Source organism: Prionailurus viverrinus, chromosome B2, assembly GCF_022837055.1.
Source record: "Prionailurus viverrinus isolate Anna chromosome B2, UM_Priviv_1.0, whole genome shotgun sequence".
Taxonomy (NCBI): Eukaryota; Metazoa; Chordata; class Mammalia; order Carnivora; family Felidae; genus Prionailurus; species Prionailurus viverrinus.
In genome coordinates, this window is record NC_062565.1 from 76,372,261 (window position 1) to 76,444,349 (window position 72,089).

The 72,089-nt window shown below is 40.0% G+C and overlaps 1 protein-coding gene and 1 long non-coding RNA gene across 2 annotated transcripts; one reads left to right on the top strand and one right to left on the bottom strand.

The window, feature by feature from the left end:
- Positions 1–4,971: 4,971 nt before the first annotated feature.
- Positions 4,972–32,292, bottom strand: TBX18 (T-box transcription factor 18). Its single transcript, XM_047860101.1, has 8 exons — positions 31,986–32,292; positions 30,626–30,830; positions 28,348–28,449; positions 25,180–25,351; positions 16,899–17,066; positions 13,352–13,416; positions 7,249–7,343; positions 4,972–5,696 (listed from the first exon to the last, which is right to left on the bottom strand). Exons 1-8 carry the CDS (start codon positions 32,290–32,292, stop codon positions 4,972–4,974), a joined length of 1,839 nt encoding a protein of 612 aa, XP_047716057.1.
- A 10,805-nt stretch (positions 32,293–43,097) lies between these two features.
- Positions 43,098–55,729, top strand: LOC125165303 (uncharacterized). The gene is made up of 3 exons (XR_007152056.1): positions 43,098–43,298; positions 44,163–44,230; positions 55,684–55,729. It is a non-coding gene; the product is annotated as an uncharacterized LOC125165303 (long non-coding RNA).
- The last annotated feature ends 16,360 nt before the right edge of the window (positions 55,730–72,089 follow it).

Sequence of the window (72,089 nt, forward strand, 5' to 3'; positions counted from 1 at the left end):
CACTGTAAAGTAGCAAATACCTTAAGTTCAGATTCTTCCAAATACTAAAACATTAAAGTATGCTCTACATAGTATAACTAACAAAGGATAGTTCCATTTAAAAGGTAAATTCTAAGTAATCCAATAAATATTTTAATTTTTTTTTCAACGTTTATTTATTTTTGGGACAGAGAGAGACAGAGCATGAACGGGGGAGGGGCAGAGAGAGAGGGAGACACAGAATCTGAAACAGGCTCCAGGCTCTGAGCCATCAGCCCAGAGCCTGACGCGCGGCTCGAACTCACGGACCGCGAGATCGTGACCTGGCTGAAGTCAGACGCTTAACCGACTGCGCCACCCAGGCGCCCCTCTAATCCACTAAATTTAAAGTAATCCTGCCAGGGGCGCCTGGATGGCTGAGCGTCCGACTTCGGCTCAGGTCATGATCTCGCGGTCTGTTGAGTTCAAGCCCCACGTCGGGTTCTGTGCTGACAGCTCAGAGCCTGGAGCCTGTTTTGAATTCTGTGTCTAACCTCTCTCTCTGACCCTTCGCCGTTCATGCTCTGTCTCTCTGTCTCAAAAATAAATAAACGTTAAAAAAATAAAATAAAATAAAATAAAATAAAATAAAATAAAATAAAATAAAATAAAATAATCCTGGTTATGGTATGTTCTTTGTAAAAATAGATATACACAAATATGTATTTTTTTTCCAAAAGACCTATATAAAGATATATTTTTATAAAACTATTTTCCTATTATACAGCGGGGAATGTTTTCTATAAACTGTCATATGAATTTAAAACTGAAAGGAACAGTAAAGTTCCTCATTTCGGCTACCCCTTTCACACATAAAAAAACTGAGAACTGAGGTGATGAAGCTTTTGTCCAAAATCATGATTGGGAAGTCCATGGTTTGAAACCAAGCTCCCTAATTCCCAAGGAATGATGTTCTCACCATACCAAAATTCAAAAAAAAAGAAAATTTATTATTTGAAAGTCTATCAGCATGTAGAAGGACATTATGTTTATATATGTCTTGGATGTTTTTACGCTTGAATATCTATTATTTGCTCATTTCCATCACTAATGTTTTTAAGCTTTGAGCTCTTAGAAGGTTGCATTCATGTATATCTACCTAACTGTTCACATAGTCAACCTTACTCTCAACTCAGCATGTATTTTTTAAGTTTATTTTGAGAGAGAGAGAGAGAGAGAGAGAGAGCACACAGGGGAGGGGCAGAGAGAGAGGGAGAGAATCCCAAGTAGGCTCTGTGCTGTCAGCACAGAGCCCAATGCGGGGCTCTAACTCACAAACCATGAGATCATGACCTGAGCTGAAGTCGGACACTTAACCAACTGAGCCATCCAGGAATCCCTCAGCACGTATTTTACAGAATGACTGACAATCAAGGATATTAAAACATAATGTGGTAATAACTTAATAAAATTATTTAATTTCCAATGGAAAGTTTTAGAAAACCTCCATGTAAATGAGTCAATAAACTCCCCATGAGGAAACCCGGCATGGTTGCACTTTGAAAGGATTCTTTACAAACCTGTCTAATTAGAGACAGCATCAGCATAGCATCCACCAGCTCTGCCATGACTCCTGAAAGAAGCTCAGGAAATGATTATTTTTAATGGCTTTACACCAAGTTTGGTTAGAGAGCCTTCTCCTTGCACCTTCCTCTTCCCTTCCAAATCTTTCCAGAATTGCCCTACTCCAAAAATTGCTCTTTTCTTCTAATCAAACTTCTGGCTACCTCCAAAGCTTATGTTTATCTAATTCATAGTGAGGCGCAAGTTGCTGATTTAGGTTTAAATCTGGGGAGTGATGTCTCAAGAAGAATTCACATTTTTTTAAATGTTTATTTATTTTTGAGAGAGAGAGAAAGAGAGCGGGGGAGGGACAGAGAGAGGAGGAGACAGAATCTGAAGCAGGCTTCAGGCTTTGAGCTGTCAGCACAGAGACCAATGCAGGGCTAGAGCTCAAACTGCAAGATCATGACCCGAACCGAAGTCGGGTGCTCAACCGACTGAGCCACCCAGGCACCCTGAGAGGAATTCACATTTTAAAGTGAGGTTTCTTTTGCTCAAAATTCCATTAATTAATGTGAAGAGTGAGGGTGATCCTTTGCTAGATCAGCAACCTTGTGCTCCAATCTCTTCTGGGGACTGTGGAAGTCTCCTGACCCCCTACATTCCAGAAATCAGGGGTCAGCAAGTGGGTGCCCTGCTTGTGAAAAGCTGTTGACCTCTGGGAAGGAGCTTGTATAGAAGCAAGTGTTAATTTTCAAAATGTGACTGGCTGTGATAGCAGCAACATCACCTCATCACAATGTCCCTTGGAATGTTTTCCAGTCAAGGGGTCTAGAAGTGATCTGTCATCACTGGTCATTGGTAAAAGCGCCTCATTCTTGTATGCTTGCCCTTCTCCCCTGGACCAGAAACAAAACATACCACCATGTCCTTCTCTTCTTACATTTGAATTTTCATGTGTTCAACATTTGTCAGGGCTTCACCTTCAATGACATGGTCAGGGCACCAAGAAATTATATTTAACACATGAAAAATGAATGCCAGACCCATTTTGCCATGCCTTGTAATCGAAAGCTACAAAATTTGTGTTTGGGGTGTTCATATGTGTGCTTGTTCTTGGAACAACATTTATAGACACTTTAAATGATTACCCTCCAAAGTCATAAAAGGGTTTAGTAACACACTTTAATATATAATTTCTTAAGCACTTTTTTAATAAAATACAGATATATAATTATAATTATCAATGCATGTATGTCATTTAATATAATGATAAAAGGCTAGTCTTTGAAGTGACATGGTGATTAATATTTACAGTAAAGCCTAAAGGAAACAGCAATTTGTACAATATTGCTAAATCAAAAAAATTAATAAAAAATTCTACTCGTATTGTGGTATCATTTCATATCACCAACAGCAAAAAGGAAAATGCTCTCCCTATTAGTATATATGGGGATGGATCATTAATTAATTTCCATGTCTTATTAAGATAGAAAACTCTTGTTCTTGAACTGTACTAAGCATTAAGGCTGGGATGCACTCATGAGGACTTTTCCTAAATCTCTGTCAAGCAATCAACACCACACACAAACACCTTATACAGATCTACCTACTGGAAATAGTTTGTGTCCCTTCGTGCTAATCTTCAATTTAAAAATCAATACTAATTTGATGAATTGTTACAGAATCCATGGGGAAATTTATCAACATCCATAAACAGAGTCATATCCTGTGCAACTACTTTTCAAATAGTTATCAGCCTAAATATTTAACAGCCATGTTGTTTTAAAGTACAGAAGCAAATCAGGAACTACACCCTTTCCCCATCTAAACTAGGGAAGAGTTAAAGCAATTCTGTTTACAAATGGAAGGAAATCACACTGCTTTAGCTTGACAAATATATGAAAGGTCGTTAATGAGTCAAGGAACAGACGTATTACTTTAGTTTCTCAACAGACAGATGGTAATGCTCCTCACCATGCATTCTTAGCCTTTCTGATTCATCTCATAATGTGCTATCGAAGTTACTTGTTTTGAAATCTTCAACCATGTATACATTATTTTAGGGATTTTTCAAAAACTAATTCTGTTTTCATTTTTCCAGTTTTGAGGTCGAAAATGCTGCTGAGGTTAAAAGTTTTATAGATCCTTTATCATAATTAGTATCTTCCTCCTTCATCCTGTAAGAGGGTCTTTATAGTAATGGGCTTTGGCCTTTGCACTACAACCCCCAAAAGACAGATTGCTGGAGATAACCCCCTGAAATTCCTCACAGTGTTATTTAATACCATAAAAGCCTAGAATCTATCTGTTTCAGGAAAGACTCAGAGAAACAAAGTTAAGGAGGAAGGGAGGTTTCAATTTGTAGGAGTTACGAGATGTAAATAAGTAGCATAAATGCCTTTTTCCTTATAGATCATGGATCAGGAATCTCAAAGCAAAATGGAAAAAATATCCTGAATGAAAAACCACACTATAAAAATCTAAGGGATAGCTGACAACATTATTCCTCTTGATTTAAAAAGACAGACACTTCTCATTGGAATCAAAGAATTTGAGGTGGATTTATTTTCTTTTTACCATTCCACTCATATCATGTGTTCCTTCCCTGGCAAAAACTGGAATTTAAAAATGTTTACTAGAACATTCTTTAACGGTCTACTTAAACTAAATAAAATGAGCAAAAAAACCAAAATACTAGAAATTTATTCTCTGCAGATGAGTAAGTACCTCTTATATACCCAATGGAAAGTGAAAAGAAAGTACAAGCCTCTCTTCCACTTTACTTAAGTGAAAAATTATCATAGGTCATGGATTTTTACAGAACCAAGGTCATCTACTATCTGTGACAAACAAGAGCAAGCAAGAACACAAAAGCTAATCCTTCATGATTACAAATACCTCAGAACTAATACCAAGACCTCAACTGGCTTTTGCATTTTAGGTTCTCACATTGTGCCCAAGAATAACAGAAATCACAAGACTCCGTGTGCTGGTTACTGTTAGTTATCAACACTCAAGTATGAAACTGTGTAGAGCATTTTTCTGATAAATTAAGTTATAAGTCTTGGTCTGGTTAGTATCACTGCCAAGTTTTAAGTTTGCTGTTTGGTTTTTAAAAGAGTCTGAGAATTTTGGTTAAACATTATTACTTATGCCAATACTCTGTGCAACTAGACGAAATGGGTGGGGGGGAGGGAGGATGTGGTTTTGTAGGCTGCAAAACTTCACATGCTATATACGGTATATGTATATACCATAGATAATTACAATCTCACCATGAGAAAGTCAAAACACTCAGTGAGCCTTCACTTCCTATTATATGTAAATCTTACAAGCTACTGATAGTTTCTTTTCATATTGCTTTCAAAAAAAAAGAAAAAGAGAAAGAAAACAAGAAAAGAAAATACATTAGACCAATCTGAATATGGTTTAAACTTCAAGGATTCATCAGACCATATGTGCAGACACTTGAGATGATGACAGAGTTAAGCTTCCTAGGGTCCTGGAGTCAAAGAAACTCTGCTGACCCCCACTGCTAAGCAGGTGCACTCCTTCCACAGGGGGCAACATCTGCCGATCGGTCATGGTCCCACTCGGTGAGGACCCCAAGAAACTTCCTTGGGAAGAAACAATTTTCTCAGGACTGGCAGCCAGCTTGGGGGATGTAGAGAAATTATATCCATACAAGGCACAGGGGCTGTGTAACCTGAAAGTGTTATAGGAACCCTGATGGGTCTGGTTAGCAGCAAAGGCGTTGCTGGAAGGTGAAGGCATGATGTACTGGAGCTGGGGGGACATCCCCGAAATCTGCATGGACAAGCTGGTCTGTGGGCAGCTGAAAGTGTCCCCATCAGCGCCGCCCATGGACATGTTCACAGAGGTGCTGCTGCTCACGCCCACATAGGAAGGAGTCCTGGGCGCGGCGAAGGTCTCGCCGGTCTGGTTGGTGAGCCTGTTGTAAGTCTCGGCCAAGGATGTGCTGTATCGGTTGAGGGTGAGGCCAGAGCGGGCACAGGCAGAGTAGTCAGCTGGGGCCAGGCTACACAGCTGGCTGGTGTTGGGCCCCAGATGGAAGGCAGGAGAGGAGCAAGGGGAGCCAGACAAAAGATGAGGGTGGGTGGCAGGGACACCACTCCCAGAGCCTTGGAGCAATGTGGAGGAACTCGTACTTCCTACAAAAGAAGTTGAAATGTAAAGAGCAACGACTCTACAGCCATGTCTGCCTTTCGATTTTGTGAGCATGAGCAAGACACAGCTTGTCACAAGGAAGCCTATGCTGAACAACGAAAAGGAGATGTTTTTGTCTCTCAAGGAATTACAACTTAACTGAATTCCGACAGCAACATGTTAGACACAGATCCTCTCAATATTCCCAAGGCAAATGATCTCCCCAGGCAATAATTTTTTGTTTTTACTGCAGAGGATATTAGGACACTGCCACATAGAATTTTCACATTTTCTCCCTCCATCAGCTTTCCCAAAGGCTTCGGATTTTTCTCTAATAAATATTACGAATACTGACTTTTCTGGCAACTTTATAAATTTCATCTCACTCTGTATCATCTTCAGAAAGTATAGTCATCATCTGTCTTCTTTCCTTATTTTACTTTTTCAGCAGACCTTGCTCTGGGTCGATATGTTTTCTTGCAAGAAAATAGAAGTAACTTAAAGGAAAGAGTCAAACTGGTCAAAGACACATCCTGCCTCAAACACATCTGCAGCTTCCCACCAAAAGCTTGTGTGCATCAATGGCTGTACCCCAGAGGGCTATTGCAAGAAGACAATAGTCTAGAACTTCAAAAATCTTATTTCCAACCAGAAAACAGGTTGGTGACTCACATGCTAACACGAGAGCAAAGGCCCACCATATAAACAGTCCTTTGAAACAGAGAGGGTGGTTAACCCTGGGTCCAATCAATAATGGTGGTGGTGGTCCTCTTCCCCTCTCTGGATTCGCTGGCAGATTGATGTTTGCAAACTTGACAGAAGTTAGGGGGAGAGGAGAATTCCAACAGGCTGGACAGGTTGTAAAGCCTTCATTCCTCCAGCAACAGTGTTTTATATAGCTTCTCAAAATAATCTAAAAGCCCAAGCCGGTCAATGATAATTATCTAAAACCCAGCATGTTAATTGTCACCGGGTTGCTGGGCAGGATCAGGCATAAAAAGCCTGAGTGCAGGAGTGGGCTGAGCTTCCTACCTACTGAGCAGAGAAGGAAGCATCATTCCTTGGCATGCAGCTCTCCATGAGGAAACACTAGCCTGAGCTTGGGGGTAATACTCAGAGGTGAGCCAGAGGAAGTCTGCCTGAGTGTGCCTGACCTTCTCAGCATAAATCCAACAGGAGAACCGTGTCTACAGGCAATGCTGCTGAAGGAAGTGAAGAAAGAAGCTGGCAAGAAAGGGTGAACTGGGACCACCACTGGCGACTCCCTGCGCAGTGCGCCTGGCACAGGAGCTCACAGTCCGATGCTAATTTTAACAAGATGTTTAAGGGTGACATAAAGGTCGTGAAATATATAAACAGCCTAAAACATCCAAGACTTCACCTATGACCATTTTTCTGGTCCCCATCCTCATTCCACACAGAAGAGATGGATCCTGTCACAAGAGGATGTTGGTAATGAGGTCACCATTGTAGATGCAAATGACTCATTCATTTTTCAGTGCCCGAGCTTCCAGTCAAGAACTGGCTGTATCTATGACCCAGGAGACTTTGTTTTACCTTGCTTGGGAATTCCAGGGATATCTTCAAAGGTGAGAGTCCGCAGTGAAGGTCTCCAGAATGCGTATGACTCCACAAGGGCTTCCAAACCCATTCTAAATGGAAGGATCGGGATGGAGGCGGACAAAAGAAGCCTAGTTAGGAGCAGTTGGAGCTTTCGGCAGTAATAAGCAGCTCAGAAAACATCACCGGTGTTGATGGTGGCCCCCCCACATTGGTAGGGTAGGAGTTTGGCACAGGCATGAAGAAATGCTTCAGAGATGGGCTACATTCTGTCACCAGGTGCACAAGATGATGGAAACCACCCAAGATGTCCTGTTAACATTCTCAGAAAACTAAGCCGACCTCGGAGAATAAAAAGCTGTCCCTCTGTGCTAAGGAACTGAGGCGAAGAGGTCCATCCTAGCTGATGTGAGTCCAAGGCCCTGCTGGGATCTAGAATCCACCCTCTTTCCCTGTAACATTACTTCTCCCTCTGATGAGCAAGGCTTTGCGACAAAAGCATGACCCTGTAAAGCCAATTTTGCTGAAGAGGCACTTCTGCCCATCATTCAGTGCCTCAGTAGCCAACTTTAGAAGAGCACTCATCCAAAGAAAACTGACTACTCTCTGGGGGGCGCAATCTCCACCACACCCAGTAGAGCCAGGATGGGCTCCCCTCCAGCAACAGGGAGTCCAGGAAGGTAGGAGGCAGCACTGACCTCTCAGCCCAACATGCAGAAGGAGCACAGGAAGGTGATCTCACAGGCTGGTGTAGTATCTGGGGCTAGTATCAGCATCATTCTTTTCAGGCCTTTACATACACTTAATGAATGGATACTTAAAGACACAGGACAAGTTGGTTGTAAACCATTTACATGAAATACGTATATTTGAAAACAAGGGTAACTACTCTAAATACATACATAAAGGTATGTATGTATCTCCTACCATAAGTGATTCAGAATCTTCTTCTCCTTATATCAGATAACTAAGTCCTCTATGTTCTGGAAATGAGGCGCTTCACTCACCCATTCTCAAGACCTCAGTCTTCCCTCAACTACCACAGCCCTAAGCGATTTGTAGGAAATGCCTGCTTTCTGAGTGTCCAGCAATACTCAGACATCTCTTGTGACTGTCAAACACACTTTTATTTAACACAGATAATCTATATTTAATGCAAATGTTAAAGATCAGGTCTTTCTCTAATAGCTTGCGCTCAACTTGCTACTTCCTCTGGACACCTTGCATCCCCAAATAAGAACTATGAACAAAGACTACAGGAACCCCCTCATCCTGGAGTCATATCACCTACATGACATGGGGAAAACTCTCTAAACACTCATAGTGAGTGCTATATGCAGATAAAAACATCTTATACAACTTGCCCTACTGTTCTAAGGTTTTACACACTGAATTTACTTCCTTAGAGTGTTCAGAGTATAGAATCTATTAACTTGTTGACGTCTATCATGACTCCACGGAGCATCACTACCACATCTTAGTGATAGAAGGGACAGCGATATGTGTGTGGATGGGTGGTGTGAGTACCCATCACCGGTTGCGTGTATGAGCCATCCTCACGTGAGCCCAAGCATGGAGCTGACTCATCTCTCAAGTCGTAAATTCAGGGGGTGCTGCTCTTAAAGCACTTCAAAGAGCCATCACCAGCCCCACACAGGTGCTAGTACTGGGCTTCCAAAGGGGAGAGAGGGGAACAGAGTGGACCCTGCACATGCCTTACACCTGGGCTGCACTGAGAGTTGAAGGGCAGAATCTGGCTTTGGATATAATCAGTGTTGCACAGAGAAAGGATTATTTCATGGTAAGAACACTGGATTGGGGGTCAGGAGAATTGGGCTGTGGCTGCAACTCATTAAAATTCATTGTGTGACCCTAAGTAAATGTTTTAACCTCCCTGGACTTCAGTTTCCCACAAAGTGAGGATTCTTTACAAAAGCTCTGCCTCATTTCCTAGCGCTAAAATTGTTTGCTACTAAGTGATTTTTCCAAAACCAGACATCATATCTGTGGCTGACTACAAGCCAAATGCAAGATCACTCTACTCAGTAATATTTTACATACATGAAAGTATTGATTTGGGGGCAGTTTGGCAGCTTGGTCAGTCCCAAAACCCATGTAGCCTGCAGGTTGCATTTAATACTCAACTAATGAATGCTGGGGACTACTTATCTGATTCATCTATATTTAGCTTGTACTCAGTTTTTATGACTTTCTAGAAACAAGCTTTTTTTTTAATCCTAAAGAATGTTAGGATGCAGTTTTGTATAAAACTGCTTTTTTATTACCACATGGATGAGTTCTAGTAATCACAGTTCTAAGTACTAAGGATACCAAAGTGGTCACGGAGTGGTCTCAAGGGGAGTTTGCTAAGAGGTAATTAATAAGCATCCACTGGACTTAGACATGTATTAACTGCAGAGATGTGCATTATTGCATTATCTGTTTTAGCCGTGTAAACTTTACTATGCTTCAAATACAAATCCATAGACCAAATTCTTGGGGAGACGTTATTGATCATCACAAATGTATAATCCCAAGCTTTAAAGGGATGCTCTGAAGGTGACATATCGACAAGTCAGCTGACTTGGAGCTATCGATATTTTTCTCGAGGCTGCTGTTTCACACTGCAAGTTCCAGAAAGGATTTCAGATATTGTGCAGGAAACAGTTATAAAATATTTATTAGCTGAATCTGGACTTTTTAAAAAAGGCCTTCATTTTCTCCAGTAATGGAGACTTTTCCCATCTAGTTAAAGAAAAGATAAAAGCACCTCCTGCAGGAGTGTAGCCAAGGCGATAATTTATACAAGATGCCTTTGAACAATTTCCACATTTTATCACCACCCTAATTTATGCTATCAAATGGCCAAGTTTATTTAGTAAAATGGTTATGTTTTTCCTGAAGTATTTAAAGCAGAGAAATTTCTGTACCTTCCTGAGTAAAAAATTTTATAGGGTCAAACCCAAGGCCTAACTGAAGAATGAAACTATTCTCAGCACATAAATTCTCTTTCACGTAGCAAATGTCTTGCAGGAGAGCTTTTAAGGGTTGAAGCTACTGATTCCTATAAAATAGGCTGTGGAGCCATAAATAACCAGGAAGGGATAATTTTTAATTAAAGCAAATTGTTTTATAAAGTTTAAAAAATCACAAGTCCATGTTTATTTCTTGTCCTGCTTAATTTGTTTATTTCATGTGTGGGGAAAAATAAAAACAGAATTTATGTTAAAAAGTAGTATCAACAAGACAACACAACCAGGGGTATTAAAGAAATATAATTAACTTTTTCTCTTGGGCTTTCTTCTCTATTTCTGTGAAAAAAATATCACTCCTTCCCCAAGCCCTCAACACCAAGGCACCCTCCAAGTCTTACATATAACTTACTCTTTTTTTAAAGGAAAATAATAGGTAAGTTAGAAATCTTCAAAGCTGACTAAATCCGCTCCTCTATACATGTGTTTTTGCATTTATCAATAGAAAATGTTAAAATTAAATTTTTAAAAAGAGGATATTGATTTATAAATATTTAGCATTCCAAAATAAGGACTGAAGAGCTATCTATCATAAGCAGGAAAACTAATTTTAATAAGCTAAAAATTAAAATTATTTACTTCACTAACAAAAAGCTATAGATAGGCTCAACATGTTTTTCTTGTACTGCGACACTGCTTAAATAATTGGCGCAAACAAAAAAATTTAACAAAGTGTTAAAACTTAAAATTTAGTAAGTGTTAAAACATAATTCATTATGTTCTGTATGTCCATTAAAAACTAAAAATTTTAGGGGCACCTGGGTGGCTCAGTTGGTTGGGCATCCTACTTCGGCTCAGGTTATGATCTCTCGTTGCGTCCGTGAGTTCGATCCCTGCCTCAGGCTCTGTGCTGACAGTTCAGAGCCTGGAGCCTGCTTCGGATTCTTTGTCTCCCTCTCTTTCTGCACCCCCCACCCCACACTCTGTTTATCTCTCTCTCAAAAACGAATTAAGAGTCAGTAAAGAAATAGGAACAAGCACTATGGATGCGACAACTCTATACTTGTAAAACAAAGGGAAGGAAAAAATTCATATCAAACCTAGTATTTTGACTTCATGATACCAAACAAAGACTTAGTTTATTTTCACCAAACCCACAGATTTTTTTTCACTGACCAAATTTTAAAAACCCAATGTTTTTCATTATGCTGATGTTTCTAGAATTCTTTGTGAAAACTTGTCACATGCATCTTATCATCTCACTTCTATTTGTAGGCTCATTCACTATTGTTATCTATCCAAAATACACCTTTAAAAATATTTTTAAATGTATTGCTTCAAAAATGAACCGACAGTATACAAGCAATGTGATTCTCCCAGTGTTGACAGCAGTGATGTGTTTGGTAGGTTAGTCCTATAGGAGAAGCTGGACACAGTTCCTGGCTATATATTCTTTACGCCTCAATGCTGCCTTCCTGGAGTTTCAGCGAGTTTTAATAAATGTATTCTCTGCTTTAAAAAAATAATGAATTGGAAGTAATGTAAGACTCTTAAATGGATAAATACTATACTGCTATAACCAAAACCACAAGAAGATTCCATTAAGTGCTTGTCCAGGTAGAAAAGAAGTCACCCCAAAGGCTCCCTTCAGTCCCTCACCAGTGACCACCTCGGTTACTAAATTATTCAGCTTTTAAAAACTCCTCTGAACAGCAAAGTTAACTAAGAGCTAATATAACAGCAAAAGCCAAGCAAAGTTTTCTCCACACTGAAACAAACATCTAAAAAAAGACAGAATAATTTCAATATATCAGACAACAGGTATTATAGGAATACCTGCAAATCTTCCTACAAAATGAAGAATTTCAGAGGGAATTATTGGCCAGTCCTGTTATTCGTCAGTCTTGTTGATCTACCTGCACTAAGTTAAAGGCTACTCCACTCTCAGTGCATTTCAGCTGCATTTTAGTCCTCCCATTGCACGGTGTTTTAACAATGCCATTGCATATGAAGATGAAATCAAACCTCTTCAAGCACTTGAGTGTATTCTGAGAAAAAAAATCTCTGTCTGCACCAACCTTGCCTGATTAATCAACTGGAAGAATGAAAAATCTGGACTACTACCTGATTGTTTCCTCTCAACAATTTTAAATCAAACAGTTCCTAAAACAAGATAATTGGGATTTTGACTTCCTATAGACACAGCCTATGAATACCAAGTTTTCAAGAAGTATTAGAATAATTTCTGGAGTAAAATTATAAAACTTTATCAAATATTTCTTTCTAAAAGCAAAATGCTTTTAAAAACATTTAAGGCAAAGCCTTACCCTGAAAAGGCCTCTGGAGACCGTTAGTCTATTATAACTGTTACTATCAATACTTATCTTAGAAAATGTTGCACCAAACTATTGGAATAGAGTCATATCAATAAATTCAAAAACCCTTGGCACACAGACTAGGGTGATCTGCTTTTTTGATAAAAGTAATAGAGTGGAATTCATTATTGTAGCTCTCCCACTTAGTACAAACACCATAAAACACGCCACAGAAAAAATAAACAAGTGTGTGGCTGTCAGCGGAGCCAAGACAAATTTGGAAACTAAAGAATACCAGCTCTCTTGGCAAAGGGGAGTAGTTTCATATTCTAGTTGGAAATCTGAGGGAAAGAGAAACCCTATCATGTTCGAAAGACAGAATCAATAGATTGTTGTGATATCACTAAGCAAATTCTAAACCGTGAGCAGATGCACAGAGGCTACTGACTTAGAATACTGAAGCCCCAGGGCCTGAAAGGCAGGCTATTGATTTGAGATACTGAAGCCCCTGTGCCTAAAGGGCAGGTCTCCTCAAGCCCCCTTCAGAGGTGGCCTGCACTGTGCACCCTGAGAACTTCCATTTTTCAGCCAGCATCACACATCAGAGTTCACCTTAGGAATGGGCAGACCCCAGCACTAGACCCAAAACTAAGTTACCTCCAAGGCCCAGTGTTAGCGACAAATTTTAATCCTCATCAGAAAATGATTTCAAAATCATGTCAGTAAATTTAACTCTTTACCTTGTAATGGAAAATTCACAATAAAAAGCCAAATATATTTATCAGAGCCAAAATGCTCTTCACTAAGACTTACCGGTTACGCCCAGAGTCTCGAAAGCCTTTGGCAAATGGATTCCTATCTATCTTCAGGCGAGTAATCTGCAGAGCAGGAAAAAAGTCATATCAAATATTAGAAATGTCAAGGAAGTTTATTAAAGACAGAAATGGTAGAAGAACTACAAGTAATTCCAAAATTGACTCTCCCCTATTTCTCAGGTATTTTATTATTTTAGCTGCAAATCAAAAGAAAATTTCAGAAATCACCTAGACATTCATCTGCTAAGAAAAAGACAATCCCCATCCATACTCAAACTCTGTAAATAACATTTGTTTTGCTTTTAATATCACTAGAGAAGGAAATTCTGAATCTTCTCTTGATAACTTGTCCTTTGTTTTCAATCCCTCTGAACTAAAGCACTTCCCTTTAACTCTGTGACATGGTTTAATCCTATTTTTATTGGTAATGGATAACAGCTAATATCCAACTTCTATTTATTCAAGTTATTTATATGCTTGAATGCTATTAAGCTTCAACATATTCCTCTCTTCTTCTGAAGGTAATATACACTTCTTTAACTTTTCTGCCTTTGTATTTTTCTTTGTCTCTCTTTGTTTTTTGGCTTTTTTTTTAAGTTTTTTTTAACGTTTATTTATTTTTGAGACAGAGACAGAGCATGAATGGGGGAGGGTCAGAGAGAGAGGGAGACACAGAATCTGAAACAGGCTCCAGGCTCTGAGCCATCAGCCCAGAGCCTGACGCGGGGCTCGAACTCATGGACCGTGAGATCATGACCTGAACTGAAGTCGGACGCTTAACCGACTGAGCCACCCAGACGCCCCTCTTTGTCTCTCTTTGAATCATCTTTATGGCTCTCATCTTAAAGTTTTATTCTTTCCTGTTTTTTTTCTGTTGAATCCTGACCTGGTCAGAGCAATATAGTGAATGTCTAACCAGAGGTAACCCTACTGGAAGACTCTAATGAAATTAAATCCTCTTCATGTAGTAGAAATAAATGATGTTTTAATTTTAACTAAAATTTGGGGGTAGAATTTTTACAGATGGCCTAATCATTTCCATTAAACATATTTTTTAGTTATACCATCTTGTAATTGACACTAATAAACAACATCTCATCTATTTCTTAACAGATCTGCACCTTGCCCAAAGGAATTTACAGCCTATTTTCAAAGAAGCACATCATGCTTTGTTTTTTATGCTCTTTGGTTTAGTGGAATCTACCAAGTTAATGAACATACTTCCGATGGTACCATTTTGGCTAAGGACAAAAGAAAACTATTGGATAACACTAAGGCCAAAAAAAAAAGGGGGGGGGCATCTTTGAAAAGTCTTCTGCAGTCCCCTATATTGTCCTGTGTGCTCTGTGCAGTACCTGAGATACATGTGCTCCACATGATACTGTCTTAGTATGTGGATAAACCTACCTTATAAAGGATATAATGTAAAGGTTTGCTAATTAATTCAGCATGACTGCCATTCTGTCATTGATGGAGTTCTTTATAATTCATTATGGCTTAATTCTTTGTTTATTTAAATAATATTTAAATAACATTAAATAACTTAAATGTTCATTTAAAGTAGTATTTCAAAAAAGAGTACAGATTTATATAATGGTGCCTTGTCTGAATAGAGATATACTACTATTATCATTATTTTTATTCCTGAGTGCATACTATGTATGCTGTAGTGAGAATTTTATACACATATTTCATTTAATTCTCATGGCAATTTATACATAGTTATTATCCCAATTTTATGTTTTTTTTTAAACTGAGGCTTAAGTTTCCTATGGTTTCATAAGGTTACTTGGCAATAGAATTAGGCTGGGACTCTAGGCTTCAGAACCCATGCTAACCACCAGGCTAAGCTGCCTACCAATTTTCCATGAGTTCTTAAAAATAGTAGCCAAGAAGATAAAAAATGATCATTGCATTTTGTCATTATCAATTTCCTTTCTAAGTTTCTTACCCTATTAATTGATTGATTTGTCAATGTTTATCAACTGGTGTTAGTCACCAACATGTACCAAAAGCTTATTGTATCTTGTTTATTGTATCACAGAGGCTGGGAGAATACACACATTTGACATGGCTAATTTGTTTGTGCTTGAGACAGAGAAAGAGGCAGAGAGAGAGAAAGAAGATAACTGGGGTTCCTTAAAAGGTAGTGAATATCTCAGCTCTTTTTCTCCCTATGCATTTTTCCTAAAACAAAAAAAAAATTCATTATCTGCACCTAACATATTTTAAGAATATCTTCCTAATAATCTCCAGTCCTTCTAAAGGTTAATTTCATGCTTGTTTCTAAAAGTCTATATAAAAGCATGACAACGGGAATGAGAGAACGGGACATCTTCAGCTGTGGGGCTGGCATCTCCCCATGGATGAGAGGGGATGAGCCTCCCAGCCCTAAAGTAAGATGCAGAGGACAGAATCCAAACCTCCTCATAAGCTTTAAAACAACAGAAACCACAACAGAGTTTAACATCTAACTGAGATGTAAATAAACGTAATAAGTGGAGAGCTAAAATAATTCTGTTGATCACTAAAACTAAAGAAGAAAAAATCTACCACATACCATATCAGCCTCAACTACATCACAATTTTTTATGAAAACTCGCTGTAACTGCATGGACTAAAAAATTGCCTCAAATCAATTTTCCACTTACTTGACACAGCCTTAAAGAAATACATACACTTACCAATATCAAAAAGAAATACATCACCTCTGAAATTATTACTAATTTTATGAAAAGATTACTCCACAATTGATCTCTCAGCTTATAAGCCTATGTATCACCCTCTGTCACAATTAAAGCCTATCTTGAAAGAAACAGCCCTTGGGGCGCCTGGGTGGCGCAGTCGGTTAAGCGTCCAACTTCAGCTCAGGTCATGATCTCACGGTCCATGAGTTCGAGCCCCGCGTCAGGCTCTGGGCTGATGGCTCAGAGCCTGGAGCCTGTTTCAGATTCTGTGTCTCCCTCTCTCTCTGCCCCTCCCCCGTTCATGCTCTGTCTCTCTCTGTCCCAAAAATAAATAAACGTTGAAAAAAAATTAAAAAAAAAAAAAAGAAAAAAAAGAAACAGCCCTTTTTGTATATGTACCAAAATGACTATATAAGATAAATGCCTCTGAAATATTTCCTATAATACATGGATTATAGTTTTAAAATAATGTGTTATCTTTCAAATTCTACTTGTTTATTTCCTAGGCAATCTTTCATATTCTTCTTGTCTATTTCCACATGCTTTTTAATTTTAATTATGACTTTATAATTCAATATCTCAAAATGGAAAGTAAACCTACATTGCCAGTCATGAGACACATTCTTGTCTAAAGAAATTCTCCTGATAGTAGCCTTACTTGGAGAATCACAGAAGAATTATTTTTATACACACACACACACACACACACACACACACACACACACACACCCTGGATGTCTCATATGGCAAATGCTTTATGACAGTTGGTAACACTGAGATACAGTGAAAAGGATAGCTAGCTTTCAATTTACCCCTGAAACGAAAAGTCTAGAAAGATACAAATTCTGAGAACAATACCTGCTGATTCTGATAGGCAGTGACAGTCGTGAAGACAGTTTCTGGGAAGGAGAATGCCTTTACTCCCTCCCCAGATGGAACAGGCTTGATGGGAGAAAGATCATCCCCGCAGTCTTTACGGATGACATGGACTCGTGGTTGGTATTTGTGCATAGAATGAAGAATAATCTGTATCAAGGAAAGAAGGCCAAAAATATCAAGAACTTCTGCCCAGTCTTATCACCATGACTAAATATTTAATGTGTAAGAAAAATTGGCAGAAGTGCCAGTTTAATAAAGTATATCAAAAAAATAAATAAAATATATCAAAATTGTAGAGGAAGGGCTAAGAAGTTATTTGTAAAATATGCATAAAACTACAAAAGGAAAAAGAGAGTCATAATTTTGGTGGAACCCTGTGAATAATCATGAACTTAACATCTAATTTTCTGTTTCTGAAAACACAAGAATAAATTCATCAACATTTTATTTTTTTTAATTTTTTTAAATGTTTATTTATGTTTGAGAGACAGAGAGAGACAGAGTGTGAGTGGGTGAGGGGCAGAGAAAGAGAGAATCTGAAGTAGGCTCCAGGCTCCAAGCTGTCAGCACAGAGCCCAACGCAGGGCTCAAACTCACATACTGTGAGATCATGACCTGAGTGAAGTTGGACACTTAACCAACTGAGCCACCCAGGTGCCCCAACATTTTATTTATAATGAGCCAAACGGAACACAAAATCCAAATCAGTAAAACTAAAAATGAGATTTAAATGATTATTTAAATTCCACCACAATCATCCCCTAAAAATAAGTATTTGCACACCAAGGTTTTTCTTAAGAGAGCATTTTTCCTCTATTGGTGATGACAACGTGCCTATTCAAGGGCAAAAGGAATTTTAAGAACACCCAAGGGTCTGCCTTGTGTGTGGCTTGCAATATCCCTGGTTTGCCCAGAGAACCCAGTGTCTACACCTTCATGACAATGAAACTTTCAAAACCCAGGCACCTGGGGATGGAAAAGCTAATGCACTCAGACTCTACTAGGGAAATCTGATAATATGGTTCAGCTACCTTCTACCCAACGATTTCACTTCTGAGAATTTATCCTAAGGAAATATTTCAAATCCAAAACAGCACTTCATGTGGAATAGGCAGTGTACCATTTATAATGGTGGAAAAACAATAAGCCACATGAGCAGATTGGTTAGGTCAATGAAAGTCTATACAATGGGATAGGTGTTATTCAGCCATTACTAAAGCCTGTTTAGGACATTTTTAACCACAAAATAAAATGCTTCGGTTTAAACGTTAAATGTTCCAAGTTTATAAACTTATCACAATTATATGAAAATAGACAATAAAAAGAACCCACCAAAAGCTATGAACAGTGGTCATGTTTAGATGATGGGATTGTGGGTGAATTTTTTTCTCCTTCTGTATACGTTTTATGCTTTCAAGGCATAGGAGGTAGAGTAAAGAAATATCCTTGTCCAGTGAAATTTTTTATTTGCTGCTGAGAGTCCACAGTCAGGTATTCATTAATTAGTTCAGTTAACAAAGCTATATCTTTCCTGAGTTACACAATTTGAATTCAGACTTGGGAGTTTGGGAGTTAAGAAAAGAAATACTTAAACAAAGTCTTGGAAAAACACAGTGATTGACCTGCCTCATGTTTTTCAGGATGCAGACAGTTTAATGAAGCCAAATTCAGAATATTCGGTCAGCCCTAAAACAAACAGCTCTATACCTGGAAAGCATGTTTGCTACCATAAGAGGATGTCTCTACTCCCAGGCAGTAACGAGCACAGTGGTCAATTTTGTTTTGTTTTTCACCCTAAAATTTCCTCTCAGGAGAGGAAATGCCTGGGTGGCGGATCTAATGATAGTGCCTACCAGACCCATTTGATGGGAAGGCGGTTAGTCGTATAAGGAAAGGGTAAGGGAATACAATAGCTCTCATGGTCACGTGTGGACACACACAGGAATCTGCAGCCTCTGGAAAAGTCTCTTTCCAGATCTAAAAAAAGGACAGAATTTCAATAACCCATTAGTGGCTCACAAAAAATCAATTTAAAAGGTCTCAACAAGAAACTTTTTAAAATTTTTTTTTTTAACGTTTATTTATTTTTGAGACAGAGAGAGACAGAGCATGAATGGGGGAGGGGCAGAGAGAGAGGGAGACACAGAATCAGAAGCAGGCTCCAGGCTCCGAGCCATCAGCCCAGAGCCCGATGCGGGGCTCAAACTCACGGACCGTGAGATCGTGACCTGAGCTGAAGTCGGACGCTTAACCGACTGAGCCACCCAGGCGCCCCAACAAGAAACTTTTTAAATAAATAAAATTATAAAGTAGAAACATCGAGTGTGCTCCTTATAGTAAGGATAAGTACTGTTTTGCAAAACATTGTTCACTTTGTGTGTGTTTACTTACACTAGGTCATAATGTAACATGTGCGTGTGTGTGGTTGTGTGAGCCAGGTAAAACACAAATGCAAGATGTATTCTAATGATTCTAATGATCAGTAAATTCCAGAGAAGAAAAAATGGAGAAAGCTACCTCACATCAAACAAACAAAAATAAATACATAGCTAATTTTGGAAGACTAGAATAAACTAACTTGGAATAAAGGAAACTAAAACTGATTTGGGTTTCTGTTTACTAGTCAATGAACGTAGGTTCTGATTTTATGAAGTCTTTGTTCTCTCAAGCAGATTTCTCCATATTGCTATATATACTTAAGTTTTATTTCCTTCTTTATATCCTTACAGAATTTCCAAGATGACCTAAGGTGGGGTATACTGGAGTAAGGTATAGAAGTAGCTGATGTATGCCTATGTTTGCACATTAAATGGCAACTGCCTATAGTAAACTGGAGATCGATCATTCAAGCAAAATAACGTGTTTTCAATATTATCTATACGGATTTAGTATATTCCTGGACGTTTTCAGGTAATGCTAAACAAGCCTAGCTCTTCTGAATACAATAGCATTATTTGCTTTTTAATGATCTATCAAACTTACAATGATGAGTGGTCAATAACATTTTCCTTATTTAATAGAAGAAATAAAACCAGGAGAACTATTGGCCTTATAAACAAGGAGCCCACCATGATAATGCTGAAACTTAAATAATTATATCGGATCTGCATGTACCATGCATGCTCTCTGTTCTGTTTAAATGGAGGATTTTTTTGTTTTCTTTTTGGCATTACCTAGTAACATAGATAGCTACATGGACTAATGTTCATAAACACAGTTTTCTTTGATACACATTTTTTCCACTTTAAAGACACTAGTTCTGAGTCAAAAGAAGCATGATATACTTATCTCTAGTATGAAGGGCCTAAAGTGCCTGAAGTTTGACAGACAGGCCAGCTGTGCCTTATAAAACAGCTCAATAAGGAAACATTACCTGCTGACTCTGGAAATTTTCTAGATGACCTAAATGCCAGTGTTGGAACAAGTCAAGTAAAGGGCCGAGGAAGAGCAGATACTTAGCTCCCTGCATTATTGGTGATGACTGGTACTGACTCATTTTAAAGGTAGGGGTCAAGACAGTAACATCGGATCACAAGCTCCATGGCAAGATGGCCTTGGTTTTGTCTCAGATGTGATGCTGAATATACAACACTCCTTACAAATATGTACTTTCAAGTTCATCAGCTCATCTGATTCACTCAAAATCCTCTGGTTCTACTAAAACACATGAGAAAAACAAGCCTCAGAGCATGAAAGTGACATGCTCATGAACATGAACATGTTGGATCTCCAAGCTGTTACAAGTTTTTCTCAAGGAGATCTTGGTAATCTCCCTTGTAATGCCTTGCTTCCCTACCTGAATCTCAAGCAGAAATGAAAGAGGGTGAGGACAAACTTAGAGCTACGGTGACTATGTCACCAACCCTTTGGCAGCTGAGAAAGAGACCCTCCACAGGTCTCCTGACTATGGCAAGCTGGCCATGCTTCCTTCCAAAGCACCCCAGCACTGTGGGTAGGAGTCCTGCCAATGTTTAAAGACACCATTACCTGTTAAACGTCTTCTAATTTTTCAGAGATGTTCATGTAAAATGTGTCCCTCCAGACAACAAACTCCAGATGAACAGGGAACCATGCACATGATGAGAAGGAAATACCTTACCCAAGCATGCTAACCATCTACACATGGGTAGCCCAAGGACCAGTCTTGGCTGTATACAATCCAACGTAAAGCTGACTACAGATTCGCCATGAAGTAGAGATTATAAAGTCTTTACAACATTCAAGGATTAGTTGTGGAGGGGTAGGACATTCCAGCCTAGATTCTCTTCAATATTCTTCTCTAGATAATCCCTGGTATTTGGAAAGATGAAGTCACATTGAGGAAAACCTAGTAGCACATAACCTCATGTCTCATGCAGTTCTAGGTTCAGTCACAGCCCTGTGAAGATTTGAGTCCTATGTTAAACACACTGTGTTTCATGAAAGTCCCAAGTCTACATGCAGTTCTCAGGTCACTATGTTGAATGCTTATATACTTTTAGAAGAGTAAAACTGGGAGGTGAGAGGCCAAAAAAGGTAAGAAAGCAAAATTCACCTCTAATTTGTGTCTACAGCTTGATTAATTAGAAATTACTATCACTTCCTTCAGAATTTGCAGTTAGGGGGACCTTCACCATCTGATGACAGAGGGGTGAGTTCCTAAGAGGTCTCGGAGTCAAGAAAAGGACTACTGAATTAGAAAGTTCCACCATAATGGCACTACTATCTTCCTAGATGCTGAATCACATCAACAATAGAGTAAGAGGGGCACCTGTGTGGCTCAGTTGGTTAAGCATCTGACTCTTGATCTCAGGATCCTGAGTTCAGGCCCTGCATGGGGCTCTGCACTAGGTGTGAAGCCTACTTAAAAATAAACAAATAAACAATAGAAGGAGGAACAATTTCCTAATCTCCAATCTAACCTCACTTGGGGTCATCAAACTGAGTCAAAAAATACAATAGACACCTTCTTCATGAAGCCTTCCCAATCTCTCCTGGCTGAAATAATGTGGCATCTGTATTTCTCTGGGCAGACAGCATGATCATCTGTATGCATGTCTTCTCTCCCCATCTAGGTTAAATCACTGAAGGCAGAGACTATGGCTTTCTACATTATAATACATTTTACAAAGTCTTAAAAAATATTTTTTTAAGGGGCACCTGGGGGGCTCAGTAGGTTAAGCATCTGACTTCAGGTCAGGTCATGATCTCATGGTTCATGAGTTCCAGCCCTGCATCGGGCTCAGTGCTGACAGCTCAGAGCCTGGGGCCTGCTTCAGATTCTGTGTTTCTCTCTCTGCCCCTCCCCCACCCATTCCGTGTGTGTGTGTGTGTGTGTGTGTGTGTGTGTGTGTGTGTCTCTAAAATAAACTTGAAAAAAAATTAATAAAAATAAATTTAAAAACATATAATTTTTTAAAGATAAATAATGGAAAAGAGCATCTTCCCTCCTACATTCCCCTCTAGTATCAACTGATTCATACATTTTTACCATGTACAAAGGCAATTTTCTTGCTTCCAAAATAGGTACATATCTTTATCTCCCTGTTTCCCACACTCATTAATTACCTACCCTGTATTAAAATATTACATCCTGCCATAACCTTAAAAGAAAAATTTCATTGATAGATGACACATTTCTCTAGATTTTTACTGTTTTCTATGTTTTTGTTTTTCGTAAAAGTGAAATATTATAATTATTTAGGTATAAGCAACTGAATTTCAATTGCAATGTATTCTTTTGTGTTTAAACAAATGCTATGTGATGATTAATTTTATGTGTCAACTTAGCTGGTCCATGTTCCCTAGATATTTGGGCAAACACAGTCTGGATGTTGCTATGAAGGAATTTGTAAATTTTTTAAGTTTATTTATTTATTTTTGAGAGAGAGAGCATTAGAGCAAGTAGGGGAGAGGCAGAGAGACAGGGAGACAGAGAATCCCAAGCAGGCTCCATGCTGTCAGTGCAGAGCCCAATGCGGGAATCGAACTCAAACTCACAAACCATGACAAGACCTAAGCCAAAATCGAGAGTCAAACATTCAACTGACTGAGCCACCCAGGTGTCCCAGTGAAGTTATTTTTTAGACAAGGTTAATATTTAAGTCAGTAGACTTTGAGTAAAGCAGATTACCCTCCATAATGTGGGTGGGCTTTATTCAATCAGTTGAAGGCCTTAAAAGAAACAGACTGAGGTCCCCTGAGGAAAAAGGAATCCTGCTTTGAGACTGCCTTCATGCTTGAGATGCAGGATCAACTCTTCCCTGGGTCTCCAGCCTGCTGCTGTAGTTCTGGCACCTACCAGCCCCCACAATTACGTGAGCCAATTCCTTAAATAAATCTCTCTCTATGTATATATTTATACACATTCTACTGGTTCTGTTCCTCTGGAGAATACTGTTTGACAGAAAGTCTAATGAGATTACAAACTTTAAATTATATACATAAATTACCATATCTACATCAAATATTGCAGATACATTAAGTATTAGATATAAAGCCAGTTACCTGATGTGAAAAATTTAGAATTAGAAAGTGATTTAAATTATGGAAAGAAGTATGTACTTTATATATGACAGTGTATAGTTTTTAGACCCAATTATCTCTTTAAAAGATATATTCTTAAACTGTAGGACTCTGAAAAGTAGAAGATACTTAAGCTTTTGAAAACAAGTCACACTTAACAGTATTATTTTTAAATTAAAAAAATTTGTTTAACGCTTATTTATTATTGAGAGACAGAGAGACAGAGCATGAGCACAGGAGGGGCAGAGAGAGGAGACCCAGAATCTGAAGCAGGCTCCAAGCTCTGAGTTGTCAGCACAGAGCCTGACGCAGGCTTGAACTCACAGTGAGATCATTACCTGAGCTGAAGTCCGACACTCAAGCAACTGAGCCACCCAGGCGCCCCTATTTTTAAATTTTCTATTCTAAAAACAAAAGACCCCTCAATGAACAGGCTGGCAATATTTCAGTCCGCTCCCTCAATGAGACAGAAGAAACTAGTGTTCCTTCCCTGAAGTCAAGTGAAAACTGTTACAACTTGACTGTGTAAATAAAGAATAAAAACAGAAATAACTACTGCACTAAAATACAGAGCATGAAGTTGGATTCAGAAATGAAATCTACTATGTTGCTTTTCTGATTTTTTTTTTTTTTTAAGTAGGCTTCACACCCACCACTGTGGGGCCTGAACTCAGAACACTGAGATCAAGACCTTAGCTGAGATCAAGAGTCAGGCCAATTAAGCCCTCTGATTTTGTTTTCAATCATAAAAGGCAACAAACAAACAAAAGCAATGTAAAATAGATGTGTCTTAAAAATCTAGATACTGAATTTGTACCACAATGAAATTTATACTTGAATGTTTCTAAGGTCATTGCTTAAGATACTATCTAGCAGTTTACAAATCATACCCCGTCATAAGTGTATTACTAGGTTATGACAGTTTGCATTTTTGTTTGAAAAGATTTGCTTATAAATATGCTATCTTTATGTTACACTTTGAAAAATGAACTAGTTGATATTCGATATTCCTTTTATGTATGATGTGTTCTTCAAAAGATATTTCAATCCTGCCTCAATCAAAACCCTCTCAAATAACAAAAACCTAATAGAAATGCTAGCTTTTGATGGAAATCAGCATGTATCCAGAGTTACTTATTTATTAAAATAATAAGGTAGAAATATTGCCTACGAATAATATTGCATAACAATAAGGCGTTAAAAATCACTATATTATTGGAATGACTGACTTTGATTTACATATGTTTCAGCAATTTTAAGACTAAAAAGAATTGTTACTGTAACATTTTGACACATTAGATGAGATTATAAAAATGGGACACAAATAGTGTAAGCCTAGACCATTACTGAGAAGCAATAAGCTTCAAGAGGGAAAAGAGCTAGATGCAGGCAGGACACAATAAACCATTATCCCTGTTGACCCAACTCCTAAGTATTCATAGTCAGACCATAATAATTAGCACCTTATAGGGTTTCAAACATATGTTTTGGCTAAAAAAGTCTGCCTGAGATTCTTTCATTTTAATACAAATGCAGTATCTAGTTTTAACCTATTAAATGTTTCATAGGATATGCTTCAAGCCACAGGCGTAGTCTCTGATGCAAATATAACCTTGATTTTGCACAGATTAAGCACATGCTGACCAACCAAGAGAGGAATATTATGATCTGAGAGAAGTTCATGCCATTCAGTCAGACACAGTACATATATGTCTATACCACCAATGGTGGCACCTTAGGGAAGCCATCTACTCACATGGCCTTGGTCATCCAGTTCATTGTTGGTGAGCTTCAGCTTGTCAAAGCTGATCACTTGTCTCATCCAAGTTTCCCCGGAGGCAGGCGAGTCCGGATGAATGTACACCCGCGGTGGCACAGGGGAGTCAGCATTACCCGCCACCATCCATTTAGAGCTGTGGTAAACATACCTAGAAGGCAATGACAAGGCTCAGTATATAGAATATTGCTTTCTTGGAATTTCCAAGTCAGTAGAATCAGACAAACTGAATATCTTATTTTTTTTAAGTCTAAAAAACAATTTGTTCTTTACATCCAATACACATAAAATAACATTTCAAGCACTTTTCAAAAACTCTCGGAGGTAGCCGTGATTTACAGACCTTTCAGAGCAAGTGATGTGTTAAGGGTTTATGCACATTATCACCACCATAAATTCAAGTATCTTCATTCTTATGATTCACACTTATTCACACTAGACATTCCGTCTGCATACTGATATTTTCCATTTTTCATCTGGATATTCAATTGACATGAAGAAACTATTAAGTTGTCAAGCTCACCTTTAAGTGAATCTCAAAACACCTTGAGAGCTATACCTTTAAAGTGCCCCACTTCCTTTAAGACCACTTCCCATTTTAGGAATGTACAGGCTGATGAGGTCAATGGTAGAAAGGCAAGGGGAAACTGTCAAAAGTTCTATACTTTCATTTTCTTAGAAAAAAAGTTTAGCTATTATCATTTAGAACATTTTTCTAATTCAATTAAGCTAAAAATTGCAGATAATGTATTAAGTTTAACTTAAAAATTTTGTATAATGAAAAAATGTAGGTCTTTATAGCCTATATTTCTCTTTCTCAACCCTTATAAGAAAATTCTTCAGTTTTCAAATTCCACTAATAAAAATATACATCAAACTTTGAAAATAAGGGCATATCTAATTAATATTACTTTTCAAATAAAGAGACCAAACATCCTCTTCTGTTCATTTAAGTGTTTCAAATATATTGACTCCATAAGAACAATACATTTAGATAATAATGTTTTAGGTAATAAATAAGATCATATATTCAATCCTATATTCAGATTATCATTTATTAATGTTAATCTAAAATTCACTAATTCAAAAACTAGAAACTAGTATATGATGATTCACTTAGAAAAGGGTATAAAATTAAATTACATACTTAGGTGTTTTCCTTCCATTTGTATTTTAAAATATGACGTACAATTTAAAGCAATAATTTGTGAATAGTCTCAGAGAATTCTACCGGTGTTATATGAAAATTTCTTTTAGAAATAGCATGACAGATTTTCATAACATCTCTGGTAAGGCTCTCTGTTTCAACTAATGTCATATATTTTATTCTCTTTTGAGCTCAATATGCCTTCTATTCTTTAATTCCTTTCCTTGGGGAAAAAATATAAAATCACAAAATTAAAAATAATTTTTAAAAATTTCCCTGAATTGGTATAATGAATTAGGCTTTTGTGAATATTAATTTTACATTACAATAAATCACAAGGATTTTTAACAATCAAATATCACTCTTTGATAGCAGAAAATAACCAAAAAATTTTTTCTACTACTCCTAAAAAAGTTAGAAAATAAAATGCAAATCTTAGAAATTCAAGAAAAAAACTGCACTATAGTTATTCCAAAAAAATCCACACCCACCAAGAGAATACACATTACATGTTACATATTCTTTGTGAAACATTCTTAATACAACTGCTAAAACCAAACTTCTTGGTAAGCCTTGTAAGTGAAAACAAATTAATGATTTACAATTTGATCTTTAAAAATTTGACATCTTAATACTATACTTGCAAATACTATACTAGCAAATTTTCTTGCTGTATGTGAGGATAATAAGAATCAATTAAGTCAAAGAAACCACCCAAAATACATGAAAGATATTTGGAGAAATAGGAGAGAAGTTTGGAAGAGAAAGGAATAATTTCTAAGCTCATTAAGAATTACATTATCTTTCTCAACACAAAAGCCAAATTAGAATATGGATTTTTAAACCAAGTATATTTAAGGACTAAACGCCTTCTAGCTTCTACCACGTAGTAGATAATTTTAGCAAACTCCTTAATGAGTTGTTTAATTAAAATCAGTAACAATACAAAACACAAATAATAAAACTGTCTTTTTTATTACCCATCCTCTTAGCATTCCATGTGCGCCTGTATTAATTGAATCTGTATACTTTTGACATGATAAGCCTGTTTCAAAAAAGTACTCCCTAAATTTTAAAAAGTGATGAAAACCAAATCTGACTTCATCAAAAAACTTACTAAATTCTCTAGCTGTTTATAAAAATTAAAAAATACATAGAAACAAAGAAGAACAAAATTTAAAGCAGCATCTTCTGATCTTCTACTCGAAATTTCCTTTTTTAAATGTTAGCATTTTTAACTCCTCAGGAAAGTAAAAAGCATTGTCATTGAAAACTGCTGATTGGCTTATTTGCAGAAGAAAAAGAGCAGAGGTAGGTTTGAAACTGAAGAATGTGTATCTTTTCCAACTTTACCTGATATCCAAATAAATATATACTCTTTCAAAATCTAAATGTTACAACATTCTTTTTAAATCTACTGTGTTAACTACTAACCAAAAAACAACGGTTAACAAATTCATTACCAGTTTAAAGATGTCCTAATATCGTAATGAATTAGGAGATTCTATTTCCTAAATTATAAAAATCCTCAATAATTTTCTAATATTAAAGGAAAAAAGCCTACCAACAATTATGATTTTGAACATAACAAGGTAAAGGGAATTTCTTTAAAGATCGAAACAATCACAAAGAAAATGAAACATTTCGTTGAATATTATGTATACCTACAAATTTAACATTTCCTCTCAAAATCCTAATTGAAAAGTGAATCATTATAAAAGACACAGTTTAGCAACACTAAACTAGCCCTTATTTAAAGTTATCAATACTTAAAAAACACTTCTTCTGTATCTGTTAAAAGCAAAACAAAAATTAAGTTTCCACATTTACTGTAAGAGAAGGCACCATCTGGGCTACTGGAACTGTCGGGAGTTGGGTTATAGATCTAGAAATTCTACAGGCTTCTGGAAACAAACATCATAGTTATCACAGATGAAACAGGCATAGCCTGTAAACTCCTAGCATTTTCTTATCCTCTTGTATCCATCTGATCACTGTACCTGTATCTTTTGTTGTCCACTGGCACAATGTCCATGGCAATGTAATATTGCTGGTGAGGATCTAGTCCTGAGATCTTCACTCTCATGGCTGGAAACATGCGCCTATGCATACGGAGGGGAGGAAAGAGGTTATGTGTTTTGTTTTTGTTTGTGATTAGGCATGGACAATGAATAAGCCAAGAAACCTAGGGAAACCTCTCTGTTTTTCATAGGGAAAAATTTGTAGCATTCACTTTGGTAATGTAATTCAAAGAATCAGAATACAGGACACATCACAACTGAGGCTTTTAAATATAATCTGTTGTACACTGTCATGCACCGTGTTTACTGAAATGTCAGTACAGCTTAAAAGGAAAAGAACTGTACACTGAAGGAGTAACAGCACTAAAAAAAAAAAGCAGCTTATGTCTTAAACAAAAATCAATAAGCGTATTTACTTTAATAATACGAATAATAAAATGTTCCAAATGGTAGAAATAGAAAATCTGAATTTGTACAAGTGATAAAATATATTATAATGTGAAATTTTAAAAGGGTTATAAAAAACCACAAGGAGCCAATGTGCCATGCTATAACCAAACAATATGTTCTTTATTGAGACAGGACTTCCTGTCTGCAGCATGGTAAAGGTGAAGTGCAAAAGTTGCTCTAAATTTGAAAGGTATAGTAAAACTTCTTTATTGAAAGCAGAAACTAAACACAATGTATATTTACCAAATCATTCCTTCCCCCACTATACCCTGGAAATACTTTCTTATTTAGCTGCACTTACTCAAACTTTGCTAATTAAAACAAATGAAAATCTGCATTTCTCTAGGCTTCCCAGAGATGCATATCAGAGATGCATATCAGAGATGCTAAAGTACACCCAGCTATCCTTTAAAAAGGATACAGTAGCATGAGTAGAACAGTAAATTATTGTATATTAAAAAACAAATAGAGCAGTTCTCTTTTTTTAAACTTTCACCTAGAGATTTATGTCTAAGACCCTGCCAGTTAATCTAATTTTTGCTAATTTAACCTTGTAACACAAATTTTAGTACTGTTATTTACTAAAAACTTTTTCTATAACACTAATGCCATTTAAGACCACTTCCAGAGTAAAGAAAGTCCATTATTCCTAACTAGGCATGAGAACAGTTTAATATGCTGCTGTTTTAGTGTTATTTCAGTGCACCTGTAAGATAAAGGGTAAAGGTCTTTAACTACATCCTTTATAAGACAACTGTTGCTTTGTGTTGTTGAAGACTGAATTTGGATCATTAATAAAAGCTCTGTGAAAATGTAGAAGGTAGCATATGGATTCAATAAAATATGTTTTTGTAATTTCTAATAAGTTTGGATACTTTTATGCTATCCAGGTTTTTGCCATGTGTATTCCCTGAAAGAGTTGCTGTGCTTTTTAAAGTTCTTTTTTAAGAAGATATTATTCATAGATTTCACTGCACTAAATGAAGTGAAAACTTTAACATGCAAATACGTCTGTGCTTCTCAACTTAATGGTATCTGCCCAACAAAACTATTTATTTTACTAATCAGTGTGCAAATTTCACATTTTCAAAAAACAGATATAACTTCTTACATTTTTGCGTGTGTGGTATCCTTCAACAAATTTAGGCGAATGTGTTAGATTTCATTTAGAAAAAAAATGGAACCATGTAACTGGATCCACCAACAGAATGGTTTTTAAAAACCGGGTAATTATTTTTGCAGCGATTGTACATGTATTACTGATAATTCCAGTAACTTTTCATTCTAATATAATATCAAAATAGCACAAGACGTTCTTACATTGCTAGGAAATCTTCTGATAAAGAACCAACTTGGAAGTCCAGAGTCTTTTTTAAAAAAGAAGCAAATTATACTTTTCTAAAGAGTAAACTGCGCTTTTTAAAAAAGGACGGGTTAAGAAGAGTCGTCTGTTCCGTAGTTCCGGAATCGATAACTAGAGCCTAAATAAATACGTGGACAGACGTAAACAGAACCACGAATTTGGAACTACCCAGCACACGGAGTATCAACCGCAACAGCCACCGCTTCGGCGGGGACGGTGATTTTCTCCCTAACATCCAAGAGGGCGGCGGGGCTGTGCCCCTCACCGACTGCACTGCGGTGTGGGCAGGCAAAGCCAGTCTCAAAAGTGAACCACAACCCGGGCCTTGTCTTGTCCGTACAAAAGTGCTAACCAGAGACTCCACAGCTCTGCAGGCCCTCCTTCTTCCTAACCCATCGTGGGGTGAGGCCAGGGCCGGGGCGTTCGCGACAGATCGCCCTTTACCTGCCCGCCTTGGTGATGATCATCTCCGTGCCGATCTCGTGAAAGCGCTTCCAGAGCTCTGCTCCCTGCAGATCCACCCGCGGGGCCTGCGGCGAGGGCAGCGGGGTCCCCGGCCGTGCCAGGGCGGGCGCGGGGGACCCCTTCGGGGATCCTCCGGGGGACGCCAGCGGGGAAGCGCCCTGCAGGAAGCCGTCCTCACAGCCGCCTGGGCAGCAAAGGGCAAAGAGGGGTAACTGGTGAGGGTTTTGAGAGGGGAAGTCGAAAGGGGAGACTGACTCCTGGAGGGCGGCTGGGGAGACCAAAAGGACCAGGAAAAAAAGGGGGAGGTTTCGTGCCTTCGGATTCTTCTAACAAACTGGTCCAGGAGTAGACAACCGCTCTGCCTACCAAAGGGACTCGACGTGCAAGCGGAACCCCCGAGTCCCAAGGCACGAGGGCCGCGTCCACTCCTCCCTCCGGGCCTCCGCCTGGTCAAGGCCCCAAAATAAGTTTCGCGCCGCTTCCAGGGTCTAGATAAGTGCCCAAAAGAGTCTGAAATGGGTTCCGGAGTCCAGACCCCCAGTGCAAACCCCGGCAAACCCGAAACGCACGCTGCAAAACCGCCTGGCGTCTGGATCCCTGGTCCGAAGTGCCTGGGCCTCCCTTCCCGTTAGGCTTCCGAGGCGGCTCGCTTTGGGCCCGGCCGGAGGCATCTTCTAGAAAGCTCTTCAGACTCCACTCCCGCCAAACTCCCCGACCGCCCTGAACTCCTTAGCCAAGCAGCGAAGGGATGAGAAGGGAGCCAAAAGCCAGCCCACGGTGGCCGTCGGCCTTGGTGTCGGGAATCCAGAGGGGAAGGGGAAGGATTCGGCTACCCCTCGGGAAACCACGTTTGCAAATACACCGCCCTCTTCCTGGTTTGCCCAAACTGTTTAGGGCATTCGTTCCGGTTTCGGGGGGGGGTTATGCCGTCGCTCCCCCCACCCCCTTGTTTTTAAAAGTTAGGAAAGAAAAAAGAGCACCCATTGGCTGGAACCCCAAGGGAGGCAGATGCGGAAGGCAAAGCCCTACACCGCCAAGAGCCGAAAAGAGCAGCGGCTGAGGGCGCGGGTCGCCAAGTGGGCTGTGGCAGCCTGAAATGCAAGGCTAGGAGCGGCATTTTAACCTTCTGGAGGGCGACCAGAGTTGAATGGCGAGAGCGGCCAGGGCGGCTGTGAGCTTCGCGCCGGGACACCCAAAGCCAACGCGCTGATGGCAGAATTGCCTCAGGCACGGACGGGTACCGCGCGCGCGCACTCCTACAACTCGCCGAAGTTCAGATTCCCCGCGGGACCGGGAGGGACGCGCGGGGAAGAAGTTAGGCGGGAAAGGGCCGACTCACCCACGGCTCCCCGGGAGCCGCAGCTCCGTTCCAGGTCTGCGCAGCTCCGGGCGGGCCCGGATACCGCCCCGGCCGGTGGCGGGAGTGCAGCGCCTTCGTCTCCCTCAGAGGATCCCTTTTCACCGGCGCCACCGCCGCGGCTACAGCCTCGGTCATCTACGGCCCCCGCAGCCTCTTCCGCGCCCAGCTTTCGTCGCTTCTTCTGAAGCTGTTGCTGCTTCTCGGCGCCTATCAGCGCCTCCACCGAGAAGGCGTGCGCCTTCAAGCTTAGCATGCTGCACGGCGAGCCCCTCCGCTTCTCGGCCATCCCCGCCGCCTGGCGCCCGCCCGCCCCTCGCGCATATACACTCAAGCGGGCACACGCACACACTCGCTCTACTCCCCCACCAAAATTTGAACGGCTCTCGGGGCCTCCCGCAGGCCGATCTGCCCCCTTCCCCGCCGCGGGCAAAAACAAATTTGGCGTTTCCTCTTTCTCGCTTGGGTTGGGATCCGAGGAACCAGCGACGCGCCCGCCAAGTTTCCTTCCCTCGGTCTCTCGCGCGCGCTCTCTCACTGATGCACTCCTTCGCTCCCACCCCCTCCACCTCCTCCTGCTGCTCCAAGATCTGCTTCGACTGATGCGCCAGAGAGGACTACCATGGGTAAAAAACACTCTGCGGACACAAATTAGGGATTGTAATTGAAATTTGTTGCCTTGATCTGTCAGCACTTCCAAGCAGGAGAGCGGTGGGAAGAACTTGCTCATTAGTGTCAATAAAGCGGCAGGGGTGGAGTCTGAGGCCATGTCAATCATCTGGCAGCCCAGCCAATCAGGAGGTGCCGACTCCGCGCAGCCCGCGCCCACTTCCTTACAAGGTTGCAGGAGGAAAAAAAAAAAAAAAAAAGAGTGAAAAGCGCCGCCGTCTGGCTTGGAAGTGCCAGCCGCGGGCGCTGAACCCAGTCTTTCTGGCTGCCTTAACCCATTCCAGCCCCTGAGTCTCTAGTTTTCCTCACCTAGACCTGGAAAGTGTGAGGCTCCCGGCTTTAAACCGAGTTGATCACCAAAGTTAGAATATCAAGACTCTTCCAAAAAACCTTAAACTCCAGTCGGACTCCCTTATCACTTAATTTTGCTACAACTCGCAACATTTTCGGGTGGAGACAATTCACAGCCACGAAGCCCGCCTTTTCTCATTTAACATTCCTCATTTAAACATTCCTGCCTTTAGTAGCGCCCATTCCGTGCCACGAATGGCACTAGGGTTGCTTATTTATGTTTGTTTCTTTACTTGTGTTTTACTTAGCGGATTTTTCTTGGGGAACGTGTGGGAATTCAAGATATATTTAAGTCCTTTATATTTAAGAGAGCGAACTTTTTTTACATTATCGCTTAGTCTCTCATATTTACTAGTCTGTAAAAGCACGCCCTTTCTGAAGCCTCCCTTTCCTCTCAAAGTATGATAATTAATTTCAAAACGTAAGTTTTAGGATTTTAATTCTGTGTGGCTTCAATGATAAGGACTTAGCTTCAAAACCCCAAAACTTCGCACGATGAAATCAGTTTTAAGGCACGATAAAATTTCCATTGCAGCTTTTTAAAAAAGTTTCTGTAATTTAACCTAACTCCATATTTGTCCTGCTTTAGAAAATTTGCCACTTCTTTTCTCAGTTTTTTTAAGAGTCAACTTGTTTCTTCAAGACAAATTTAAAAAAAAAAAACGCTTTTTAATTGAATAACACCAAACATGCATCTGTACTGTTTGTATTTTCAACTCGATTTTTTTGTCAAACCCCAAATGCGTTTGGTGTAAAGAGAGCAAATTTCGTGTAGGATAAAATTCCTAATACATATTACTCTTAAATCTTTGGTATAAAAGACACAACAAAGGGTTGTTGTTTGCTCGCTCGCTCAATTCAACTTCTACAACTGCTGGGTTCCTCATTATCTCCGACTTCTCTCTAAGCTTTCAATAGAGTAATACAGGGAGTAGCTTTCGCCACTGAAATCTTTGTACCGCAGCTCCCGGGAACATGCGGTTCCTCTGAGGTAACCTTCTAGAAGAGAAGGAACCTGAGCAGGCGGTGCCCTCGGTTATCCACGAACTCGCCGCCCTGCGGGGCCACAGCAACCTGAGTCAAAAACGACTCGGCAACACCCTCGCGGAAGAGGGCTCTTTTAAATGCTTAAGAAACCGATTCAAGTGGAAGGAGATGTTTTGCATTTGTAAAAGAAGTCTTTGCACAGTCTGGAGCAGTGCAGACCCCGGAGGGCGCCCCAGGCGGGTAATACAGCCTAAAATGTAAGCGCTAACCCGATTTCTGAAGCCTGGCGGAAGGGGAAGCAGGCCTGGGAGAGCACAGGGTTCACCTGGAGGGCTTGGGCTGGGAGTGAGGGCGAAAGGGGGGTGCGCAAATGCGGCTGGAGGCTGCTCCGGGAGCTCCGCGCACTGGGCGTCTGAAGCCCGCATTGGCAGCGTGCGAGGTCCGAGCGCCCAGCTCCAGGCCCAGGATCTTGATGACGCGAAGGAGCGACCCACGGCTCCTTTGAGCAGCCCTTGAGACCTCGGAGGAGTGTTTGAGGCCCATGGGTGGAGTCGCCGGGGCTCTCAGGCCTACTCCGGCCCAGTGGCCCGAGAAAGAGTGGCTCATCCTGAGAAACCTGAGGCCGCAGGACGAACGCAATTTCCAGACGCGAAGCTTGCTTTGTAGACGGGTTCTTGTCCATTTATATGCTCCGAAGCTCAAACTCAAGTAGGAGGGACTAGAGCGCCTGCAAGGGCGCTCTCCGGATCACGCAGCTCCAAGGCCTCCACTATCTCTCTGCCCCTTCTTTCACCTTTACCTGGGGCAGAAAGGGACACAGACCCCGGAACCCACAGACATGGGAGAACTTGCGTCCACATAGACGACCAGCTGGAAAGATGGACCTCACAGACACCCAGGATGTCAGATAGAGATAATCCAGGTGTGCGCTGGACGCCGAGGGCAGGAGGAAGCGTTGGTCCCTTTAGTCTAGGTCCAGACTGGGCTTTGGGAACCATAGCGGTGGAGCCCGCGCTGCCGCTCGCAGCCTGGGAGTCGCGCTGAAAGTGGATCAGGCTTCCGGAACTAGCAGGACCAGCTGTACTCGATCCCGCAAAGCAGCAAGTCGCAGACCCCACCGCACCCGGACCTTTGCTCCGGGAGAAGGGACGCCGAATCTCTCCCAGACGTGAGAAGGAAAGCAGGCCAGAGTCCGCGGGGGGGGGGGGGGGGGGGGGAGGTGGGGGGGGCGTTCGCGGCCTTCCGAGGGATGGCGAAGCCAATGTCCTTACAAGGCGTTTTCTCAAAAGTGTGGCTGGCGCGTGCCAGGGCCTTGCACGTCGGGAGTCTAGGGAGCAAAAGAAACGGGGACAGGATGCGAATCCTCAGAAGAAAAGCTCGGTGGAATACGTGTGCGCGTGTGCACATGTCTGTATGTGCTTGTGTGCACGTGAGTACGCCCGTGTGCACTTGTCTATACGTGCCTGTATGCGGATGCGCGTGTGTGCACCTGCGGGCGTGTAAACGTGGGTGAGAGCATATGTACAGGGAGCGTGCGCCTCCTGTCACTTTAAGAGAGAAAATGCCTGTTCCCAGGTCGTGCTATATTAAGGAAATGATTAAAACTTAATTAAACCGTCAGGCCTCTGGCAAGACTATCCAGGCTCTATTTGTAATAAAAGTCATCCAGGGAAGAACATCATCAGCGTGGGTCTGTCTCTGAGACTGGGCGAGAGGGGAAAGGACATAAGAGCCTTGAATGTCCAGGTTTGGAAGAATGGTACCTAGTGGAATCTGTATCCAGCCAGAGAGCAAAACTAAGGCAGGGGTAGGCTAAAAAGCATATCTGGTTCGTCCCGTTTCTTTCTTTCTCTTCCTTTTCTTTTCTTCCTTCCTTCCTTCCTTCCTTCCTTCCTTCCTTCCTTCCTTCCTTCCTTTTTTTTCTTTCACAGTTTAAAATTGGATCCTTAAGAAAGATTTGTTTTTTTAGCTCACTCTTTCTGTAGGCTTCTGCTGTGCTTTTAGCCAAGACTTGCACTGTATATCTATCTCTATACCTGTCTATCTATGTTTGGAGAGAGCTTGCTGCTGCTTCTCACCTAAGCTACTATTGTTTATATTTTTGCATTTCGTTCTGCATTTTATATTTTTGTACTTTATTTATAAACAACTATTTTTAATTCCAAATTTTAAAACCCTATGAGCCAGGATTTCATTCTCTAAATAGACTTTTTTTGGTTTTGTTTTTGTCTTTCTTTTACATTTGACAATCAATGTAAGAGTTTCTAACCTCATGTTTGATTTCCCAGACTCAGGATCTGACACAGGGAGATTTACCCTGGCATACAGGAGAGTCTGTTTTTTGCCCTGAACTCGAGGCGCAGCACGTTGTCTCCGAATTTCCAAACAGGCAGGATCTGGACTTCCTTCCCATTCATTGAAAGACATTTATTATTCCCTAAAAGACTAGCCTAGCAAGAAATAGAGTAATAGAGGGGAGAGTAGGTGTGAGGGAAGGCCCAATTCAATTACCAAGAGGGATTCTTATTTGGCTGCCTTACTTTGTAACTTGACCTGGGAAGGAGCCCTATCCTAATTGGGGGTTACGGATGCCAGAAGCCGCCCAGCATCACGGGACTATGCCACACACTTGGGCAAGGGCTCCCTCTCTCCTCCATTCCTTCCCCTACTTTCCCCACTCTCTTCTTTCTCCGTACATACTCTTCTTCTTGCCTCTCACTCTTATTTGGGTTAATAAAAATAATAAGTTGCAACCTGCCACCTTCCAAAGTCTACAAGAATAAATTCAGGTGGCCAGGGTCTGTCTGGCTGCTCCTTTGCCGGCTTCTCTTTGGAGTCTCTGGCTACTACTGCAAACCCAGGCCCTGCGGAGAGAGTGATCCAGAACCTCAGTTCCTCACTGCTCCCTCATGGCACACACAGACAGGCACCTCTGTGTGTGTTGACGACTGTTAACCATTCTTCTCTTCCACAACAAGTTTCTTCCCAATTCTAATCATCTGAGACACAATGCGTCTACAAAAGAACTCCAGCAGCCTATCCAAAGAGCCCTTCAGGGCTTCTCAGGGCCCAGAGAGATTGTCTTGCAGTGTTGGTTTTTAAATCAAGGATCATTTCTCGGTGGGGCTTAGAATAGTACAGAGTTTTGGTAGAGCCAAAGGAGAGTGTGTTCTGAGGTTTAGCTTCCTTCCTCCATCCCTCTCCATCTCCAAGCACCCCAGCATCCAGAAGGAGAAGGAAGGGAGAGAATGATGCCTCTGACCTACCAAGTGGAGGGGTTGGACCTGTGATGTGTCCATAACAAAACTCACTCTGCTAGGCTAATGAGCTTCCCCATTCATGCCCAATTTCCAGCAGTATCTGCTCTCTGTCCACAGAGGATACTACAATTCTTTTTCACCCTGTGCTAGAAAAAAATCGCTGCCTTCACTTGGTCATTCATTGACTCACACTCCTCCCACAACCCTACAGTTAGGGGTTAGTAACAGAAATGTCTGAGAAAGGCCACACTTTCTCTATCACTAAAACCTGATTCAAATATAAGATGGCTTGAAGGAAGTAATGGTAACATCCAGATGTAAATGAATACTAAAGATGGGTAGTTGGATGTTGCTGATACCAATATTGCAACAGGTCGATTTGGATATAAATCAAACTGAGACAATGAGTGGGGAAATTAAATAATATCCTCTAAGTAGTTAGTGGGCATTTTAGTAGCTTATGCTATATAATACTATGTTTAAATTGATTTTTAAAATACATACCTTCATATTCTTTCAATTAAATATTTAATATTATTTCCCTATAATCCAAGATTATCTTGAATCTGCTGCTTACTAAAATGAATTAAAAATGTAACTAAGTATCCCTGTCTAGGCTCCATGTAAGAAATACTAGGTATGGTTTTTAGCTTTTTGTAAAAATTATTACATCCTCTAATTGGCTGTAAATTGGGGCCTGTTCTCATATTTCACAACTGCAGATACCAAAGTTCTTAAACAGTGGAAATTTTGTGCGCATTTATATAACCTGCTGAAAGTATAAATAATGAAGAATGTGACTGGAATTTATTCATATTTTTCTACTGACAGATGAGATATTTCAGTTTCAGGTGAATGAAAAAATTTTTACCAATTTAAAGTTAGCACAGGAATTGCACAAAAAGAAGTAAACTATAGAAAAATATTAATAGCATTGGGAATGAAGCCTGAATTTGAACACGTGGGCAAAAAGTCTGACAACAAACTGACGTTTCTGCATGACTTTTGGTTTTGTTTTCTTTTCACTTCTAATTGTGTGAACTCTCTCATCCTTTAAGAAATGTATCATGAACAATCTAGATAAATGAAAAACGAAGAGGTTAGAGTTCTTTTTCCTTTAAAAATATAGGGGGAAATACAAAAATATTAAACTTTGCATTAAATAAAATAAGCTTACTGGAATACATTTCCAACCTGGGTTTTCAGGAAGAACCAAATGAGAATCTTCAAACAAAAGCCTAAAGAATGGTAATAACAAGAGGAACTCTTAGCAAAACATTTCGATGTTTGGGAAATGCTGCTTGTAAAGAATCCTCAGAGTATACAATACTGCATTTCCAAATCCAGCCTCATGAAGAAAGAGGGAGGAAAAAAACCTATCTCAGGCCATTGGTAATAGGTGATGTAAATTTAGAATAACTAGCATTTCTAGAAAGACTTCTGCTTTTTTATGTTAACCTTTAGTCTTTGGTGCGGGTTCCTTCTCATATTACATAAAATGTACTTTAAGAAGCACTCACTACCTGCTACAGATGTCCAGGAAAAAACTGAATTATGGAAGTCGGAAACATATGGCAGTTGCCTATTGCACAAGGAAGGTACATATGAAAGTTATAAATTTCTTTCTTTAAGTCAGCATTGTAAACGCATTTTATAGGGTTCACAGTATGTATTACATCTGTAGATTTAATTTTTGAAATATACATTTTTGGAGATATTTGTGGTTTGGGATTCTATGAGAAAGAACTCATCTTGATGTGTTAGGAATAAAGGGGGGGAAACCCCAATAAATAAACATGTGGAGAAGCAAACATCCTTCTTTTAATTTCCCAGCTGGTTATACTGAAAAGGACATCAGACCATCTATTGGCAAAGGATGACTCACAACAGGGGTATTGCCCGGCAGCATAGCGGTCTGAATTTATTGAGAGAGATCCCTCTTCGAAGAAGCAGAGATGTCAAGTTGGGGAAAGCCAGCTTGGGGCCGATGGAAAAACCACCAGATTAAGAACTGGATCCCACAAATGTCAAAAACGCACCACCAGTTCACTTTACTGTTGAGGAAAAAAAAAATGCCCACCAAATCGCTGATCTTTTTTCCATCAAAAGATTAGATTTAATTTTATTTCATTTCACACCTTTGAAACTACATATTTTGATTTCAATCATAATATTATATATTCAGTATTATCGATGGATACCAAGTACTAGCAACAACCAAGGTATCTTTCCTTAAACCTTCAAAGTGATTTTAAAATAATCCCTCCAATTTTCTACCTGAAGCCCCCTGTGGTATCTTTAAGTTTAAATTTAATTTGTGGATTTTAAGAGTCACAGCTCTCTTGTTCAACTTTATTTGGAGAAATGTGAGAAGCAAGTTATGTGAAAGAACTTGGTCAAAAAGGAGTTTAAACAAATATATACTTGTTTAAACACCCTAAAAGCGGAGCAACTGCCTACAGGTAAGGTCGCTGTGGGTTCAAGTCAAGAAAACGGTCCTCAGATTTGCTCTGTGAAAGCCGGAGGCTAATCTCCCACTTTGGTGTGCTAGAATGAAATTTACCTGGGGTAGAAATAATGCAGAATGATAGCAGATGTGCCCTTTCTGGGCATAAGTTTTATTTGGTTGTGTTTTGAGTTTCCCTTTGTGATCAATTGTTGAGTGGTCACCTGCATGGATTTTCTCCCTTTCTCTCTCTCTCTTTTTTTCCAGTTCCTGCCTTACCGAAGGCTAGTCCTGGCCAGACTTTTAACCACTTGGTCTATGTGGGGCGGTAAGAAATTGAGCTTTCATTATTGGGGGCTTCCACTTAGGCGGAGACAGGAATCGCTGAGGCGCAGGAAACAATACCAAATTCTTTTCTATCTGTTCACAGAACTTTGTGAACAAGGCGAGTGCCAGGGCAATTTCTGATTTCCTTCTTTTCCAAGTTTTAGGTCACTTTCGAGCTCCCATCCTTTCCTTCCCAAACCATTCTGCACCCTCTCCTTAACATTTATAATTAGAGCTCTTCAAGGAGAGCTCCCCCAAAGCATTTCTCATTCAATAACAAAAACAGCAGTAACAATAAGAAATGAAACAATCAGTTCAGTTTCCGGGGAGCAACCTAGAAATTTCTGGGACGGATCTGGCTGGTAAAACATTTAGGAATTCACATTCCCGATGAGGTTCCACGTCTAAAATTAAAATCCAGTCTGGATTTCTGAAGTTCATTTTTCCTTTGGTCAATATGTGCGTTTTCTTTCATTTTATTTGTGTTCCCTTCTGGATTTGGTGCCTTCCCCCCCCCCCCCCCCCCATTGCCGAAGACAATCTGATTTACAGTTTGACTGAGAGTTGCATTTCTGTTTAGAAGGTGAAACGTCCAAGTCAGTTAGCCAAATTATTCCCCGACGGCTCCAATATTGCGCCAGAGTCCCAGAGTCAGTTATTTTTATGTCTGACTGTATTTCAAATGTGCAGGGTGATAAATAAGACCCGCCTCAAGCTGCAGACTATCTCAGTGTGATGAAGAACAATTGACAAAAATTAACCCAGCCAAAGCGTTGGGGTTTTCGCGAGCCGCTGGAGCATAAATCAGCGTCGCGGGCGGCTTCGGGAAGCAGCGCGCTCCGAGCCGCGCGCCCGCAGCAAGCAGCAGCGACTTTCAGCAGCCGCTGGGCTCGCCTGGCCCAAGTGAATGGGGCTTAGTCGCGGGGATCCGAGCGACCCGCTGACTCGGTCCCGAGTTCAGAGTTATCCTAGAAAGGAACACAACACGTTGGGGGAGAACGGCATGGCTACGCCTTAGCGACCCCCCCCCCTCCAATTCACCATCGAGAATTCTCCAGTGGGTGTGTGTGTGTGTAAAATCAAAGAGGACTAAGGGAAGCAAACTTGACGCGGGGTGGGGGGGGGGGCGGTGATGAGCATGGAGTAACAACCTCCACAGTGTCTGGATCCCGGAGAAGGTCCTCTGCTCAAGTCACTTGAAAGGGATATTCGTCTTAGCTATTCACAGTTAACTCTTCTTACGGGAAATCAAGGGTGCCTCCCGGGGAAGTTCTCTGCGGCGGCGCCGTAGTTGTTGGCTGCCCGGCGCCCGCCTGCGCATTCGCTTTTCAGTGCACACGCCCCATTCCGGAACCCCGGCTCCCGCCAAGCCCTCGCATTTTTCCCGTGAGCGAGGCGGCTGGCCACGGCGCCCCGGGACCTGTAGGTCGGATAGGGCAAGGGGCGCCCCGACCGGCTGCCGCCGGCCCTCGCCACCTGTTGGAATGGTAAAGCCCAAGACCTTGCGCTGCCTGTGGCGGCGGCGACGCGCGGCTACAGGCGGACTCGCGCTTCAGCGGCCAAAGGGAATCCCAGCCGCGGGTTTCCGTTGATAAGTGTAAAGAACAACCCTCTCGGTGCTAAGTGCACAGTAAGTGCGAACAATAAATAGATCATTTCCCGGGGCATCTGTCTTGAAAAGGCCCCTGCTGTTCAGAGCCCGTAGGGGGTTATTGATTAGTGTGGGCGCCCGCGCCCTTCCCCCACGCCCCCTCTCGCCTGTGAGAGGGTACGAAGCCTCTGTCACCGCCTGGCGCGGCGTCTGGCTCTTGCTAGGGGACTGACAATAAGGACCATCAAGCCTCTCAGAAACCTCCCCACACCCTTAAGGCCACACCACCCTGCCGGCGGAAGCCTTGGAATCCATGAAGACCCCAGGCTTAAAGAGTGCCTGCGTGAGAGTGCGCGCGTGTGAGGCTTGGTCTGCCTATCTCGGTTACCACAGTAGAGCCGAGGAGGGAAACGAGTGGGGAAGAGAAGACGGTTCGTGTCTTGTATCCATTTGAATTTAGAATTTCCTTTAAAAACTAGGTTACAGAACAAAGTGAGTGAAAACTTAAGACCCCCTCCTCCCACTCTGGCGGGGAGCTCTAGTTCCGGAACTGCACGGGCCTCACTTTTCTGCGGGCAGCGCCAGCGGGTAGGGTGCACACGGCGCTCGCAGCTGAGGTCCCGCAGCCGCGGTCGCGGGAGCCGGAGCCTCCTTGTGGCTCCTAGGCTCGGCGACGCACGCCCCCTCTCGCGCTCCGCCCCGCGCGCGGTCCCGGGCCTTAGCCGTCCTCGGCAGCCGCGCCTCCCACCGCTTCCTCACCCCGGGGCGTAATCTCCAGTCCACCCTGACCTCAGGCCTCGGCCTGCGCCCGGGCCAGTGGTCCGCCCTTCCAGAGCACTCCGGGACGGGGCGGGGCGGGGTGGAGGTGGCAGAACAGGCTGCGCTTGCGACGCGATTCCGCACGGGTTTGTTTCGTGATCTTGATCACGTCCCCGCCTTAACCTCCTCAAAGTTACAACTGGGATAATCTTTGCCGGACTCGCCTGCCGGGTGGTGGGGTAATAGATTGCGGCGGGGAGGCAGAGAGACTGTCAACTATCCCGCTGTGTGCCTGTTCACAGCCCGCCCCAGATATTTGGAGGTGGAGGTTGAGGTATTCAGGCCCTGGCCTGCGGCCTCCGGGAGGAACTGGGCTCGTGGACGTTTAGGCTCGTTGGGGTCCGCAGCGCTTCCGGAAGGCGGGCGGGCGCTGCCGGAGCGCCGGGTTGGGGCACAGCGCGCCCTTGGCAACGTTGGCCGCATTGCCCCATCCCGGCCCGGAGCAGAGCTGCCGGGCCCGGCACGTCCCGCAGACTCAGGCTTGGCCCCGCGCCCCGTACTCGGCTCCGGGCTGACCCCTCCACCTCATCGCGGCGGTGGGCAGCAGCCATGGGACTCCGCAACCCGCGGCAGGAGCCGAACGTCGGCCTCCGCAACCTAGGCTGAAAGGGAAGCCGTGTGCGTTGTCCTGAAGCGCAGACGCGATGGAGACCACCCAGAGCCGCGCAGGAGATCCAGCCTCAGAGAAGGCATTGGTTTCTGACTTTGCCAAACCCAGGCGGAGAGTCTCCCCAGGAAGAAATCAACTTTTTCTCCCAGAAGTCTCCCAACCTTTCACAAAAATATAAAACCGTCTGGAAAATGAAGCATCTACCTGGACGGAGGGACACAGTTGAAAATAAAAGGTAATTAGAAGGAGGAACCTGAAAGGATTAGTAATACACGTTTTCTTTGCTCTTGAATACAGGAAAACCCCAGAGTTTTAATGCTGTAATGCAACCAACCCTGAAACAGAAGACTTAAATCTCCCCAAACCCTGGGCCAACCGGCGGCCGGTTTTTTCTCAGCTTCCCACACGACCTGTTACCATTATCATTGCCCCAGATATGGGTTAGGAATAAACTTCTCCCCCATTGCCATTGCCATGTAAAATCCCAGGGCGCACCACCTAATAACTTCCTTGGTTTCTCTCATTAGTGAGGCTCTCTTTTTTGTTTGTTTTGCTTTATTATTGTTGTTTATAAAGACACATTTCACAAGTTCTTTAAGATCAGCTGTTTCAAACTGCCCCACCTTACTTCATTGCAGACCAAACAATGAGTGCAACAAAACCTGTGTATGGAGTAGTGATCTAAGATGGTCATGAGCTCTCAGATGCATAGTTATTTCTAAGAAGACTTCATTTTTTAAAAAAATGAAAAACATTTAGGGGCAGTTACAGTTACATTAGTACATATTGTGGAAATAAGCTTGCAGTTAGAGAAAAATTATTAGAAACAGCTGTGACGTTAATGTTTAAAAACCCAGAGTACTCAGTATGCTCAGTATCTACTTTTCATCATAAGTTTTTCTTGTGCATCCACATAATGCACTACTCTCTGTGTATAATATAAGACACTTGTTTAATAAAGCAAGTGATTGTCTGTGTCAGGGAGATTTGGTCCTCTCTGCCTCTCTCAGTCCATGTGCAGAGCAGATCAAAGACCTGAATTACCTCTGCTTTTCCAAAGACAGCCAGATGGTGTCTTGATTTTTTTTTCTTTTTTCAGATTTGTTAGCAATAGAATTCAAAGGACGAAAGAATCTGTGTGATGCTACAGATGAAAGCTCTACCCAGGTAAGTTAACTTATTTTTTAATTAATATCATGCATACCTTACCTTATTTCACGGAAGTTTTGAGGACTCTCATGAGAGTCCACCTAATAAACATGAAAATGATGAGTAAATGAGTAGACCAAGGTAAAATAGAAATCACATGCTGGGGTCAAGATAAGAAGAAAATAAGAATCCTGATATGTATGTGGAATACTAGACAGTTATTAAAGAAGAACTTTAAATTTGTCTCTGAGCCTCCTAGCAGGAAGAGTGAAAAGTGAAACATGATCCTCCATGAGCAGAAGGAGAAATCATACCAGTTTCTTACAGTAAGCAGCGTATTCCTTGTGGTGGTGGTGGTGGTGGTAATGCTAACCATGACATTCCAGGCACCATAGCATGTTTTACATGCTGCTCTATTTGTGAGACCAACTGCTCCCCTCCCCCACCGCTTCCATTGTGATACTCTTTTTGGGATATTTTTACTTTGTTATGGTTGATATAAACCTGTTTTTCAAGCCACTTGGGTGGCTCCGTTAGTTAAGTGGGTTGGTTAAGTGTCTGACTTTTGATCTCAGCTCAGGTGTTGATACCAGGGTCATAAGTTCAAGCCTCTGAGTTGGACTCCAAAGTGGATGTGGATAAATAAATAAGTAAATAAGTAAATAAGTAAATAAATAAATAAATAAATAAATAAATAAAGTTGTTTCTCTACATAGAGGCAGTTTGATGTCTGGAAAGAACTTTGGAATTAGAGAGACCTAAATTCAATGCTGGCTTCTGCACTTAGGGTTCTGCTGTAACCCTTGGCAAGGCTCTTAATCTCTCTCTGAGACCCAGTTTTCTTTGTAAAATGGAGACAATCTATCCCATAGGTTTATAGAGAGGGTATTCCAGAGCCGGGCACTAAGAGACTTTTTTTTTTTTTTATAAATGTTAGGTTATTACTGCTGTTTTTTATTGTCATTAACATAATACAAACATTAGGTTCCTTTCTATTTTTCCACAGCAATGTAATATTCAAGAGTACTTGTACTTTTGGGTTTCAGAGCAAATGAGAATACCAAAGTTTGGACGTGAAGATCTTTTAGTACAGTTAAGTGAACAAGGTTTCTGAGTTCCCTTACCCTCCTTTCTTGCCCATAGTGGTTAAACCTCTGGAGACACAAGAGGGTGTTGGTAAGATAGGCCTTGCGCTGAACCAGCAAGGGTAGGACTGGGTCCAGAGGCTGCAGATCCTCTGGTGTGTTCTATACAGTAGCTCCACTCCTAGTCACCAGTGGATGGCAGCTGTTTGGATCACCTTGATATTTGGTCACTGCATGAATGAGTTCCAAGAGGAGGCTGATAGATCTCTGAGTATTATGCTGGATGGGGGTGGAAGCACTAAGGTTTTACAGGTCACTACAGAAAGTCAGTATTCTTTTAAATAATGGGGATTTGGGGCAGGAACAAAATACAAGGTGATAGACCCCTTTCCCCCACTCACTCTGTCTCTTACTGTGTAGAGCTTTTAAACTGAGTACTTGCCGAGGACCCAGCAGTGGTTCTAGGTTTTACGGAGACTAATTCTCTGTCCTGGACCCACCACCTTTCTTGCACTATCCGGGCAAATGGCCTCTGAGATTTTCTCTTTCTGTCCTTCTTCCTTTTTCTGTCTTTCACCTGCTCAGTACACCCTAACCTCTCACCCTTCTCCTCCTGCTAAATCTTGCAGGTTGATAATGGGTTAAATATATCAATCTAGTCCCTATATTTGCCGAGGTTAGTTGTAACTTAAAAAAGTATGGAAACTTATATGTATGTGTTTGACCTGTTTTGCTAGATTGTAAGCTTCCCAAAGTCATGAACTTCATGCTGCTTATGCATTGATTGGCTGAATCTAGATCAGCAGGTAATTTGTTCCAGGCAGCCCCATGACTAAGCTGCTAAGAAGCAGCATGGCATAGCAGGGTGAGCAAAAAGTTGGATTCAGAAGAAAGGGGCTCAAGGCTTCGTTGTCTCTATCACTGGCTCCATGATCTTGTGTAATCATCTAACATCCTTAGCTTCTACCTAAAGTATTTACATGGGGTGAACTCAGTGATGCCACATAGCACCAATACTTTATGATAGTGAATCCAGCTGAGAGTAATCTCCTCTTTCTCTGAATTAGCTCTCGTGGCATTTTATTTCTCCATCATTTAGGCACATAACACATCCTTCCTTACATTAAAATTATTGCAAACTATTTCTTATCTCTATCATGGCATAAGCCCCAGGGGTGCAGGAACAGTGTCTGCATCAGTGTTTCCAAAAGAGCTATTCCAGTGTTTTGTACCACTGTACTCAATAAATATTTTTGAGTCAATAAAATCTTACCCTTTATTCATAACATCCACTAATTTGGTGTAAAAAGAGGGAAGGCTAAACTTTGGGAGGGCTGGCACACCTAGGCCTCATTCTGTGCCGAGTCCTGCTGTCTTATATCCATGTCAGCCAGGGTGCACAATCAGGCTTGTGTTTGTTGTTTCGGGGTACAGGCCAAATGATCTAGAACAAATATCCAGCTCCTTTCTTTAGCAAATGCACAGAATGTGATAGAAGGAAAATAGGCCTTATGATGGCAGAAGAGAGAGGCACATGAGGAACAAGTTTTTTCTCCTCATGAGTGTAGATAGTGGGCATTGAACAATGTGGTATGCAGCCAGCAATGGGGTCCATCCATCTCATGAAGGGAGTTCAGCGAGGCCTACCTGTTACTATGGCATGATTTTCTTGGCCATGTTTGCCAACTCCCTGAAGCTCTTGCAGGGAAAGGGAGGTGGAAAGGAAGAGTGAGAAGACAGCCATACTCTGTTAACGGGTGTGCATCTGGATTCCTCTCCTGTCTTCAATAGATTCTGGAATATGACTGTAGGCAGAACCAGTAAACTCTTTTCTAGACCAGTCCTGGTGGGAGAAGGATCTAGTAAATTCTCACAAAAAGGCACTTCCTTGCTACTTCCACCACTGGGGTCACTGGGCCTGCAACCCTGCGCCTTCCTCAGTCCTCGGTGCTCACCTTAAACTGAAGCCCCTCCAAGCAGCCCTTCATGCTGTGGCCCTCCCAGAGCCTCAACCTGCCCCAGCTGGCTCGACAGTCTTACACTTCCACTTTGAAGACTGGTGCTTCTGGAGCCTCTGCTGCTGTTGTTCACTGCCCTCAAGATACTGATATGATCTCCATAGTCATCCCAGCTTCTCATTGCCAGGCCTGGGCTCACACTTGGGACTTGCATGTTGGAAGCCCTGCTGACATGTTGCCTTCTTACCTGTATCGAGTTGGGCTGCGGTGGTCCAGATTACTTGCCTTTTCCTCCTGCTGATTCTCCATTCTCCCTTTCCCAGCCCCACCCCCAGACAGCAGTGAAGGTCCCTGTTAGTGCGTTAGTGCACTCCGGCTTTTCCTTGAAAAGGTCCCATTGGCAGGTCCCAAGGGTGTGGAATAGTACTTCCTGTGTACCTCTCCTCTTATGCACCTTTGTAGTGCAAGAAGTTGCCATGTACCCACATATGAAGGCTGGAGTCTGTTCTCCTTTGGGCCAGTTAGGTTTCCTGAGGTCAACTGGCTGCATATTCATCCCCATCCATTTATGGTGCATTTATTATGTAAGTCTCAGACTTACCTATTTTAGAAAATTTCAACATTCTAGAATTTATTTTTTTTCCTTTCTTTAGCATGTGAGAGAGAGAAGGGGAGGGGCAGAGAGAGAGAGAGAGGGAAATAGAGAATCCTAAGCAGGCTCCATGCTGTCAGCACAGAGCCCTATGTGGAACTCAAACTCATGAACCATGAGATCATGACCTGAGTTGAAACCAAGAGTCAGAAACTTAACCACTTAACCAACTGAGGCACCCAGGTACCCCTAGAAGTTATTAGTCATGGAAATTAATACTAAGTGCAGTCTCAGACAATCTCTGAATAACAGTGGAATAACCCAATACTAGTTTGCTTCTCATTTACTTAAGATCCCCATGTGGGTCAGGTGGCATCTTTTCTCCAATTGTTGACTCAGGGACCTAGGCTGACCTCTTCTTATAGTTATGCCATTCAGAACTTGACTTCCAAGTTTGATGTGGAAAGGGAAGAGAGAATGTGTGGGGAAAGCATGCCCATTCTTAATTACCTCAGCCTGGAAATGACACGTGTGACTTCTGGTCACATTCTGTTAGCCAGCAATCATTCCCAAAGCACCATGTGCCTACAGAAGAATATGGGAAATGTGGTATTTCCTTTTCCCAGGAAAATGGAAGTAAAACAATTTGATGTCTGAGTAGCTTTTTCTCTGTCACAAATTTTGAAGAGAAACTCTTCTCTTTTCTGGACAAGGGAACCTCCAAGCTAGTATGACCCATACTGAAAGGACAAGGAAAACAGAAAACACTGTTTAATCAGGTATAAAAGCTAAGATGATTACTATAGGCCAGTAGTTGTGTTTTGCTCTGTGGAGCTAGTTCAAGGACAAAGTTCTCTTTGAGGTCAGGGGGAATTACATTCTGTGAAATTGAAACCAGGTATCTGGAGGAAGATGAAGATGTGAGGAGCCAAAGGATATCCCCTTATTATAGAAACAGCCATATCAATGTGAAAAGCCCTAAATCCATCTAGTCCAGATTTCCATAGTCTTTTTATTACCAGAGTCATTTCCAGTGTCTTGAAACTTGGGAAGGTTTAGCCAACAAGCTATAGTGATATTCCAAAGTCCAGGAATTAATCACATCTTTTCTGGCCTTTTACTTCTGGTCCTAATACATACTATCAGCACTCTGCCTTCCTTCTCAGTCTTGGTTAACATTTTATTTGTATCTTTAATGATTTAACAGATGTCAAATTTTGTTATGGATTTGACAAGGGCTGACATTGCTCAAACGTCTTTGCCCAGGTCTGGTCCATTTATGAGGGGCTAACAGACCACTGATGTCATTTTCATGTGCTTTGATGGAAGTTTTAGTGTCCCAACTCCCCTGTGGAAGGAGTTTTACACTTCTAAAGTGGTTGCAGCCTTCTTGTTAAGTTCTTTACCCAACACGCTTTTGCATTTTACCTTCTTACTGAACAGTTTTTGTAATAGCATTTTAGGATATTTGGTTCAACACTAGTCAGCTCAAATTTTCCAGATGAGATGGATCGTTAATAGAAGAAAACTTGAAATCTTCAGTTTCTGGGAGAGATGATGGGCATTGTACATTGATCTGTATTTCTAGTCTTCAAAGAGACTAGAAAAAAAAAAAACCCTTTGTGTTGTCTGCCCTTAGAACAGTTGCATTTATTGTTTAAAATAGCCTGACATATTATTCTCATTCCTGAACTTATATGTGAGTAGGTCTTAGAAGTCCTGCCAGAACCTTAGAAACTGCTTGATTGGTTAGTATCCACTGGCCATTAAAGTACCCAAAGAAGCTCTGGCCAAAGAGAGAAACTAAATGGAGATCCATTGAATGCCAGAGACATATGTTGTGAACAGTGCTAACCGTGGAGAAGATCTGGCCTTCACCTTCAAGAGTTTATAGCCACATGAACTGTGTGAAACATAAAAAAAATAAATTAACTGTATTAATAGAGCAAGAAAAGCAAGGTTAGAGGCAGACCAATCATACCTGAAGGAAATATAGGTAAAAGTATTTGGCTGATATCCTTTTAGGTGGAAGTATAAAAAACTGTTCACGTAGGAGTCAGGACCAAATGAAGGAGTAAGAGTTGAGAGTTTTATTTCTGGTGCAGAGCCCTTCCCTTATTGCCTGTGTGACTGTGGGGGGAGTTCTTTAACCTTTATAAGCCTCCTTTTCCTCCACTGAAAAATAGAGCAGTGTGGATCCTGGCAAACACATTAACTGATTGTGTGGATCAGATGAAACAGTATATTTGAAAGTGCTTTAAAATGGTGAAGTGCTACATCAAGGTAAAGGCAAAGAGAGGCCTTAATTCTGTACTCTCTCCTCTCTCCTTCATCTGCCCCCACCCTTCATCCACACACAAACTGCTGGGACTCTTTATTGCAGTGCAAGAAACACTTCTGGGTGGAGGTGGTGTGAATGTGAATGTTTTTTGGTATGTTATTTGGCACCACAAGTATATGTAAAAACAGTGATTTTGGTGAAGATCTTTTTCTTCCCTAAAAGTTTGCTTCCAGCTGCTGAAATCATTTACTCTGTGAATGGAAACACAGTTTAACTCCAGTAGGATGTGGCACTTGGTGGTGACACTAGACCAGTTCTCTGAAAATCAATTTGCCAAATTACCAATGGCAGGAACCCAGCAAGCGTATATCTTTTACCAGGTGGAGGAGAGTTTGTAAAGAACCTTTTTCACCCGCAGAGGTAGAGACGGGCAGAGCATACACCTGCAGAAATAGAAAATCTGTAAAGTGTGTTTTAAGGAAAGCTCATCCATTCACATCTCCATGTTGAGTCCTGGAGAATTGCTTCAGCAACTGAAATGTGACTCATGGAAAACTGATAACTGAGCTACTCTGTCAAATCATCTATGAAAACTACTGGTGTGAACAATCACCAAAACTAAACTTTGACAAAAATTCAGCAGCAACTCAGTGAATTCAACAACTTGGTCAGACTAGTAGAGAGTGACAATTGATTTAAAAGAAAATGGGTTGGGTCTACATTGCTTTTGCCACTGTGTGTGTGTGTGTGTGTGTGTGTGTGTGTGTGTGTGTGTGTTTGTGTGCGCGCGCGTGTGTGTGCGTGTGTGTGTGTGTGTGTGTGTGTTTGTGTGTTGAAGAAGAGTGCTGCAGTGGTGGCTTTTAGGTAACGGGGGTTTTCAAACCTGGGTGAGAGTTAGGATCATAGTTTTCTATAGTTTATGCACTTTGGAGCAGGATCTAAAATGGTGTTGAGGATAGGAGGGGAATGGAGGCAAATGCTCAGTGTGAAATGTCCAGCAGAACCCAAGTGTACAGGGCCTGTCCCATGAATACTGGAATCCAGACACAGAAAAGTCAATCAGGTTTCAGAAGCATCCATACCAGGTTTACAGCTCTGGTTAGAAATGGCTCTGGGGCTCCCCAGGTGGTCAGAAATGTGGGTTGGATGGCATCAGTGCTAGCATCTGAGAGCAGTGAAGGACCAGGGTGGTTCATGCTGGATCAGAAGCCAGGAACTCCATATTCTGGCCCCATTGTTTCCCTTAAACTGATGTATACCAGCGCTTCTCAAATTCTCTATGAAGGACTTTATTTTTAAATTTCTAATCCATTTAGGACCAACACATGGTCCCGGTATCCATGACATACACTCAATTTGTGCCACATGTGACTTACCGAATAAATTAGATGATACTTGAACTAGTCTACACTGAATTCAGTGAGATGACTATATTGATCATGGTGCATGTATCTGAAATGTCAAATTATTGGGTGTTTTAAAGTGTTCTCAATTTTTGATCTTCTCTCTTTCTGAGCTAATAACAGTTTGTGGACTGTTACTGGAAAAGGTATTTTCTTTTTTCTTTTTTTTTTTTAATGTTTATTTTGGAGAGAGAGTGCATGTGAGTGGGGGAAGGGCAGAGAGAGAGGGAGACAGAGGATCGATTCCAAGCAGGCTCTGCACTGACAGTTCGAACTCCCGAACCGCGAGATCATGACCTAAGCCAAAGTCAGACGCTTAATCAACTGAGCCACACAGGCATCCCTAAAATAAAACTTTTAATGGTAATATTAAACTTACCATTGAAAACTACATTTATTGGTTTATTTTTAAGCCCTAAAATGCTGTAAATGCATATTTTGCTACCTCTAATTATTATTTTTTTAAATATGAAATTTATTGTCAAATTGGTTTCCGTACAGCACCCAGTGCTCATCCCAACAGGTGCCCTCCTCAATGCCCATCACCCACTTTCTCCTCCCTCCCACCCCCATCAACCCTCAGTTTATTCTCAGTTTTTAAGAGTCTCTTATGCTTTGGCTCACTCCCTCTCTTTCTTTTTTTTTTTTTACCTTCCCCTCTCCCATGGTCTTCTGTTAAGTTTCTCAGGATCCACATAAGAGTGAAAACATGGTATCTGTCTCTCTCTGTATGACTTACTTCACTTAGCATAATACTCTCCAGTTCCATCCATGTTGCTACAAAGGGCCATATTTCATTCTTTCTCATTGCCAAGTAGTATTCCATTGTATATATAAACCACAATTTCTTTATCCATTTATCAGTTGATGGACAGTTAGGCTCTTTCCATAATTTGGCTGTTGTTGAAAGTGCTGCTATAAACATTGGGGTACAAGTGCCCCTATGCATCAACACTCCTATATCCCTTGGGTAAATTTCTAGCAGTGCTATTGCTGGGTCATAGGGTAGATCTATTTTTAATGTTTTGAGGAACCTCCACACTGTTTTCCAGAGCGGCTGCACCAGTTTGCATTCCCACCAACAGTGCAAGAGGGTTCCCATTTCTCCACATCCTCTCCAGCATCTATAGTCTCCTGATTTGTTCATTTTAGCCACTCTCACTGGCATGAGGTGATATCTCAGTGTGGTTTTGATTTGTATTTCCCTGATTAGGAGTGATGTTGAGCATCTTTTCATGTGCCTATTGGCCATCTGGAATAGGTGTTTTCAAAGTTGGTTTCTACTTGACAGTTTGCTAATGCAGATGTGGGAGGTTGACTCATCTTTCAAATATTGTGATGCTTCCTCTATAGGTCACTGTCAGAGGATGAGATTTTTTTTTAATGTTTTTATTTATTTTGAGACAGAGCATGAACGAGGGGAGGGGGGCAGAGAGAGAGGGAAACAGAATCTGAAGCGGGCTCCAGGCTCTGAGCTGTCAGCACAGAGCCCCATGCGGGGCTCGAACTCATGGACGGTGAGATCATGACCTGAGCTGAAGTCGGCCGCCCAACCAACTGAGCCACCCAGGTGCCCCAGAGGATGAGATTTTTAAACTGCACATTAAGGAGTGCTTCAGAAAATAGAAGCTTAAAATGCTGGTTTAAGAAGATATTGGTTGTCTTGTAGCCTCCATTTTCCCTCCTCCTTTAGTATTAGAACCACAATCTCTAGATATGGAATAGAAACTGCATTTCCCAGCCTCCTTGCAACTGGGAATGGTCATTTGCTAAGTTCTGGGCAAGAGAATGTAAGCAGAAGTGGTATGACACCTTCTGGGAAGGCTAAAAGGGAAAGAACTGGAATGTGGACATAACTGCTGGGGCTTTACCTTTGATATGTTTAGCTGCCGTGAGAGTGGAAGCCCTGAAAAGCAGAGCAACAAGACAGATAGAACCTCCGTCCCTTTTACCATGGACTCAATGTGCCACACTAGGCTGCAATATCAGAATGGCATGAGGGGAAGAAATAAGATTCTGTATTTTTAAAGACTGTGCTATTTTGGTATTTCACTTATTTGCTAGATGCAATCCTAAGCAATATAAGTACAATTTTAAAATCCTGATATTTTTAGTAAAGGATGTCTTTAACAAAACATCCTTATTTTCCCAATCCTTAAACAGAGAATTTAAAATATGATTTAATCTTTTTATGATTAACAAGAATCACCACTAAGAGCTATGATTCTATGTGCCAACGTCTAGGAGACCATGACCACCTGCTTGTGCGGACTGGGTTTTAAGATTGCTTACCTTGTCAGCTCTACCTCTTTCTACTTTCAGTGGTCTGCATCTAGAAAGTAGAAAAATCTTTTTAAAAAAAGGTTTCTGCCTCTAGATGGCTGCAATATGGAAATCAAACATATTAAAACTGGGTAGATCAATCCTGCCTCTGTTTATTAAACACTTACTAATGTGCCAAGCCCTGAGCCAGATGCCAGGCATACGTAGATGAATCAGTATAATTCTTGCTCTCAGGTTGTTAAAAGTCCAATGGGACAGTGTTAGTGACATCAACAAAATATTCTAGGAGTATGAAAGAGGGAGCTATTATTTTGTCTGGTTCTGGAGTAAGGTTGTTAGAAGAGGCTTCACAGAAAAGGTGACATCACTGGAACTGGGTCCTGATGTGGGATACTACCACAGAAAGAAGTGCTGATCAAGTCACTTGTAGGAACACAGTTCAGGAGAGTTATGGCAGTAGTGCAGTAGCACAGGGAGGCTGGGACATGTGGCTGGACAGGAAAGTTGAAGCCACATTTAGAGGGACTTTAAATGTTTTATTTAAGATTTTGGTCTTTGTGGGAAGTTGGGAGCATTGAAGTGTGTTGTTTGTTTTATCTGTGTGATTCTAAGCAGGACATAGATATGACACAATCTCTGAGCTTAGGGAAATAAGTCAGACAACACAGTGAAAGATATATTGAATGGGGAAAAAATGATAGGAATCTACTGCAGTAGAGTATATACTGTGATCTACTACAGTATGGATGAGAACAGGACTCAAAACGTTGGCCATGAGGGAGAGAGATGCTTGTGAGATATGTTTGTAAAGAAGCAAGAAGATTTGGGGGGTTGGTTGTATATGTGGGATGAAGGAAAGGGAGGAGTCAGTTTCAATGTGGGTTATGATACTGATATCAGACTCAAAAGGAAAATAAATTTTATGCAGAAGGTTGGTTTTAGTACAACAGGGTATGTTAGGATAATGCCTAAAGAACATCACATTTTAATGTTTTCTCCTCTGCTGACCTCAACAAATGTGCCTGCTGCACAGTAACAAATATATGTTGAATTAACGATGAAATAATTCAACTAATAAGAAGATCTAAGGAGGAGATAGGGATGTGGAAGTCAGCAGCATCTGTGTGATGCTTGAAGCTGTGGAAGTTGATGAAATGAACCATCAAAAGCATGAACAGAGGTGAAAAGAGAATTTAGGAACCTTAGGAAATCTTATTAAGGAACAAAGAGGAGAGCTAGTGAGGACATCTCAGAAGGGGTGATCAGATAAAAATGTGTCCTTGAAAACAAATAGGACCATTTTAAGACTGAGATGGTGGTGAGTTCTACTAAATGCTACCAAGGAGGTAAGTTTCATGAGGACTAAAGTCAATAGATTTGGAATTAAAAGTGACAGTGATCGTTTAGATCAACTTCAATAGAGCTATCTCTGTAAATCAGCTTCTCCTGAGTGATGACTCTTAAACTTCGGTGTTCATCAGAATCAGGAGGGCTTGTTATACACAGAGTTCTGGGCCACATACATCCGCCCTCATTTCTGATTCAGTAGTTTGGGGATATTTGCATTTTTAGCAAGTTCGCAGGTAATACTACTGCTGCCAGTCCAGGACCATACTTGGAGAACCACAGCTATAGAACGTCACAGAGAGAAAACAACTGGATTATTTGAAGATGAAAGAGAAATACTTTCCTAAACTCAAAGTTTCCGGAAAGATGAAGAAAAGAGGAGAAGGGGGTACACTCTACTCACCAATTAAGACTTCGTCACCTCCTGGTGGAGAAGCAACAGAATAGATTCTTCTTAAATATTTGAAGCTGAAGAATTTTTTTTTTATTATTTTTTTTAACGTTTATTTATTTTTGAGGCAGAGAGAGACAGAACATGAACGGGGGAGGAGCAGAGAGAGAGGGAGACACAGAATCGGAACCAGGCTCCAGGCTCTGGGCCATCAGCCCAGAGCCCGACGCGGGGCTCGAACTCACGGACCGTGAGATCGTGACCTGAGCTGAAGTTGGATGCTTAACCGACTGAGCCACCCAGGCGCCCCAGAAGCTGAAGAATTTTTGTCAAGACATGACAAACTTCTGTTTTCTGTTCTGTATAAAATAAAAGTAATAATAAAACCAACCTCTGTGCATTGTTCTTGGGAATAAATGAAATAATATGATAGTGATATGATAGCATTCATCTCACTGTTTGGTGCTCAAGTAAACAATTGTTGAATCAGAGCATAGACATTATTTATTCAAAAGCAAAATAGCCTATACATAAATTAATGTTTCTGGTGATAATAAAAATTGCCTATGCAAATTTCCAGCAGCCCTCCAAAATATGTTTTTATAATTGGTACTCCATTGCTATCTATAAATTATAAATTGAGCAAACATAAAAGGTTTGGTGACTGTTTTCAGGGACAGTGGAATTTAATACTACATACCTCAAACTTTTTCCTTCTTTCTCTTTGAATATGTGGTCTGCCAAAATTTCTGTCTCCTGAAATATTTTCATCTGGTCACTTTTTAAAATAAACATTTAAGTCAATCGGTTAACATTTATTTCACTAATGTGACTAGTGAATGTAAATCACTAAAATGAGTTTGAGGAAAGACTATGAAAATTCACTCAAATTAAAAAAAAAATGTGAATGTTTGCCGAAGAATTTAATAGGAAGCCAGAACAAACACTGTCAATATTATTTATTTAAAAAATGGAGTATTCATTTAAGTCATACTGTGATTAAGTAATGAATCCACAAGACTAGGTAAACAAACCAGGTTTTGGAGAAATAAAATTTAAATATCTTACAAATATTCTCATCCAGTAATTATATTTAGGTAGACAGTAGTTATTGATTGTGCCTGTTATAATTATATAACAATGATACTTTAAAATTGTGTCTGCATATTATGAGAAGGAAAATATCTATAATAATATCAACTTCATATAATTCTCCTGAAGATTAAATAATGTATATAAATGTTTACATTACTTGGAACAAAGAAACATGATGATAATAACAATAATAAACACAATAGCTATTACTAATTTTGTCTGAAATTATGGTTAAGTCATTCTTACTACATTAACCTAATTTAATCACTATCACTTCACCATATAGTAGGTGGATATTACGCTTAGCCCTACTTTACAGATAAGGGAAATTAAGACTTAGTGAGGTGAAGTAACATCCTAAGTAGCACAACTAGTAAGTAGTGGAACCAGTATTAGAACCCAGACCATCTAGCTCCAGGGCTATCCCCTCCCACCCACTGCCAATACAATGTAAGACGCCCATGTGTTGGTGTGTATAGTATGCATGGATCTAATAGAAATGTTAATAAGAGAAAGCATAATACTAAATATGTATCCAATGCATTTAATTTGAAGTATTTAATTACAAAGCATGCTTGAAGTTAACTTGAATACAGAAAATGTGTCTAAAAGTAGATGGTAATCATGTAGATAGTTATCAAAACATGCCAAATAAAATGCTACACACACTTTGCAAGTCATATATCTCAAGGTCTTATATCAAGAGTAGATAAAGAACTCTAACAACCCAGTAATAAAAAAAAAAACTGGGCAAAGAATCTGACTAGACATTTTTCCAAATAAGATATATAAATGGCCAATAAGCACAAGAAAAGATGCTTGATATCATCAGCCATCAGGGAAATGTAAATCAAAAGCACAATGAGATACCATTTCACACATACTAGACTTGGATGGCTAGAATCAAAATGTCAGAAAATAACAAGGGATAGTGAGAAAAAATTGGAACTCTCATACACTGCTGGTGAGAATGTAAAAAAAGTACATAGCCACTTTGGAAAACAATCTGGCAGTTCCTTAAGTGATTACACACAAGTTAATGTATGTCCCAGCAAATCCACTCTTAGATATGTACCAAAGAGAAATGAAAACCATAGTTCACCCAGAAACTTGTATAGGAATATTTATAGAAGCATTGTTTTTAATAGCCAAAAGATGGAAATGACCCAAATATACATCAACTGATGAATGAGTAAAAAGGGTAGATCTACACCATGGAATGTTATTTGGCCATAAAAAGGAATGAAATACTGATATATGCCATAACATAGATGAAACTTGAGAACATTATGCTAAATGAAAGAAAATCACACAAAAATCTGTTTCTGTGCACTCACAATGAGCTATCTGAAAGAGAAATAAAGAAAATAATTCCATTTACAATAACATCAAGAACAATAAAATACTTAGGAATTTAACCAAGGAGGTGAAAAAAATAAGTGAATTTAACCAAAGAATTTTCTGTATGTTGAAATCTATAAGACATTGATAAAAGAAATTGAAGAAGGCATCAATAAATGGAAATATATCCCATTTTCATGGATTAGAAGAATTAATATTGTTAAAAATGTCTATACTACCCAAAGCCATGATAGGTTCAATGCAATCGCTATAAAAATTCCAATGGCATTCCATATATATAATTGAATATTATTCAGCCATAAAAGAAGAAAATTCTGCCAATTTCGACAACATGAATGTAACTGGAGGGTATTATGCTAAGTGACATAAGTTAGACCCAGAACGAAAAGTACTGAATAATCTCACTTGTATATGGAATCTAAAAAAGCTAAAAAAAGGAACAAAGAATTGATGGGTGGTTTCCAGAGGCTCATGGGGTGGGAGAAGTGGGGAAATGTTGGTCAAGGGGCACAAACTTCCAGGTATAGGATGAATACATACTGGAGATTTAATGTATAGAATTGTGACTATACATAACAATTTTTTATACTTGAAAGTTGCATGGAGAATATGTTCACACCCCTGCCACACACACACAAATGTAACCATAGGAGGTGATGGATGTAACTAACCTTATTGTGGAAATCATTTCACAGTATTTACATAAGTCATCATGTTGTACACCTTGAACTTATACAATGTTATATGTCAATTATATCTCAATGAAGCTGGAAAAAAAAAGAAAAGAAACCCAGTCACAAAAGACCACATATTACATGCTTCTGTTCATACGAAAAGTCCATAAAGGGAATATATATAGTGACAGAAATCGGATCAGTAGTTACCTAGGATTGGGGAGGTTGAGGAGTGGTGGTAAGTGGGTAGGGGGATGACAGCTAAAGAGTATGGGGTTTCTTTTTGGGGTGATTAAAATGTTCTAAAATTGACTAATGATGTTTGCACATATTTGTGAATATGCTAAAAAATTATTGAATTTGTACACTTTATGTAGGTGAATTGTATAGTACGTGAACTATATCTCAGTAAAGCTGTTAAAAATATATTAAGTACTTTTTGTGCAGGTGTACGTATGTGTGTATTTATTTATTGAGAGAGAGAGAGAGAGAGAGAGAAAGAGAGATACCAGGGGAAGAGCAGAGAGAGAGAGTCTAAAGCAGGCATTGCACTGACAGTGTGGAGCCCAGTGTAGGACTTGAATTCACAAACCCTAAGATCATGACATGAGCCAAAATCAAGAGTCTGATACTTAACTGACTGAGCCACCCATGTGTCCCTGTGTGTGTATATTTAAAAAATGATTGGTGTAGGTGGACAGGACCAGAGAGTGCCAAAGATTTGATCACAACATTATTAAAACACTAAATACTGCCAAAATAATTTTTTATAATAATAAGATACAATAGAAATCCAGAAACTGATATTTTTACATATAAAACTTAATACATGATGAAACCTTACAAAATAATGGCTCTTGAGATATTTAATAAACCTAGTATTACATTAATTAAGATTTGAAAGAATTCAGAGCCACACTCAAACAAAATAAACTTAAGGTTCAAAGCAACACTATAAGCAGAAAAATAAGCAGTAAAAAGCATTGAATATTTCTCTGATTTTTAGAAAAATAACTTACTAAACTGCAAGCAATAGAATTTCAGTGAATTTAAAAGCAATAGAATAAATAAAATTTAATACAATAAATTTGATCCTATAAAATGAAACACTTCCTTAAATAAAATTCATTCTTTTTTATGGCTGAATAATAGTCCATTATATTTTTATACCACATCTTCTGTATCCATTCTTAAATTGATGGACACTTTGGCTGCTTCCATATCTGGGCTATTGTAAATAATGCTGCTATAAACACAGGGGTGCGTGTATTCCTTTGAATTAGTGTTCATGTATTCTTTGGGTAAATACCCAGTAGTGCAATTGCTGGATCATAAGGTAGTTCAATTTTTACCTTTTGGAGGAATCTCCATACTGTTTTCCACAGTGGTTGTACCAGTCTTCATTCCCACCAACAGTGCACAAGGGTTCCTTTTTCTCCACATCCTCACCAACAACTGTTGTTTCTTGTTGATTTTAGCCATTCTGACAGGTGTGAGGTTATGAGCTCTAGTATAATGCTAAGCAAAATAATCCAGAGAAAGACAAATATCATATGATTTCACTCATATATGGAACTTGAGAAACAAAACAAGCAAAGGGAAAAAATGAAAAAGAGAGAGAAACAAATCAAGAAACAGACTCTGTTAAAGAGAGCAAACTGGGGCACCTGGGTGGCTCAGTCGGTTGAGGGTCAGACTTCAGCTCAGGTCATGATTTTCATGGTTCATGAGTTTGAGCCCTGAGTCAGGCTCTGTGCTGATGGCTCAGAGTCTGGATCCTGCTTTGCATTCTGTGTCTCCCTCTCTCTGTGCCCCTCCCCTGCTTACACCCTGTCTCTCTCTGTTTCTCAAAAATGAATAAACATTAAAAAAAATTTAAAGAGAGCAAACTGATGGTTATGGTTAAATAGATGATGGGAGTAAGGAGGACACTTGTCATGATGAGCACAGGGTGATGTATGGAAGTGTTGAATCACTATATTATAGACCTGAAACTAATATAACACTGTATGTTAACTAACAAATTAAAATAAACACTTAAAAAACATATTTCTCAAGCCAGTTTTGGTAATATTATATATTATAAATAAACTATTATAATTTGAAATATTACATATTGAAAATTGTATCATAATTTGAAAACATATGCATTTTATCAATAAAGACTTTTAGTTGGCAATGAAAAAATAAAATAAATTCCCTAAAATAAAAAAGTGAAGCAACCAACAGAACAATAATTTTAAACAAATATGACAAAATATTAATATTTAAATCATATAGAGTATATAACATTGTACCTCAATAAATAGATGTGCAAAAGACCATTTATATAATATAAAATGCCATTAACAAATAACTGTAATAAAAAGAATTTGTCTCAATAGCAATAAAACACAAATTCACTAATGATTTAAATGTTTACATCTATTAAATAAATGCATTAAAATGGGTGATAATGCTGATAAGATTTTAGTAAAGCCAGCTCACTAATTTTGCTTTGGTGACATTGTAAATCATTATATTTTTGGTAAAAAAAATTGTCAGTCAATACAAAAACCATGTCCATATTTACATGCTCTGATTTGATAATATTACTTATGTAAATTTATTTTAATAACCCAAAGGAAAAAATACAGTTATATATATGTTAATGTTTATTATTGAAATTTCTGGAAAAAAACTAAATATTCACCAAGTATTTATTAAATTAAGGTCTGTGAACTTCATGGAATAGTATGCAGTCATTAAATCAGAAGTATAATGAATAGCAACATGAACAGATGATTATGATAGTATGTTAAGCAAAACAAATAAGCAAAGCCTCAAAAAAAAAAAACCCACCAGAATACAAACTTATATCAACTACCTAAAACTATTATATGCATATGGACAAGAGTTAGGAGGAAGCATAGGAAAAAAAAACATTTGATTTGTTAGAAGAGAAGAGTTGTACATAAATATTTTAAGTTTTATCTCAATTTTCATTAATATTATAGGCAGAAAGTGAGAAATATGCAGTATAGCTGAGATGATGTGCTGTCAGTTACACTTAGCAAAGCTGGTTGTTATAGCAATAGGTGAAGTAAAACAGGAGTTGAGGATATAAGAGGCAAAAAATTAGAGATGTCCAATACGGTTTATGAAAATGTTAAACATTTTGCAAAATATGTTTAAGGTATTTTAGGAAAGTTTTACCTTAATATTCAACTCCTTACTCCATGTTTGGGAAATAAATTGCTGTAGGAACCCAGTGGTGGGTTCATAAGAATGAATGCTGAAATGAGGAGTTCTTGTGTGAGGTCAGAGATGGTACATAAAAACTGAAGAAGTAGATTAACTCATGCTGAGCCCAGCAAACCTCAAGATGGGACCAGAGGGCTGTAAAACCAAAGATGCTGAAGTGCAAGAAAGGCAGAAGCAAACATCTTCCTTTATAATCATCTGGAATGCTTTTTTAAAAGTGTTTTTTTGTGTTTTTAGAGAGAGGGAGAGAGCAGGGGAGGGGCAGAGAGAGAGGGAGAGACACAGAGAATCCCAAGAAGGCTCTGCATTGCCAGCGCAGAGCTTGACACAGGACTTGAACTCATGAATTGTGAGACATTGACCTGACCCGAATTCAAGAGTCCGATGCTTGACCAGCTGAGCCATCCAGGCGCCCCCATCTGGAATGATTTTTTAAATCATCATGCTACTTAGTTTGCCGAACAGTGGAAAAAGCTTCACTCTCAACCTACAACAACCATACACACACACGCACACACACACACACACACACACACACACCCCAGATAACATGGAAAATCACAGTATTTATGAAGCCATCAGAAATTGAGATCATAGGGTAACCAATTAATCCAAACTCTAAGGAAGCACAAGTACCTCTAAGGAGAGACAGCACAGGAGCAGTTAGGGCTTACTTAGTGCAGCTCTTACCAGACACTGCACAAGCTGGTAAGAAAAAGTTGCTAAAATCTTCAACAAATTGCTCAAGGCCAAGGGTGGGATAGCATGAGGATACAGAATGCCTGCACAGTAGAAAACAGGGGAAATAGCACCACTTTCAGGTTCTTCTCCATAGATCTCAAAAAGTGCCTACCAAAACAGCAAAGTGAGAGTCCTAAAAAAAGCCATCCTAGGGTCTGCAGGAGGGGAAAAGCAGCCACAGTAGGAAGGTGATAAAGATTTGCCTGGTTCCTTCTTTTCTATTTTTTTACCCCCTAAGGAACAAAAGTCTTAAGCTGCTGGGAGGAGTGCAGCAACATTTGTTGCACTTTATGGTACTGGTGAAGACTCATTACAGTTGGTGGAAGGAAACAGAAAAATCTCTCTGAGGGAGGTGCAGGAACATTTCCAGTCCTTGACCATTAGAGGTCTTCTACAGCTGGAAGTTAGGTCTTCTTCATCACCAAGACCTCACCCTTGCACCTCAGAGACATAGTTCATGCCTAAAACTGAGGCTTAATCAGCCCTAAAACACAGACTGAGAATCAACAGCTAATAGCGGCCCACTGCCTGTAGAGGGGCACAATTGTGCAGAAAGACCTGTCTGAGGCACAGGAACAAAGGAAAGACCTAAATATGAGGGTGGGACAGACAAGGAGGAAAAGCCTCTGGCAAACCAGCCACCACGCTAAATACAAACTACTTCTATGGGAATTTGAAACACATGGTGCACTGAGTGTAACCTTAGCAACAACATCCTCCACACCCATTTAAATTTCTGATTAAATTGACTCAGCCCCCCATACTAAAGTCCTAGCAGAGGAAAAGTTATGCCCATTTCCATGTATAAAATGTATTTCCTTTGCTCGCTATTGTACTGTACATCTAGGTTTCAACAAAAACTACAAGGCATACAAAGAAGGAAGAGAAAAATACAACACAATTTCAAGAGACAAAGCAATTGACAGACTAGACCAAGATATAACAGATGTTGGAACTAGTGGACAGGGAATTTTAAATGATCAATATGTCAAATGATCCAGTGGAAAAGGTATATAATATGTATTATTAGATCGGTAATATCAGGAGAGAGATGGAAGCTATAAGAAATAATTAAATGGAAATGCTAGGAAAAAATCACTTTAGATGAAGATTGCCCCCAGTGCCTGCTTGAGTCATCAGTAAAATCAATACAGCCATGGGAAGAATCAGTGTACTTGAAAACAGACTGATGAAAATCACCCAAACTGAACAAGGAGGAGAAAGAAGAGAGGGGGAAACAGAACAGGGAACTCAAGATCTATGGGACAACAGCAAAAGCCTAACATATGTATAATTGGGATTCCAGAAGAGAAGAAAGTAATAGGACACATGAAATATTTGTTATTAAGAATAAATAATGGCCCCAAATTTTCCAAAATTAATAAAAGATTGCAACCAACAGATCCAAGAAGCTCAGAGGATATCAAACAGGATAAAAACAAACACACAAAATACCCAAATATAAACACATTGTATTCAAATTACAGGAAACCATGGACAAAGAGAAAATCTTGTAGGAAAGCAGAGAAATGAAAGACAAATTACCTACAGAAGAACAAATCTAAGAATAACAGCAGATTTTTTTTATCACAAACTGCTAATCATAAGATAAAAAGAGTCATATCTTTAAAATGCTGAAGGAAAAAAAAACTATCAAAAGTCTATACAAACAAAAATATCTTTCAAATATGAAAAATTAATGACTTTTCCAGAAAACCAAAAATGAGAAAATGTGTTGCCAGAAGGTTCGTGCTGAAATAAATCCTAAGGAATGCTTTTCAGGCAGAAGGAATGTGATGCCAGACAGAAATTTGGATATACATATAGAAGAGTGCTGGAAATGAAATAAATGATGAAAAATATAATTCACTTTTCTTAATTCCTTTAAAAGATAAATGGTCTAAAGCAAGAACGGTGACAATGTACTATGTTATATATTATGTAAAAGTATTATATAAAATTAAAATGTATGACAGAAGAACACCACATATGGAAGCACATGTAAAGCTAAACAATACAGAATGGACTCTGATTAGCTAACTATCTAAATTTTAAACCCTAAGGGAGGTGCCTGGGTGGCTCAGTCAGTTAAGCATCTGACTTCAGCTCATATCATGATCTCTTGGTTTGTGAGTTCGAGCCCCACATTGGGCTCTGTGCTAACAACTCAGAGCCCGGAGCCTGCTTCAGATTCTGTGTCTTCCTCTCTCTCCACTCCTCCTCCACTCAAGCTCTGTTTCTCTCTCTCTCTATCTCTCTCAAAAATAAACATTAAAAAAAAATTAAACCCGGGCACTGGGTGGCTCAGTCAATTAAGTGTCCAACTTTGGCTCAGGTCATGATTGCACAGTCTATGAGTTTGAGCCCTGTGTAGGGCTCTGTGCTGATAGCTCGGAGCCTGGAGCCTGCTTCAGATTCTGTGTGTGTGTGTGTGTGTGTGTGTGTGTGTGTGTGTGTGTGTCTGCCCCTCCCCCACTTACACTCTGTCTCTGTCTCTCAAAAATAAACATTAAAATTTTTTTTTTCTTAAAAATTAAAACCCTATGGAAACCACTAAATCATTTTATACAGAGGTAAAAAGAATAAGTCAATAGTGGAGATAAAAAGGGAATCACAAAAAAATGCTCAGTTAATGTAAAGGAACAGAGAAAAAAAGAAAATAAAAAACAAATGGAACAAATAAAAATCAACTAGTAAGATGGCAGACTTTAATCCAACCATAGCAAAGATTGTATTAAATATAAGTCATCTAATCATACCAATTAGAAGACAGGATTCTCAGGGGTGCCTCAGTTGGTTAAACGTCAGACTCTTGATTTCAGCTCAGGTCATGATCTCAAGGTAGTGGGATAGAACCCTGTGTTGAGCTTCACTCTGATCATGGAGACTGCTTGGGATTCTCTCTCTCCCTCTCTCTCTCTGCACCTCCCTTGCTCACACACATGCTCTCTCACTCTCTCTCAAAATAAATAAATAATATTTTAAAAAATTAAGGATTTTCAGATTGAAATCAAAGCAAGACTCAATTCTATGCAGCCTATAAGAAACCTACTTTAAACAGAAAACAGATTGAGAGTGAAAGAATGAGAAAAGATATATTGCACAAACTCTAATCAAAAGAGAGTAAGGGCAGCTGGCTGGCTTAGTTGGTAAAGTATGCAATTCTTGATTTCTGGGTCATGAGTTTGAGCCCCACATTGGGGGTAGAGTTTATCTGGAGTAGCTATATGTGTGTGTGTGTGTGTGTGTGTGTGTGTGTGTGTGTGTGTATATATATATATATATATATATATATATATATATATATTTAAAAAAATAATCTCTACCCCCAACATGGGGCTTGAAACCACAAACCTGTAAATTTAAATATAGTTAGCATATAGTGTAATAATGATTTCAAGAGTAGAATCCAGTCATTCATCCCCTACATATAACACCCAGTGCTCCTCCTTAATGCCTCTTGCCCATTTAGCCCATCCCTCCGCCCACAACCCCTCCAGCAACCCTCAGTTTGTTTTCTATATTTAAGAGTCTCTTATATTTTTTCCCTCTCCCTGTTTTTATATTATTTCTGCTTCCTTTCCCTTCTGTTCATTTGTTTTGTATCTTAAATTCCATATATTGGTGAAGTCATATGATATTGGTCTTTCTCTGACTGGCTAATTTCGCTTAGCATAATACATGCTAGTTCCATCCATGTTGTTGCAAATGGCAAGATTTCATTGTTTTTGATTGCCAAGTAATACTCTATTGTGTATATATACCACATCTTCTTTATCCATTCATCTGTCAATGGACATTTGGGCTGTTTCCATACTTTGGGTATTGTCGAAAGTGCTGCTATAAACATTGGGATGCATGTGCCCCTTCAAAACAGCATACCTGTATCCTTTGGATAAATGCCTAGTAGTGCACTTGTTGGATCATAGAGTAGTTCTATTTTTAATTTTTTGAGGAAACTTCATACTGTTTTCCAGAGTGACTATACCAGTTTGCATTCCCACCAGCAATGCAAAATGGTTCCTCTTTCTCCACATCCTCACCAGCATCTGGTGTATGCCTGAGTTGTTAATTTTAGCCATTCTGACTGGTGTGAGGTGGTAGCTCATTGTGGTTTTAATTTGTATTTCTCTGATGATGAGTGATGTTGAGCATTTTTTCATGTGTATGTTAGCCATCTGGATGTTTTCTTTGGAGAAATGTCTATTCATGTCTTTTGCCCATTTCTTCACTGAATTATTTGGTTTTTGGGTGTTGACTTTGATAAATTCTTTATAGATTTTGGATACTAGCCCTTTATCTGATATGTCATGTGCAAATATCTTCTCCCATTCTGTAGGCTGCCTTTTAGTTTTGCTGACTGTTTCCTTTGCCGTGCAGAAGCTTTTTATCTTGATGAGGTCTCAATAGTTCATTTTTGCTTTTGTTTCCCTTGCCTCTGGAGACATGCCAAGTCAGAAGTTGATGTGGCTGAGGTCAAAGAGGTTGCTGCCTGCTTTCTCCTTTAGGATTTTGATGGTGTCCTGTCTTACATTTAGGTCTTTCATCCATTTTGAGTTTATTTTTGTGTATGGTATAAGAAAGTGGTCCAGGTTCATTTTTCTGCAGGTCCCTGCCCCATTTTCCCAACACCATTTGCTCAAGAGACTCTATTCCATTGGCTATTCTTTCCTGCTTTGTCAAAGATTAGCTGCCCGTATGTTTGTGGTACATTTCTGAGTTCACTATTCTGTTCCATTGACCTGAGTGTCTGTTTTTGTGCCAGTAACATACTGTCTTGATGATTACAGCTTTGTAATACATCTTGAAGTCTGGAATTGTGATGCCTCCAGCTTTGGTTTCCTTTTTCAGGATTGACTATTTTGTGGTTCATTACAAATTTTAGGATTGTTTGTTCTAGCTCTGTGAAGAATGCTGGTATTAATTTGATAGGGATTGGATTGCATATGTAGATTGTTTTAGGTAGTATTGATATTTTAACAATATTTGTTCTTCCCATCCATGAGCATGGAATATTTTTCCTTTTTTTTTGTATGTGTCTTCTTCAGTTTCTTTCATAAGCTTTTTATAGTTTTCAGTGTATAGGTTTTTCACCTCTTTGCTTAGGTTTATTCCTAGGTATTTTACGGTTGTTGGTGCAATTGTAAATGGGATCAATTCCTTGATTTCCCTTTCTGCAGCTTCATTGTTGGTGTATAGAGACGCAACCGATTTCTGTGCATTGATTTTATATCCTGCGACTTTGCTGAATTCACAAATCAGTTCTAGCAGTATTTTGGTAGAATCTTTTGGGTTTTCCATATAGAGTATCGTGTCGTCTGTGAAGAGTGAAAGTTTGACTTTCTCCTTGCTGATTTGGTTGCTTTTTATTTCTTTTTGTTGTCTGATTGCTGAGGTGAGGACTTCCAATGCTATGTTGAATAACAGTGGTGACAGTGGACATCCCTGTCATGTTCCTGACCTTAGGGGGAAAGCTCTCAGTTTTTCCTCATTGAAGATGATAGTGGTGGGTCTTTCATATATGGCTTTTATGATCTTGAGGTATGATCCTTCTATCCCTACTTTCTTGAGGGTTTTTATTAAGAAAGGATGCTATATTTTGTCAAATGCTTTCTCTGAATCTATTGAGGGGATCATGTGGTTCTTGACCTTTCTTTTATTAATGTGATGTATCACATTGATTGATTTGCAGATATTGAACCAGCCCTGCATCCCAGGTATAGATCCCACTTAATCATGGTGAATAATTCTTTTATTGCATTGTTGGATCCAGTTGGCTAGTATCTTGTTGAGAATTTCTGCATCCATGCTCATGAGGGAAATTGGTCTATAGTTCTTTTTAGTGGGGTCTTTGTCTGGTTTTGGGATCAAGGTAATGCTGGCCTTGTAGAATGAATTTTGAAGTTTCCTTCCATTTCTACTTTTTGGAACAGCTTCAAAAGAATAGGAGTTAACTCTTCTCTAAATGTTTGGTAGAATTCCCCTGGAAAGCCATCTGGCCCTGGTCTCTTGTGTTTGGAAGGTTTTTGATTACCAATTCAAGTTCTTTACTGGTTATCTGTCTGTTTAAATTCTATATTTCTTCCTGTTTCAGTTTTGGTGGTTTGTATGTCTCTATGAATTTGTGTATTTCTTCCAGATTGCCCAATTTATTGGCATATAATTGCTCATAATGTTCTCTTATTATTGTTTTTATTTCTGCTGTGTTGGTTGTGATCTCTCCTCTTTAATTTTTTATTTTATTTATTTGGGTCCTTTCCTTTTGATAAAACTGGCTAGGGGGTTATCAATTTTTTTTTTAACTCTTTCAAAGAACCATCTTGTCTTTTCATTGATCTGTTCTACTGGGGTTTTTTTGGGTTTTGTTTTGTTTTTTAATTTTGATAGCATTAATTTCCACTCTGATCTTTATTATTTCCCCTCTTCTTCTAGTTTTGCCTTTTATTTGCTGTTCTTTTTTCAGCTTTTTAAGGTGTAAGGTTAGGTTGTGTATCTGAGAACTTTCTTCCTTCTTAAGGAAGGCCTGTATTGCTGTACACTTCCCTCTTATGACTGCCTTTGTGGCATCCCAAAGGTTTTGGGCTGTCGTGTTATCATTTTCACTGGTGACCATGTACTTTTTAATTTTCTCTTTAATTTTTTGGTTAGCCCATTCATTCTTTAGTAGGATGTTCTTTAATCTCCAAGTATTCGTTGTCTTTACAAAAAACTTTTTTTGTGGTTGATTTCAAGTTTCATAGTATTGTGGTCTGAAAATATGCAAGGTATCAACTCGATCTTTTTGAACTTGTTGAGGGCTGATTTGTGACCCAGTATGTGATCTATTCTGGAGAGTGTTCCATGTGCACTCGAGAAGAATGTGTATTCTGCTGCTTTAGGATGAAATGTTCTGAATAATCTGTTAAGTCCATCCAGTCTAGTGTGTCATTCAAAGCCATTGTTTCCTTGTTGATCTTCTGTTTAGATGATCTGTCCGCTGTTGTAAGTGGGGTGTTGAAGTCTCCTACTATTATGGTATTGTTATCAATGAGTGTCTGTATGTTTGTGATTAATTGACTTATATATTTGGGTACTTCCATGTTGGGAGCTTAAGTGTTTATAATTATTAGATATTCTTGGTGGATAGACTCCTTAATTATGATATAATGCCCTTCTTCATCTCTTGTTATAGTCTTAGTTTTAAAATCTAGATTGTCTGATATAAGCATGGTTACTCTGGCTTTCTTTTGGCGATCATTCGCATGATGGATGGTTTTCCATCCCCTTCTTTCAATCTGGAGGTGTCTTTAGGTCTAAAATGGGTCTCTTGTAAACCACATATAGTCATATCTTGTTTTCTTATCCCTTCTGTTACCCTATGTATTTCAATTGGAGGGTTTAGACCATTGACATTGAAAGTGAGTACTGAAATATATGAATTTATTGCCATTGTGTTGCCTGTAGAGTTGGAGGTTCTGGTGGTGTTCTCTGGTCATTTCTAGTCTTTTTTTGCTTTTGGTCTTTTTTATTTTATTTCATCTTTTCTCTTCTCAGAGAGTCCCCCTTAGAATTTCTTGTGGGGCTGGTTTAGTGGTCACAAACTCCTTTAATTTTTGTTTGTCTGGGAAACTATTTCTCCTTCTATTTTGAATGACAGCCTTGCTGGAATTCAGCATGTTGAATATATCCTGCCACTCCTTTCTGGCCTGCCACGTTTCTGTGGATAGGTTTGCTGCAAAGCTGATCTGTCTTCCCTTATAGGTTAAGGACTTTTGTCCCCCTTGCTGTGTTTATAATTCTTTCCTTCTCTGTGTATTTTGTGAATTTGACTATTATGTGTCTTGTTGATGGCCAGTTTTTGTTGAATCTAATGGGAGTTCTCTGTGCTTCTTGGATTTTGATGTTTGTGTCTTTCCCCAGGTTAGGAAAGTTTTCTGCTATGATTTGCTCACATAAAACATCTCCCCCTCTTTCTCTGTCTTCATCTTCTGGGGCTCCTGTGATTCAGATGTTATTCCTTTTTAGTGAGTCACTGAGTTCTCTAATTCTTACATCATGCTCTTTTGCCTTAGTTTCCCTCTTTTTTTTCTGCTTCATTACTCTCCATAATTTTGTCTTCTGTATCGCTGATTTGCTGCTCTGCTTCATCCATCCTTGCCTCTGAGGCATCATTTCAAGATTGCATCTCAGTCGTAGCGTTTTTAATTTCGTCCTGACTAGATTTTACTTCTTTTATCTCCACAGAAAAGGATTCTGTGGGGATTTTCAACCCCAGGTAGTATTCTTATTATCATGATTGTAAATTCTAATTCAGACATCTTGCTTATATCTGTGTCGATTAAGTCTCTTCCTGTCATTTCTTCCTATTCTTTCTTTTGGGGTAAATTCCTTCGTTTTGTCATTTGTCATTTTGTCATTTGTCAATTTGAATTAATAAAATTAAAAAAGAAAATTAAAAAGATTCAAAACAACAAAAAGAAATCAAATTAAGGAAGCTAGATCCTGGATATGTTTTGGTCTGGTTGTTAAAAGTAGCTTGATGAATAGACAAAAAAAGGGAAAGAAAAGAAAAGAAAAAGAAAAAAAGAAAGTAAGAGAGCATTTAAAATTAAGAAAATGTATACAATAAAATAGAATAAAATGAATTGGATAAGGTAAAATAGAATAAAAAAATAAATTTCCAAAAAATATATAGTAAAAATTAAAAAAAAAATTATATACAAACGGAAAATAAAAAATATTTGTTTCTCTTTCTGTATCCAAGAATAAGGAAAGAAAAAAAGGAAGAAAAGAAAAAACAAAGCCAACAACAACAAAACACCCCCGAGTAGATGAACCAGTGAACAGAATCCTTATGAAATTACATACAGTTTTCCCTAGAAATCAAACTATGAAGCACTTTATAGTCCATACACTAATCAGGCAGAGAGACTTGTGGTCTCTTCTAGGGCTTGGTTGGTACAGTTGGATGGGGTTTGGTGCAATGGCTCCATTCTCCACTAGGTGACGCTCCTTAGCTTAATGGGGCAGATGGGTGTGGCACGTGTGCACATGTATGTGCATGCGCGGGAGAGGTGAAAATGGGATCACCCAGCTTCCCAGTCTCTAGCATCAGAACTCTGTGCTCTACCCAACTGGCAATCAAGGACCCCTCCTTTGTCTCTGGCTTCCTTCTACACTATCTGCATCCAAGCTGTCAGCCTGCCAGGCAGCACCCCTTTCCATTTATCTTGGATGGGGCTGTGTTTCCAAAGCCCTCACTTCTGAGGGCCCTGTGGCTTGGACCTGCTCTGACCCTCTGGGGGAGCATCTTGCTGAACAATGGCCAGTGCCGGAACAGTCCTGCGATCACACTGCTGGAGAGACTCAGAGGTTGTGACTGGATGCTGGCTTGCCCCAGAATAAGTAGCAGCAGAGTTTCAGGGATTATGGTAAATCACAAC

Excerpts from the sequence above, each read along its gene's own strand:
- TBX18 (XM_047860101.1), bottom strand. The coding sequence starts at position 32,292 with ATGGCCGAGAAGCGGAGGGGCTCGCCGTGCAGCATGCTAAGCTTGAAG. Across the intron at positions 30,831-31,985 it reads CGGCTCCCGGGGAGCCGTGG|GCGGCTGTGAGGACGGCTTC; the intron begins GTGAGTCGGCCC and ends TTTGCTGCCCAG. Across the intron at positions 25,352-28,347 it reads GTGGACAACAAAAGATACAG|GTATGTTTACCACAGCTCTA; the intron begins GTACAGTGATCA and ends ATTGCCTTCTAG.